Source organism: Eucalyptus grandis, chromosome 1 (assembly GCF_016545825.1).
Source record: "Eucalyptus grandis isolate ANBG69807.140 chromosome 1, ASM1654582v1, whole genome shotgun sequence".
In the NCBI taxonomy this organism is placed as follows: Eukaryota; Viridiplantae; Streptophyta; class Magnoliopsida; order Myrtales; family Myrtaceae; genus Eucalyptus; species Eucalyptus grandis.
The window spans coordinates 49,953,901-50,023,116 of NC_052612.1; the positions used below are offsets into that span (position 1 = coordinate 49,953,901).

Below are 69,216 nucleotides of genomic sequence, written 5' to 3' on the forward strand. Positions count from 1 at the left end.
TTCGAGAGGCCGTTGGCTTGTGGATTGATCAGTTGGAGGCTAGGTGGATAGGAGTACATGCTGCGGAATCCCCGGAGAAAATTGCAACTAGAAAACGGCGCGCAGCTGCTTGCGGATGTCAAGGCTCCGGAAAGAATGATGAAAAACTTTTTTGAACCTTTCCTGAACGAGAAAATATTGGTTATGACACGTGTCTAAAATGGGGCTTAAATGTCGGAAAAAAATTTCTCTCCCTTGCACACTCTCCCTCCCGACTCTCACTCTCTGTCTCTTTGCCGCCCCATCTCTCGTCCACCGAGCCCTCATCCAATCAACGAACCACTGCATTCAACCGACGAACTTCGTGATAGCGGAGGCAACCTTTCCAGGCAGAGGCGAAGGCTACGCAGTGGTTTTTCAAATAAGGACTCGGTCGTGACTCGAAGGAGGGAGAGAGGGCACAGTCGAGAGGGGGCAGCGATTTGGCAATGGCGAAGCCGAAGGGCTAGCACGGTGGCTCGTCAGGTGGACAAGGGCTCAGTGGTATTGGATATATTATTAATATAGTCCAAAATAATATGTTCACATACAAGTCCAGTAAGTAAAAACATGGTTATTTGGATCCATATGGGCCGGAGCCCAATAGCATGCATATAAAAACTCTAGGTTTCCCTACGCTTGAGGTAAAACTGTTGAGCGTTCCAAACTTGACATCTTTTGGTGTAATACTTCAAGTAACTATTTCTTCTCTTTCAAACCTTTTACCTCCAACAATCTTAAAGTATTAGGTTCATGTGTCGGATTTGAGCGAGTAAAGTGTCTTCTTGAAGATTTCATCAAGACGAACTCGCGGCTGTAATTTACTTTCAATTTCGACAGTGATATTGGTCAGGATCTGAGTTTGAAGATTCGGGTGACTGAAATCTTTGATTTAAAAACCCAAAAAATTATAGCCAATTTAAGAGGGCGAAACCACTTGGGCTTTGATCTACTCATCGATACGAACGTTTTGAGTGGTCACTTGCGTCAATCGGAGGTCGGACGGAGAAGTTACGGCACCCGGAAGTTTCCATTTGAATTTCTATCGAATTTCAAGGACGAAATTTCTAGCGAATTTCGAGGGAGAAATTTTTCAGCGAGTTTCAGCAACAAGCGCAGTCCATCTTAAGGTTTTTGGGCACTCCAGATCCGTTTTTGGGGTTTGTTTTGGCAAATCCATCTCTACAGAGCGGTTTGATCAAGGTTAGGGGAGTTATTCGACTTTGTTGCTTTGAGGACTTCAAGGTGCACTCTTTCTAACACTTCGCTTTGATTAAAATGGCAAAGCGTAGTTCCTATGATATTATAAAATTGCAATCTTTTGATGTTACTAAATTTCATGGCTAGAAATTACATGTTCAATTTGGCATGGAAAAACGTGACATATTATACACTGTATTGAGCGATTTTGCATCTACCACTGAAGATGTGAATGGATATCAATGGAACAAAGATGAGGATTTTTGTAGAGATTACTTGTTGAACTCTCTAAATCCTAATATGGCTATGACTTATAGTGAGTATAAGACGGCGAAAGAGATATGAGATTACTTGAACGCTCGGTTCCAAAAACAAGAGGGGCTATCTAAAACTCTCCTAGCGGAGAAATTCTTTGACTTTAAATTCACTATGAATTTAAGCATCACCTCTCAGTTAGTTGAATTTGAGAACATGAGGAACAAACTGAAAGATGATAATTCTGATATGTCCGATAATCTCTTTGTTGGTCTTGTGTTGAGCAAACTACCAACTGAATGGAGTTTTTTCAAGACTGAAATACACAGACTGAAGGTATAAATGGAACTGGATGAATTAAATAGGTATATTCACATTGAGGATCAAAATATCACTAGGAAGAGTTTGGAACAAGTGGCACAACAAAAGTCAATCGCCAACTTAGTTTTACACTCCAATAAACCTCAGAAAAAGTCTAAATCACCAAAAGGTGAATTCTCTTTACAGTTAGAGGCCAAAAAGACTATCTTCAAAAAGAAAAAGAAGGGCAAGTGCCATAGCTGTGGAAAGTGGCGTCACTGGGTAGTAGAGTGTAAGTTGCCAAGGAAGCCAAATAATAACACACCACATAATGAGGCCAATATGCTAATTAGAGGATCTGAGCCTCGAGCCTTCATTAGAATGATGAAGAATGGAAATGCAAGCATCTTTTCTAAGCGGTCGTTGGACAGTAGCGCTACTTGTCATGCTACAAATGACAAGAACTTACTCACTGAGGTCACAGAAGTGAAAGACACTGTGGAAAATTGCAATGGTGGTGAGGTAAAGGTGACTCAAGCTGGAATTGCAAATTTGGTGCTCTCTTCAGGTAAATTACTAACTCCGAAACATGTTAGAGTAGTACATTTACTTAAGAAGAATTTGATATCTATGAGTTTACTTGATAAAGCTGGTATGTCTTATTCAACTATGAATGGTAGAGTAACTTTATCTATTAACTCATACTATTTTAGTTATGCATTCATGGTTAATGGTATGTACAGGTTGAGTTTAAATGTTGATAACATAAACCATGTGAATTCTACTTTGATTGATCCAAAGTTGCTACATAATAGATTTGGACATGTGAATTACAGGAAAATGCAACATATAGGTAAAACTCACGACATTTCATTGGATACTTTTATTCGAACTGTTTCCATCAGATTTGGCAAGGAAAAGGAAGAAAGTCCTTCGATCTTCCAGACCCTCTTCATGATCGAACCATGTGTTCCTCAATCAATTTCCGAGCCAGATCCAAAAAAGCTTGTTCGACACTTTAACAATGATGGACATCCTGTCCATTACTACAAATACAACTATGGTCATTGTTTTTGGGATCTTTTTTGTCAATATTCCCATTGTACAAACTCCTGACGAGATAGATCCTTTTGCAAAACCTCCACCCTAAAGGAAAAGGCCAAAGGATAAGGTGTACCAAAAGTACTTAAACGAATATCCGTCCGTTGATACTCTTTGTGAGTGTGATAAATACCAGTTCATGGTCTCTTATGCACCACCTCCACCACCAAAGTATAGTACTACATCCCAAGTTTCATCAGATCCACCAAGATCACCCCCACCATCTCCTCCTCAGAAAAAACAAGCTCTCTCCCCGTTTTATAAGCCAATCTTAAGATGGGCAAAGAAGCATTCTTACCCACTCGAAGCCCCAGCAGAAACACCACCCACTTCTTCCATTGCTATGTTCCAAGATACTGACTTTTCCCCTATTGTCAGAGAAAGTTCTAAACTCTCGTTTCCCGCTTCAGAAGAATTCATTGATCAACAAGGCAGATATCGCCATGTTCCTAAGATAGCTGCCCCCACTGATGTGGATGAGCATGGAAGATAGAAAAGAACTCCTGCATTAAAACTGTTCTAAATTGGCAATCATAGACTCTGTTAGCACAAAACAATGCCTTCAAGTCAATTGATTCCAAGATTGGAAATGTGCAACAAGATCTTCGAAAGTATGATGAAACCACCAAGAAAATGATTTCTGAATTCCAGAAGAGGCTAAATGCCTTGGAATCAGGACACCATCTAGGGTATCATCATCTAGAGAGCCCAAAGCCAGAGATAGAAAAACTCAAGAGGCAAATTCAACTCCTTGAAGAAAGAAGGTTCAGACCTTTTGATCCTTTTGCAACTCCTGTCCCCAGACGTCCATCTTTGCTGCCATCCTAGAAGATTCTTTCATAAAAGAACCAAATATGGCAGAATTACGAAATCGTATCAAAAAGTTGCAGAAAAACAAAGGAAAAGAAAATATGCCTACAAAATCAAGTTCGATTGTTATAAGAGAAAAGCCAGATCATATGATGTTATTCAATCCATTAGAATCTTTTCTAAAGGACTTGGGTACTCAAGAACCCGACCTTGTTATCCAACATCCTGATCCCGCCATTCTAGAAAATCATATTATGTTCCTAGCTGAACAAACTTCTCCTAGCATCTTTAATACTGAATCAGAATCAGTATCCCTTTCGTCCTCTTCATCCTTCTCGATTACTACTATCGATTCCCTCCCTATTGAGCCAATCACTTCATCAATATTCATGGCTAATCCTCCAGATTATGAGATGGAATCAAACTATTATGAGCCAGAAAATGTTCAAACAAACAATCCTGGAAGACATGTGTCCATGGCATCAAAACAGTTTTTCACCATTGATAATATTCCTTATCACAAATGGCCAGAAAGACTTAAATAATTTCATACTTGGTTGAATACTCAGTCCATCACCAACCATGATATGAATGATGTCATTTACAAATTTGTTACGAGGTTCTCAGGAAGCCTCAAACTCTGGTGGAAATCAATTTCAGAACAAGATCAAATTCACAATCTGATGTCACCTAACTTCAGCCATGCCATCACCATCTTATATCATGTCTTTGTGGGAAAACCCACTAACCTCATGGAAATGAAAAGAAGATAATTTTTTGAAAGGAAATGTTGCTCCCTCTAGAAGAAATATCTTGATAAGCATTATCGAATAATGTTTCAGCTTTTCTATCAGATTGGAGCTGAACCAAATCTGAAACATGTTCTCCTTACTTCCATCCCTAAAGAATTATCCCAGATGGTCGAAAGATCTTTCTTTGGAAGACAAGGGAGAATACAAGATATTCCCTTGGGAGAAATACAACAAGAAATCCATCTATGCCTTGAAGAACTTTGCTTAAAGCGTCAGATGGTCCGTACCTACATCACAGATGACAGAAGTCTCGAGACAGCTTGCTCTCGCCAGAAGTTAAAAATCAAATGTTCAAAACAAGACTGTGATGGTACTTGCGGTAAGTTTTCTCGAAAGAAGAAACACTTCAAGAAGTTCTGGATGAAGAAGTCCAAACATGGCCCCAAGAACTTCTAGAAAAAAAAAAAAAGAAAAAAGAAATGGTGATACCTACGCAAAAGGAAGGATCGCACAAGCCATAAAAAATCAAACCGTTGCTTCATCTGCAATCAGAAAGGACATTTTGCCAAAAATTGTCCTCAAGCGAGAAAATGTCAGAATCGTCTAATTCATCACATTGAGAATGAAACAGGTATTTTTCTTGAAAATGATAATATTGAATCCTTATTCTCTGCTGATGAAGAGCCATCTGAACAAACTCTTTGTGTCATTTCCTCTTACCAAACTTCTAGCAAGACTAAGTCAAACTCAGAGTCTGAAGACAACTTTCACATATCCCCCACATCTCAAGAACCAAATCTTGACATATTTTCAAGTCAAACTCACTGTCCCCATTTCCCTGTAAAAATCCTCACTTCAAAGTTTGTCAAACCAATCATTGTTATTGCTCTCATTAATACCGGAGCAAGTTGTTCAATACTGAACACCAAAGTTCTTCCTGAAGAATATTGGACTCCTTATGTCCGATATTTCAATTCTGCTTCAGGGGACACTTTCTCCATAAATGTCAGGACCACTCCAGTAACTGTCCAGTTCTTTCCTCAGTGTTCCATAACCACAAAGATTTTTGGATCAAATTTCCCCAATAAAGACTTGATAATTGGGTGGGACATCATGACTCAAATTTCTCAGCTCCGTATCATTCATGGAAAAGGTTCTTAGGTATAAAGACCAATTCTCTGAGTTCGTCAATATTCAGAGACTCTTTTCTATTCAGATGAGTCTATTAGATCCAATCATGCAAAAGTTGCTAGAATCTTGTTCGAAATCCCATTCGAAATTTGCTCAGAAGTGTTCCCATCCTTTATGGAAAAATCCAGAGTTCTTTGTTCGCCTTCCTTTTAAGAAGAATGAAGATACAAATTCAACCAAGGCGAGTCACATGGAAATGAAACCAGAACATCTGGCTTTAGCTCAAAGGGAATGCTCATAATTATTGCAACAAGGTTTTATTGAAATCTCTGATTCTCAATGGGCCAGTGAAACCTTTTATGTCAATAAGCATGCTGAGCAAACCAGGGGAAAAATGAGATTGGTAATCAACTATCAACCTCTCAACCTTTTTCTCCAAGATGATAAATTCCCTTTACCATCCAGAGACTCTCTTTGCTGGTCTAACTAAGGCCCATATCTATTCCAAATTCAACCTTAAAGCCGGATTTTGGCAATTGGGCATCCATCTTGAAGACAGATCCAAAACAGGATTCTGTATCCCAAACTAACATTTCCGGTGGAAAGTTCTTCCTTTTGGTCTAAAGGTAGCACCATCCCTTTTCCAAAATGCCATGTGCCATATTTTCCAACCAATCTTGTCAAGTGCAGCCGTATACATTGACGACATTCTGCTCTACAGTCCCGACAAATAGTCACACTATCAACTCCTTGAGCAATTTGTAGAAATCGTGAAAAAGCATGGCATTATGCTTTCTCAAAAGAAAATGAATATTGCCCAAATAGAATTTCTTGGTATGCACCTCAACAAAGGTACGTACTACTCAGGGCCACATATTGCTCAAGAATTATTAAAGTTTCCTGAAGATAACTTCACTACAAAACAAGTTCAGCAATTTCTTGGGATAATCAATTATCTCAGGGATTTTGTCCCAAACATTACGAAGCTCCTAATTCCCTTACAATCCATGCTGAAGAATAATCCCCTATCTTAGGGAAAAACCCAGACCAAAGTAGTCGCTGAGCTTAAGGAGATTATGCAAAATCTCCCACCGTTAAAAATACCATCAATAGGAAAAAGAATTCTTCAAACTGACGCTAGTGATGAATACTGGGCAGCCATCCTGTTCGAAGAAATTGATGGTAAGAGACACATTTGTGCTCATAAAAGTGGAAAGTTTTCTCCAGCTGAAATGCATTACCATTCCACTTTCAAAGAAATCTTAGCAGTAAAAAATGGAATAAAAAAGTTTGAGTTTCATCTCATCGGCCATCACTTCCTGGTAGAATTAGACATGGCATCTTTTCCCCCAAATGACTAATTTTAAACAGAAACAAATTCCAAATTCCCAACTGCTTCGATGGACTGAATGGTTTTCAAAATACTCTTTTGAAACCAAACAAAATCTCCTGTAGAATTTGAAGCAGACCCTTTTGACACTAATTCCACACAGTTGGCTATTGAACCAATTCCAGTTAGAGTATTTACAAGAAAGAGAATTCCCAAAATTTTTGGTAAGGACTTTGTTGCTTACCATCTTAGAGATGATCCATTCTCCTATCAGGAAGTAATGAGATCTAGGGAATCTCTACTGTGGGCAGAAGCCATAGATGATGAAATGAGCTCTCTGCTACAAAATCACACTTGGCAGCTAGTAAATTTGCCAAAAGGGGCTAAAGTTATAGGTTGTAAATGGGTGTTGAAGAAGAAACTAAATAGTGATGGATCAATAGCCAGATACAAAGCACGTTTAATAGCTAAAGGCTATAAACAACAAAGTTGAATAGACTATTTTGATGTATATTCACCTATGTGTCATCTATCAACTATAAGAATTCTTCTTACTTTGGCATCTATTGAACACTTTGTAGTGCATCAAATGGATGTAAAAACAGTTTTCTTGAATGTGGATTTAAATGAGGAAATTTACATGGAACAACCGGAAGGATATGTTATGAAAGGTCTTGAAGACAAAGTTTGTAAATTGAATAAATCCATGTATGGTCTTAAATAAGCACCTAAGATGTGGCATCTTAAATTTGACAAAGTGGTAAAGAGTTATGGCTTTCAGTCTAGTTATTCAGATAAATGTCTTTACCACCATTCTATGTCAAATAAGATAGTCATCATTCGCTTGTATGTTGATGACATGTTAATTCTTGGTTCCGATCATTCTATAGTGAGTGACGTGAAAGCTACTTTAGCTAAAGAATTTGACATGAAAGATCTTTGTATTGCTAATATCATTTTTGGTATGAAAGTAAGCTTTAAATGGCAAGTCGTCTCCCTTAGCCAGACTCATTATATTGAGCAGCTACTTTCTACTTGGGGATACGATAAGTGTAAATCAAGTGAGACACCATGTGATTATAATAACAGACTGAGTCCTAATGAAGGGACCAGCGTGGATCAGTTAAAGTACTCGAAACTGATTGGTAGTTTCATGTATGCTATGAGTTGCACTAAACCTGACATAGCCTTTACAGTTGGCATGTTGAGTCGTTTTATTAGCAATCCTAGTAAAGAGTATTGGGATGCCCTTAATAGGCTAATGAGATACCTTAAAGGTACTAAAGATTATTCTCTCTATTATTCTGGTTATCCTCCAACTGTATATGGATATTCTAATGCCTCATGGTGCTCAGATATTGGAAATAGCAAGTCCACTAGTGGGTATGTATTCACTTTGGGTGGAGCTGCTATTACTTGGAAATCCAAATGACAGACTTGTATTGCATTGTCGTCTATGGAATCGGAACTTTTTGTTTTAGCCTTAGCCAGTGAAGAGGCGGAGTGAATAAAGAATCTGATTATGGATATTCCTTTGACTCGGCTAAAAATTAATTCTTTAAGCCTATTCTGTGATAATCGAGCAGCTGTCCAAGTTGTCAAGAATTCTCTCTTTAATTCAAAGAGAAGACATGTGAGACTGAGACATGCGTTATTGAATTATCTAAGAGAACAAGAGGTTATCACATTGATCAATGTGAGATCGAATGATAACATAGCCGATACTCTCACCAAAGGTATGCCTAAAGATCGATTATTCAAAATAGTGGGGGAACTAGGGTTAAAGACTATAGAGGCAAGTCTTAACTACCATTTACTTACCTTCTAATTGTGTGTTTTGAATTATCGAATTTTTCTTTATTGGCTACAATGATAAGCACAGTTTATATGTTTCATCGATGTTCACAGTTGCTGACTAATTTGAAAATGGTGAGTTATCTCATTCCAAACTTGATGAAGATGACTTTAACCTAATTCAAATGGTCTATCTGGGAAAATTGTGTCATTCCAAACTTGATGATACAATTCAACTAGATTGGACTATCCTTTTTTGTTAAATGATCTCATTCCAAACTTGATGCTAGATTATTTGACTTTAAGGAATCGGTAACTATGACATTCCAAATTGAAACATAGAAACAATTGTTTACATAAGAAGCCTGATGGTTTGGTTCTTAATTGAAACTTGATATTACATAACTAGGTTATTGTAGGTGACTTAACTATTGGTCATGTTCTTTGAAACTAGACAATAGTTATTCTCCTACAAATAAACTTAAGTCGATGTCTATTTGTAAATCACATTGTTTAGGTCTTGTACATAATTTATAAAACTGGCTTGATGCTTATGACATGATATTATGTTACTTTATGACATCAATATATGTTCTTCTCTACTTGATGGAATGGTGCTAAATTTTTATTCAAATGATTGAATCATGATAATATGAAATTCATATTTGACATTCTACAGGGGATGACAGAAATGAATGAGAGTTTAATGAGTGGGATCCTGACCAGAATGACCTAGCTTAATGAATGAATATATATCATTTAAAGCGTGTAGGGACTTGACAGTTTACTTGTTATTGCCTACTTTGATGAAGTCCATTTACTTGAGACTTATATTTTGCTATTTCTATTTTGTGGACATTATTATACTTGTTTCTTATATTTGTAAGGCATTGGACTATTTTGACTGGCCTACTTATACTTGATTAATATGCATATATTGGTTGTGAACTGAATCTGAAATTTATTTTGAGATTTAGATTTTGTTAATCTTAGAACAGATTCATGATAAGAATGATTAACTTATTTAGATTGCATATGATGATTTAGTTTAATACTTTACTGCTGGAATACTCTTTAACCGATCCGAGTTGATTGTCTTGGACTGAATGTAGATGATTCATGTGTGTCTGAACATTACACTGACCACCTTATTGGATTGTGCTATATGGTGAACATAGGAGGAGATTGTTGAATATATTATTAATATAGTCCAAAATTATATATTCGCATACAAGCCCAATAGGTAAAAGCATGATTATTTGGGTCCATATGGGCTGGAGCCCAATAATGTGCATATAAAAACTCTAGGGTTTCTCTACGCTGGAGGTAACACTGTTAAACGTTCCAAACTTGACGTCTGTTGGTGTAATACTTCAAGCAACTATTTCTTCTCTCTCAAACATTTTACCTCCAACAGTGGTTCATCGAGGGAGGAGGGGGCAGAGTCGAGAGAGAGAGAGAGAGAGTTTGAGGGGCGACATGGTGGTTCGTTGGTCGGACGAGGGCTCAATGGGAGAGAGAGGGCGTGGCAAAGAGAGAGAGAGAGTGGGGCAGGAGAGTGTGAGGGAGGGCGAGAGAGAGAGAGAGAGAGAGAGAGAGAGAGAGAGAGAGATGAGAGAGGACTCCCCACTTAATTCAAAAAAGTCTTATATTTGCCCCCATTTTAAACGGGTATCGTAATCTCAAGACCCTTCTTATTTGTTGTACCGACACTTTTTATATGGTCCATATTTTCTTTTTTGGGACACTCTTTATTTTCTCGCTATGGTGAAATTATGTGCCGTGTATTCAATATGTGTGGCTTCGTATTTTCAATTGGGAAGCCACATGATTCCTATTAGGCTCCAATCTATTGTTTTCCAAAATACCTAACTTCCAAATTATGATATTCAACTTAGGTAATTTTCTGATTATTTCCTCTAATTAAATATTCATAAAATAATATGAATAATTTTCCAAGTATTTTATTTAATAATTTGATAATCAATTATTCCAACTTTCTACGATGTAAATTTTGGCCACAAGGATATTTTATGGGTTTGGCCAAATTTACATGCTCAAATGGGCTTAGTCTAGTATATTAATTAAGTTTAAAACCTTCAATCTAAATCAATTCCCTACTAATCCAATGCAAATGCGACTACCAAATAAATGCTCACAAAATTATATGCATTTTAACTAATACATTTTCTATTGGTATTGGGGTGGACCCCAAATTTTCAATAAAATAAGCAATTAATTGGGCCGTCAAAATTCAGTTATCAACAATTGCCTATTTTCGAAGGTGAACTCGTAGAGATTGTATTTAAAAATAATATAATGCACAAATTTTGACTAAACATATGTAATGGATCATATTTTTGTTGGGACTACGAGTCCCATTTTTTTTTCTTTTTGTATGTAATGTGATGCTACTGTGAATGTATGACACGAAAGGACATGATTTTTCCACGAATGAAATGAGTCTAATCATTCGATTGCATCTCGCGGTGTCCAATATTCCGTGGGGGCAGGGTGTTTCCCAAACATCCGTCGAAGATATTTCGGGGGAGAACTAGTGGATTGCGCCAGCCCCAAAATCTTAGAATGGTGGGCCCTAATGTCCGACCTCTGACCCTTTGACCTCGACAGCTCCCCCTTCCTCCTCCCCACGTCCTTCCTTCTTTCCCTTCGCTCCCATAAAAATAGAAAGTCCCCCGCGCCTTCTTCACATCGTCAAAACCTAAAAAAAGGAATTTGCAGCCCCGCACCACGCTCCCGACCCCCACCCCAATTCCAATCCACTTGCCAAGTCACGGCCCCACCTGCACACGTGTCACACGGTGAATCGCTAGCCGCTTGGCCCGACCCTCACTCTCACTCGCTCCACAACTGGGTTCCCACTTCAAGTCCCTGTCACTCCTGAGTACGAGTCTGTTTCCTCCTCAATCCCGTGTCCCCGCTTCATATATATAACCCAACCCTCCATATCAGTAAACACTTACTTCCCCTCACCACACTCCTTATCTGCTTCATTCCAACTCAGCAGCTATCGCAGTATCCCTGTGCAGACGTACTCCCATGAACTCTTCCTCTTATATCTCCCATCCCAACTCCTTTAGCTTCGACTTCGCCAAGCCGCCTTTCTCGTTGCTGCTGTCCCACGACAGGAGGGCAGCGCCCGGGAACTTCTCTGGGGAGGAGGTGCGCCTCGCGTCCGACCACCCGAAGAAGCCCGCCGGCGGGAAGAAGTTCCGGGAGACACGCCACCCCGTGTACCGGGGGGTGCGGCTGCGCGACTCGGGAAAGTGGGTCTGCGAGGTCCGCGAGCCCAGAAAGAAGTCGAGGATCTGGCTCGGCACCTTCCCCACCGCAGACATGGCCGCAAGGGCGCACGATGTGGCGGCGCTCGCGCTGAGGGGCCGGTCCGCCTACCTCAACTTCGCGGACTCCGCATGGCGGCTGCCTGTGCCGGCGTCACCCAACACCAAGGACATACAGAGGGCAGCAGCCAAGGCCGCGGAGGCATTCCAGCTGGTGGAATCCGAGGATGTGATGTCGCGGAACGAGAAGAAGTTGCATTCGGAAGAGGAAGTGTTGTACGACGAGGAGGACATCTTCGGGATGCCGGGGTTGCTCGCCAATATGGCGGAGGGGATGCTCTTGTCTCCACCGGAATGCAGCGGAGATATATATGCCGGACTGGACGACGGGAACTTGGACGCGTACGCGTCATTATGGAGCTATTCCATGTGACCATTTCTCAATTTCACTTTAAGTGTTTTGTCATTAGGGACGACTTTGATGCCCCGCTTAGTAAGTGTTTTAATAGAGTGCGGATAAAAGTTGAAGCGTACGAACACAGATATTTTCGGAAGCCATTTTTGTGGAGTGCCATTAGATAACAAAGCTGTGTTCACCGCAACATCAGGCGTTTGCATATAGTTAATAAAGAAACTGCCCGAGTCAACATGAATTTGAGAGAAGTGGTTTTCAGACTTACCCAATTTATCTTCGAATGTATCATGTCTATGGCAAAGGTGCGCCAACGAAATTCGTAAGGGTTCTTTAAGTTCAAGCCCTTTTTGCTCGCGGCTAAATTCTAGAGGAGCCTAGCGAATGTGTCTGGGCCAATTAAGAAGGTTATCGAACGATCCGGTTCGGTCGATGCTTCGCAATAGCTCATGGATAAACGAAAGTCACAAAATGCATAGTTATAGACAAGATGCAGTCCCATATGAATGTATTAATCTGGAAGACACAATGATGATCCATATTGAAATTGGTTTTTTTTCATGCTCAAGAGAACTCATGTTGCCTTCGGCCGTTCCACGTTCTAAGGACTGCACCGAACAACTCCTTGGGTTTCCTTAGGCCCTTGAACTCTCTTCAAGTCACACTGGAATGATTAAAAGGTGGCAAGGCAAGCAACCATACAGACTAACGTGCAGGCATGAAGCGGGATTGGTAATGACAAGACACATGCCAAAAAAGATAACTAGCAATAATAGCAGTCAGGAGATACTCTCTTGGAAAGGCAGGGAGAAGCATCATCAACAGAGAGGGGCATCGGTTTGGCTCTTTGGGCAGGAAAGGAAATGTATAAACCAAAGTACACGAAATGATCAATACATCTCATTCTAAGTTCTCGATATGATCAGGCTTGCTCTCTAGTTTTGAATATATTTCAAACTTGATACACTCAGATTGTAAGTCATCCTAATCTCATCGGTGGTCGGGGCCAAAAATAGCCCACAACCCAAAGAGATGACTACTTTGATCACGCAAACCTTCAAAATGGTAGTTGCCGGCTTCTTCTTTTGGGAAGAGAGGCATCTTCCCCGCTCATGACTCTCTATCTATTAAATATACAAGGCAAAAGAAATAAAAAATACGATGGATGACTGTTATATGCTGGCAATGAGTTTTCTTGGGGTCACTGGTGTTCACCTAAAACAGCAACAATTATCACAATGAATAATAAGTCGAGGATCCAACAATTTAACACAAGCTGAGATCTGTAAATTCTGGAAATCCATCTGACAAGATTTTTAATGGGGAAAATGCTAAATCGTTCATCTAATACTCATTCACAACTCACCTGATATTTTTGCAACAAAAGCTGTCTCCAGTTGAACTTCCGATCGATCAGTTTCTTTACTTTCACATAACTTCAGTCTGAAAATACTCTTCACATGAAACTTTTCTGACCGATGTGACACTCAAGTCTTGACCAACTAAGAAGTTTTCTTAGCAAAAGTAATTATTACATAAGGATACTGCTGATCTTATAAGAATCGATCAAAGAGGGCAAAAAAGCACGGATGATCCCCCCGTGGAAAACAAGCATTCTACGTACAGCAAAGCATATATACCATCAGATAAGAGAGAAGTCCACCGAAATGATTGGATAGAGAAATTTACGTAACCGACATAATGTGCCATGAATAATTGGCAATAATACGTGTCAATATCACCAAATACGTTAAAAGGCTTGGACTTACGCTTTCTCTTGACAATCTTTCAAGGCAAAAGGTATCGAGTTTCTACGGTGCACTCCAAACAGATGGTATTAGAACCGATTAGTGAATATCTCAAGAAAGAAATCTTATGATTAACGATTAGTAGATATGCCAAGAAAGAAATCTCATGACCAATGCTTGTTTGATAAGAAAAGATCAAGAATAATTTGTGTTTTTAATTAGATATTGGTTCAACTGGATTTGTTAATATAAAAGCTCGGACTTGAGCTCTCTCCCTAAGCAAAACGTATTGGGTGGTTGCGTGCTCCCAATAAAATAAATCGTAAGTTTACTAAAAGGAAAAGAAAAAAGACCAAGAAAACCCGGGCAGTAATTCCAAAAGGAATTCGCGCACGAAAGGACATATGCTTTTTCAAAGACGAAACGAGTGGCAGAGGATGTTTCCAAAACAGGCATCGAAGATATTTCGGATGAAAACTAGTGAATCGCGCGAGCCGCAAAAACATGGGCCCCTCGACGGGGACCTTTGACCCTCTGACCTCCACGTCTCTTCCTTCTTTCCCATCGCTCCCATAAAAACAGAAAGTCCTCCGCGCCTTCTTTACTACGTCAAAACCCCCGAAAAGGAATTTGCAGCGCCACCACCCTCCCATCCCAACCACACAATCCACTTGCCACGTCACGTCCCCACCTGCACGCGTGTCGTACTCTGAATCGCACTCAACCTCTCCCCCTCGCTCGCTCGCTCGCTCCACGGCTGGGCTTCACGCTTCAAGTCACGGTCTCCCAGATTGGGCGTCTTCCCCGTAGGGAGAAACTCTTCCTGAGTACGAGTCCCGTTTCCTCTTTTGAATCCCGTGTCCCCGCTTCATATATTATGTATATATACCCAACACCCCTCACTCCCAATCCTACACGACACCCCATATCAGTAAACACTTCTCACTGCTAGGGGTGTGCATGGTCCGAGCGGGGCGGAACCGCCCGCTAAGGACCGGTTCCGAAAAATCGGAACCGGGATCCACCCGTTTATTGCATGGATCCATCCGGGAACCGGACCGCCGGTCCGGTTCGGTTCCCGGGTGGATCCATGGAACCGATTTTGATGCCAAAAATTCTGGTTTCGCGAGGAGAAACCCACCGAGAACCCAATTCAATTGTCGTGAGAGAAGAGAGACAAGGTGACGGGGATGGACAAAAGAAGGCAGCGAAGGCGAGCGGAGAACTGTTGGACCCTTGTACACAGTGATTACTAATGCACCAAGAATTGATGCAACGGTTCCCACAATGGAGCAAACAAACAAGTCAAGAATAGAGCAAACAAACAAGTCAAGAACTTAAAACCCTTCTCCCCCCCTTTCGCCTGCCATCAATGGAGCTAGCGAGTGACAGGCATGAGCAGAGCACGAACTTGCTAGAGATGATGAAGGGGCAAGGAAGGAGGACGAGAGAGGAGAGGGCATTACACTAGAAGGCGAAGGTGTACTTGTTGAGCCCGTCGGACATTGGCCATTTTCGCCACCACCATGCTGCTTGCTTGAACCAGAACCACCATTATCATCCCCACGAACGGCAGCGAACCCCCGGCCCTCCCCTCCATCTCCATCTCTCTCTCTAGCTCTCTAGCTCTCTTCTCAGTTCGTGGGTGAAATAATTGGAGGACCCCGAGAAGCTTTCCTCCGTTTTACGGGACCGCCATCGATTGGATGATTTTGTTTGACTTTCCGACAAAGATCTCTCCCTCCAACGGAAGACAGTGGCGGAGGAGGAGCAGCGGCGGCGTGGATACTCGGGGATGAATCGAAGACGAAGAGAAGAAACAGAGAGAATCGAAGGCTGAGGAAGAAACAAAGAGAGAAGAGACGCGAATTAGGGTTTCGCGAATTAGGGCTCCGCGAGTCGCGACTTTTGTTTTGTTTAGTATTTTTTTTTTTAATTATAAATAGGTACCGGTCCGGTCCGGGTGGGCGAGCGGGCGGATCCGCCCACGGAACCGGGAACACCGGTTCTCAACAATTGGACCCGGGAACCGGACTGGTTCCCTCAAGAACCACCGGTTCCGGGCGGTTCCGGTCCGGTTCCGAGCGGTCCGGGCGGTTCCCGGGTATTTTGCACACCCCTACTCACTGCTCCAGCCAGCTTCTGTCTCTTATAAACACTAGCCCCACCACATTCATCATCCACTTCACTCCCACCCAACAGCTATCGCACTATCCCACTGCAGACGTCCTCCCATGAACCCTTTCTCTTCTCATTCCCATCCCAACTCCTGCCGCTTCAACTTCGCCGAGCCGCCATCCGACAGCAGGAGCGCCACGGCACTTGGGAACTTCTCCCACAAGGAGGTACTCCTCGCTTCACACCACCCGAAGAAGCGCGCTGGAAGGAAGAAGTTCCGGGAGACCCGCCACCCTGTGTACCGGGGGGTGCGGCTGCGCGACTCCGGCAAGTGGGTCTGCGAGGTCCGCGAGCCCAGAAAGAAGTCGAGGATCTGGCTCGGTACCTTCCCTACTGTGGAGATGGCGGCGAGGGCGCACGACGTGGCGGCACTCGCTCTGAGGGGCCGGTCCGCCTGCCTCAACTTCGCAGACTCCGCATGGCGGCTGCCCGTGCCAGCGTCAGCGGACACCAAGGACATACAGAAGGCAGCGGCCAGGGCTGCGGAGGCATTCCAGCCGGTGGAATGCGAGGACGTGATGTCCGAGGACAAGAAGAAGTTGCGTTCGGAAGAGGTAGTGTTGTACGACGAGGAGGACATCTTCGGGATCCTGGGGTCGCTCGCCGATATGGCGGAGGGGATGCTCTTGTCTCCACCAAAATGCGGCGGAGATATATATGGTGGAGAGGACGACGGAAATTTGGATGCATACACGTCATTATGGAGCTATTCGATCTGATCATTTCTCAATTTCACTTGTAGTTTTTGTTGTTAGGGACGACTTTGACACCGTACTTAGAAGTTTCTTAATAGAGTGCAAATGAAAGGTAAGTGGTACGAAAACAGAAATGTGTTTTCATAAGCCATTTTTTTGGCGTGCCATTCAACAAAAAGCATATCAATGAAGCACAGCTCTTTTGATGTTGGGCCGCCGATAGAGCAGTCAGGAAAGTGAAACGAAGCACAAAAGTAGGCCGCGTTAATGGTAACATGGGCGTTTGCATATAGTCAATAAAGAAATCATGAATTTAAGAGAAATGGTTTTCAGACATGCCCAAGTGATCTTCGAATGTTTCATGTACATGACAAAAGTGTGCCAATGAAATTCGTACTGGTTCTTTAGGTTCAGGTCATTTTTACTCTCAGCTAAATTCTAGAAGAGGAGCCTAACAAATGTGTTCAAGCCCATTGAAAGGGTTAACAGAACGATCATGTTCCGTCGATACTTCGCGATGAGCTCATAGATAAAGAAAAGTGACAGAATCCATAGACATAGACAAGACGCAATCCCAAATTTATGTGTCAACAATTACCCATCTTCGAAGATGAGCTCGTAAAAATTGCATTTAAAAATAAAATGATGCCTAAATTTTGACGAAGCGTATATAATGGATGATACTTTTGTTGAGATTATGAGTCCCTTTTTTTTTTCTTTATGTATGTAATGTGATGCTACTGCCAATGTATGACATGAAAGGACATGATATTTCGACGAATGAAATGAGTCTAATCATTCAATTGCATCTCGCGGTGTCCAATATTCCGTGGTGGCAGGGTGTTTCCCAAACAGGCGTCGAAGATACTTCGGGGGGAAACTAGTGGATCGCGCGAGCCCCAAAATCTTAGAATGATGGGCCCTTCAGTGGCCGACCTCTGACCCTTTGACCTCGACAGCTCCATTTGTAACTATTTTGACCCCCGCTTGACTCCTCGTGCGTGATGGATGATCTGAACATGTGGAGCATGCTGTGGGTTGGATTGGCACGGAATTTCACCGGTTTAGATCAACAGGAACAACACCGGACAACCTGCAACTCCGGGGCTGGATTGATCAGTTGGAGGCTCGGTAGATATGAGTACATGTTGCGGAATCCCTGGAGAAAATCGCACTTAGAAAACGACGAGCAGCTGCTTGTGGATGTCAAGGCTTCCGAAAGAATGATGAAAAACTTTTTTGAACCATTCCCGGACGAGAAAATATTGGCTATGGCACGTGTTCAAAATGGGGCTCCAACGGGGAAAAATTTTCTCTCCCTTGCACGCTCTCTCTCCCAACTCTCTTCGCCGCCCCCTCTCTCTTCCACCGAGCCCTCATCCAATCGACGAACTACCGCATTCGATCAACGAACTTCGTGACTATGGAGGCAACCTTTCGAGGCGGAGGCGGAGGTTGCGCAGTGATTCGTCGAACAAGGGCTCGGTCATGACTTAGAGGGAAGGGGAAGGGCACAGTTGGGAAGGGGTAGTGATTTGGCAATGGCGAAGCCGTGGTGGCTCGTCAGTTGGACAAGGGGTCATCAGGGGAAAGAGAAGGGGCAGAGTCCAGAGAGAGAAAGAGAGAGACAGCTAGAGTCAGAGGGGCGACATGATGGTTTGTTAGGGGTGAGCACGGTTCCAAGTAGAACCGGAAACTGGAGAACTAGTTCGGTTCGCGGTTCTAAAGAGGCCGGTTTCGGTTCCCAATTCCTTTTTTTGGGAACCGGAACCAGAACCGGTCAGAGTTTAAAAAAAATTACCTAGCGCACGTCACTTCCCCTTTCTGCCGATTCTTCCCCCTTCCCCTTTCTTTTTTTCTTTCTTTTCCCCATTTTTCCTCCTCACGTCACTTCCTGCCCCCTTGACTTTTTCTTTTCTTTTCTCTCTCTCCCTTCTCTTTCCCCCCTTGTCGGCCGAAACTCCCCCCTTCTTCTCTTCCCCTTCTTCTTCTTCTTTCCTCTTGCTGGTTGCTGCTTCACCCACCACCACCTCTTGGCCACCGAACCACCACCACCCAGCGCTTGTCCGACGAGTCATCTCGCTGTTGAGCCCTCGCTGTTGAGCTCGATGAGCTGTTGCGCCATCCATGCCGCCCCTCGCTGCCGTGAGCCACCACCGCCGTCCCCAAGCCATCGTCACCATCTCTTGCCACCGCCCGCTCAGCTGTCCGGGCCGTCGATGCTTCGAACTGCCACCACCTCCACTAGAATTAAGTTCTTCCCCCCTTGGCCGTGGGTTGAGCCGCGACTGCCGCCGTCTTCGCTGCGCCGTTTGTGCCACCGTTGGTGCCGTGAGACTCATGTCTTCGTCGCCGTCGCACCGCCGTCACCACGTGCTCGCCCTTGACTTATTAACTACTGATTTATTCTCTTATTTTTTTATACAGGAACTGTGGAAAACAAGTGTATTTAGTTTTTCCTGTTCGGGTTCCGATTCAGAGATAGTGGGGGAGGTGAAAAGGGAGAAGAAGGAATCGATTCAAATCCATCTCTCTTTGGCTCTTCCACGGAAGATTCTCGTTCCTCCCGAAACAACAACCACCCAATCGCGTCAAGAACGAGGCTAATCGTCTCCTTGCAGATCTGGGTTGATCTTCTCTTTCGTGCCCGAATCGTGTTCTGCAAGTGAGGAAGCACGTCTCTGAGCCATGGGGATGGGAAAGTTCAAGGGCAAGCCCACAAGTCGCTACCAGTTCTCGACTCCCAACGAGATGAGTAAGCCAAGAGCGCAAAGATTTGATTTTTCTTGCGAATTTCAACGACCCTCTTTCATTCAACATCGCTTGTGATTGTTGGGAATAGCCCATTCGTTGAGCGTCAGTTGGTTGTTTGTTTGGATGTGGTCGAGCTGAATTTGGGTGTGGTTCTGTTTTGCTGAATTTGTTTGGTTTTCTAGGATCGCCATGTACAAATATGCCAAGATGTCAAGTTGTACCAGAGAGATAAGTGATAAAATGATAACAAAAAACAATCGACAATTGATTTTGTGCATATGCGATAAAAAGACAAGAAAAAACAATTGACAATTAATTTTGTGCATATGCTATTCGTTGTTTTATGTGTTGCTTCATGAATGAAGCTTCAATTAATTCGTAACCTTGCAAGTATCAACCTAGAGTTTTCTGAACAGTGCTCAATGATGCATGTTGTCACGTTGTTCTAATCCAGTGAACCTAATTGTCAATTGTTTGAAAAGAGCTTTTCAAATAATTAAAAAAAAAGGACTTGTTGAAACCTGGAACCAACTTTTGGATTCTTGATTCTAACGGGTAAGTTTCGGGTTCCAAAAAATGAGGAACCTGTACCTGAGGGTAGATTCCAGGTTCTAAACGGAACTAAACCGAAACCGGGAATTGCTCACCCCTATAGTTCGATGGTCGGACAAGAGCTCGGTGGGAGAGAGAGGGGCAGTGAAGAGAGAGAGTCGGACAAGAGAGAGGGAGGGAGGGAGGGAGGGAGGGAGGGCAAGAGAAAGAGGGGAGAGATGGGAGAGAAGAGTGCCCGCTCAATTAAAAAAAGTCTGATATTTGGGCCCCATTTTAAACAAGTATCGTAATCTCAGGAATCTTCTTATTTGTTGCACCGCCACTTCTTGTATGACCCATATTTTCTCTTTCTAGACACTCTCTTCTTTTCTAGTGAACTGGCAAACGTGGGTTCACATAAATTATGTGTCGTGTATTCAATATGTGTGACCTTCATATTTTCAACTGAGAAGCCGGATGCTCCTTTTAGGCTTTACAAATTCTAATATTCAACTTAGGTAATTTTTTTTATTATTTCCTCTAATTAAATATTCATAACATAATATGAATAATTTTCCAAGTATTTTATTTAATAATTTGATAATTTATTATTCCAACTTACTACACGATGCAAATTTTGGCCAAATTTACATGCTCAAATGGGCGTAGTCCAATATATTAATTGAGCTTAAAACCTTCCATCTAAATCCATTCAATGCAAATGCAACTACCAAATAAATGCTCAGGGAATTATATGCATTTTAACTAGTATTTTTTGTCTAGGTACCGAGGTGGATCCCAAATTTTCAATAAAATAAACAATTAATTGAGTTGTCAAAATTTAGCTGTCAACAACCATCCATCTTCGAAAGTGAATTTGTAGAGATTGTATTAAAAGATAAAATAATATCTAAATTTTGACTATGCACATGCAATAACATGCAATAGATGATACTTTTTTTGGGATTAGGAGTCCCATTCTTTTTTTTTGTATGTAAGGTGATGCTAATGCCAATCTATGACACGAAAGGACAGAAGATTTTTTCGCGAATGAAATGAGTACTCATTTGGCCGCATGTCGCGGTGTCCAATGTTCCGTAGGGGCAGGGTGTTTCCCAAACAGGCGGCGAAGATATTTCGGGGGGGAAACTAGTGGATCGCGCGAGCCCCAAAATCTTAGAAGGGTGGGCCCTTCAATGTCCGACCTCTGACGCTTTGACCTCGACAGCTCCCCCTTCCTCCCTTCATTCCCTTACCCCCCATAAAAATAGAAAGTCCCCCGCGCCTTCTTCACACCGTCAAAACCTAAAAAAAGGAATTTGCGGCCCCGCACCACCCTCCCGACCCCCACCCCAATTCCTATCCACTTGCCCAGTCACGGCCCCATCTGCACACGTGTCGCACGGTGAATCGCGAGCCGCTTGGCACGACCCTCACTCGCTCCACAGCTGGGTTCCCACTTCAGGTCCCAATCACTCCCGAGTACGAGTCTGTTTCCTCCTCAATCCCGTGTCCCCGCTTCATATATATAACCCAACCCTCCATATCAGTAAACACTTACTTCCCCTCACCACACTCCTTATTTGCTTCATTCCAACTCATGAACTCTTCCTCTTATATCTCCCACCCCAACTCCTTTAGCTTCGACTTCGCTGAGCCGCCTCTCTCGTTGCTGCTGTCCCACGACCGGAGCGCAGCGCCCGGGAACTTCTCTGGGGAGGAGGTGCGCCTCGCGTCCGACCACCCGAAGAAGCCCGCCGGCAGGAAGAAGTTCCGGGAGACACGCCACCCCGTGTACCGGGGGGTGCGGCTGCGCGACTCGGGAAAGTGGGTCTGCGAGGTCCGCGAGCCCAGAAAGAAGTCAAGGATCTGGCTTGGCACCTTCCCCACCGCAGACATGGCGGCGAGGGCGCACGATGTGGCGGCGCTCGCACTAAGGGGCCAGTCCGCCTGCCTCAACTTCGCAGACTCCGCGTGGCGGCTGCCGGTGCCGGCGTCACCCAACACCAAGGACATACAGAAGGCAGCAGCCAAGGCCGCGGAGGCATTCCAGCTGGTGGAATCCGAGGATATGATGTCGGGGAACGAGAAGAAGTTGCATTCGGAAGAGGGAGTGTTGTACGACGAGGAGGACATCTTCGGGATGCCGGGGTTGCTCGCCAATATGGCGGAGGGGATGCTCTTGTCTCCACCGGAATGCAGCGGAGATATATATGCCGGACTGGACGACGGGAACTTGGACGCGTACGCGTCATTATGGAGCTATTCCATGTGACCATTTCTCAATTTCACTTTAAGTGTTTTGTCATTAGGGACGACTTTGATGCCCCGCTTAGTAAGTGTTTTAATAGAGTGCGGATAAAAGTTGAAGCGTACGAACACAGATATTTTCGGAAGCCATTTTTGTGGAGTGCCATTAGATAACAAAACTGTGTTCACCGCAACGTCGGGCGTTTGCGTATAGTTAATAAAGAAACTGCCCGAGTCAACATGAATTTGAGAGAAAGTGGTTTTCAGACTTACCCAATTTATCTTCGAATGTATCATGTCTATGGCAAAGGTGCGCCAACGAAATTTGTATGGGTTCTTTAAGTTCAGGCCCTTTTTGCTCGCGGCTAAATTCTAGAGGTGCCTAGCAAATGTGTCTGGGCCAATTAAGAAGGTTACCGAACGATCCAGTTTGGTCGATGCTTCACAATAGCTCATGGATAAATGAAAGTCACAAAACGTATAGATATAGACAAGACACAATCCCATATGAATTTATTAATCTGGAAGACACGATAATGATCCATATTGAAATTTGTTTTTTTTTCATGCTCAAGAGAACTCACATTGCCTTCGGCCGTTCCATGTTATGAGGATTGCACCGAACAAGACCTTGGGTTTCCTTAGGCCCTCGAACTCTCTTCAAGCCACACTAGAATGATTAAAAGGTGGCAAGGCGAGCAACCATATAGACTAACGCGCAGGCATGAAGCGGGATTGGTAATGACAAGACACGTGCCAAAAAAGATAACTAGCAATAATAGCAGTCGGGAGAAACTCTCTTGAAAAGGCAGGGAGAAGCATCATAAACAGAGAGGGGCATCGGTTTGGCTCTTTGGGTAGGAAAGGAAACGTATAAACCAAAGTACACTGTCGCGACTTGATCTCACCACCCTCAAATCAAAAGGGGGAAATGTCGGGCTTAGAGGTACTTAATCACGAGAGCTCCCTCACAAGATCACGAGCTCTCCCAAGCTCGTACCCCGCGCGACGAGTTTATTTATGCGATCTAGTTGTTTATGACAATCTAAAAATAGACAAGAGTCGCCACTAGCCTTATTTTGGGGGTCGGCTAGAAAACCCAATCGAGGGTCGGGAGTGTTTCCTCAATTCTTACGTAACCAAATATCTAGGTTTGGGGACTTTGATTACGCTAATATTGCTATTAACGCATTTTCGGTACCTAGACAATATGTTGTGTTTTCCTTAACATGTCCATACGTTTCTTTTTACATTTTTGGAATAATTAATCCTAAACTAGGCGATCATGCATGGTTGGTCATTTTCATTATATTCTATTTCTAGAAAAACAAGAAAGGAAAACAATCAAAGAAATTGAAATTGCAAGACAGCAAGTAAACAATCAAGAAAAGCAGTAAATCTATCATACAATCCTAAAAATATAAAAAAAGAGAACACGATAAAAAAGAAAAGAAAAAGAGAAGACCCACAACTCGTTGGGTTTTATACAACAAATGGAACCCGAGACATATGTCGGGAAAATGAATATTATACAATAATGGTCGGAATGGACATCGACCTCCACCGTCTTCACGCTTTTTTCATCTTCGGGGTTCTAATATAATCTTAACCTAAGAAACTTATAACTATGTGCATACAATGGAAAGAAATAAGCATACACATCAAGACAAGTAATCTCAATTCAGCATGGAAGATATTCTAAAAGAAATCCAAGAATGAAATCATAACAAAGAATCACAACAGAAATCATCAAACATCACATATAAAATCAAAGCAATTGGGGTAGAGCCCATGAATAATCGGCACTAAAAAAAGCACGCAACATCAAGCACACTATGAGGAACAACTTTCATGAATGAAGTTTCCTAAGATGGGTTACACATGAATTTATAAAATTCAAGAACACATAACAACACATTAGAAACATAACAGGACAGCAAGACATCATGGCAAATCAACAACAATTTGTCCTAGTAAATAATGTCTAAAATTCTAAAAAAAAAGTCTGAAATTTTACCACAATATAGACATGAAAAAGATGAACAAACTTCATTGAGGATCCGACCTTAGAATCTTTATCGAAAAATTCATACAAAAGTAACAAAAGGTTGACTCAACAAAAGCATTCCGAATTTTACTCATAGCAGATTTCCATGCCAACTTTGCAAAAAATGGAAAATGGGACAAATGGCATGCAAATAATGCAAAATCAGTGTCATTAGAAAGATTAAGACGTGCCCTAAGACTTTTTAAGAAATGTTGGGTTCAAGTAAGGTCAAATTCATGGCCGAAAATCAACAATCTCTAAAGCATGCAAATCAATCATGAGCAAATCAGAAAATGATGCATGGTAACTATCTTGTTAAGCCGCCTAATCAATGCATGAAAATTATGAAATTTGAATATGACATAGGGCTAAATGTGAAGAACAAAATTGATTCAGACATATAACCTTAAATCCATGTGCAAAAGATCACACAAATTCATTAACATTGATATGTGACTTGTCATTAAGAGCAAAATGCATGACAATTTCAGTTGCGACATATCAACTTGATGCATGGTTTTTACATAGTAAATGATCCTCAAATGAGGCATGCCATACATCATCGCGAAGCTTATGATGTTCTCTAAGTATGTCTAGAACACATATTCTACAAATTGGTTCATTAATAAGCTCAATCGAAGACATTCCTCTTAGAAGTCAAATCAGTAATAGAAACAACAGTACAGACCAGAATCAATTGTGATTAATCCTATCTATATGATATGAGAAAATTCTAAAAAAAATTGTGCAACTACGTCTGGGGTGAAATCTCATGAAGATACCCTAGTCCAATTCAATCAATAAAATTGCACACAAAATTGTCAAACATATCAGGTTGTCCAATTACATCAATATCATAGAACATAGTAGAACTTCAGACATGAAATTTATAGGAAAAATGGATGCGAATCGGTGCAAAATTTATATTATTGAAAAGCCCATGAAGTATACTACGACTTTCATGAGGACTTCAAACACAGAAAATTACATTTACAAGCTGATATCAAGTCATTTGCACAGAAGGTCATCCGAAATAGAGAGCAAGTCAGAAAACAACAATTTTCCAGAAACTGGTGCTAAATGCCGAGCTATTTTCAGGTAGTAAACGACATCAGATCGGAATGCTCTATGGGTCGTTGGAAAGGTCTTCGAGTCGTCTTCAACTCTTGTGAAGACATCGAACACAAAAAACAATAGTAATGAGTTTATAGCACAGCATTTCTCAGATCTGTCACATAGACATGATTTTTGCAGAACAAGCATATTCAAACAATCAAGCATGCTTAAGCCAATCAAGCTCATCATAAGCTATCCTAAGGCCATTATAACATCTTAAACATGTTGAAATTGCAAAACTAGAACCCTAGGGTGAGCTCTAGCCCCGGTTGTCTAGAACAACCTCGCTTCATTGAGCTCGAGAAGAGATATTTACCTTTTGCGCAATCCGATCGATTTAGGCTTAATCGATCAACAATCAAGCTCAACAACTCTTCACAAACGTTGAGGATTATCATATCTGTAAAAGTTAAGCTCCAGCGACACGGATCTGCCGACGACAACTTCTTCGTCTATTGGAGTGGAGTAACGGAGGAGGAGCCGCCGCTGTTCGGGAACGATAACACGTCGAGCGCGAAGAGGATCAACACGACGAGGTCGAACATCAGGATCGCGGCAAGGAGCAGCTGCTGCGAGGATGGCAACCTCCGCTGCAGGAAGCGTGGCTGACTCAGTTTCACCGTTTGCTAATGATTGTTGTGAGGGGAAAGGGGCGTGGTCAGGGGATCAGAGAAACGCCGGAGGCGAGAGCGAGATCGAGAGGGGAGCTCTATCCGACGAAGGGTAGTTGTTGCTTGCTTCTCTCGGTTGCGACGGGAGAATTAGTAAGGGAGAGAGAGAGAGAGAAGCCATTCGACCGTTTTGCCGAGAAAGAGAGCGAAAGAGAGAGAGAAATGGTTGTCTAAGAGAGAAAGTGGTTTGGAAAATGACCCCCCAATTTTGGAGGAAAATTTGTTGTATAATCTAAAGCAAGATCAAATCTTAGTCTTTGGAGCGAAAGTGGTTGGATCTTAAAGTTATTAAGAGCACCTCTAATTGAGCACATGCCCATGATGCATTTTTTATAAATGGCGATGATCAATTGCAAACTAATTGGGGTCTTCTCTTTATTATTATTATTATTATTATTATTATTATTATTATTATTATTAACATGTGGCGTCAATTTACGAATTTCATAAAATCCTTAACAAAATTGGAATTTCGAAAATTAAAGGGTGTGGATGCGTTGGCCATGAAGTGAGCTAGCTGATGGTGATTTTCGGCCAAAAGATGGCCGGAAAAATTCACCGGTCAACGCCGGTCAATGTCAGATTGACCGGGTTGACTTTTTGTTCGAATTTTGTTTTATTTTTTCTGGTTTTGCCCGATTTAAAGGAAATCAAATACTTTTATATGAATGGGTCAAATGAGACGCAACTGAACTATCTCAAGTCGAAAATTGTGCACAAAATTTTCAATCCATTGAATTCTTATTGAAGAGAGGCCACAGGCTAGTCTCATATCTTCAACTGAATCTCAACCGACTAAATTGACGCTTAATTTCTTCAATTGTACTCTAGTCTAAAATGACCCAAATCGAATCACGTAGATTGAACCACCTTAGCTGGGCTTTCTAATCTTTGAACATGCCAAATCGACCAAATTAGAAAGCATCTGAGTACATCTTTCAAAATTGACCTCGAATTTGGACTCATCTCTTTTAATAATGTATCGACTAAAAACAGGTGTCAACATACACGAAATGATCAATACATCTCATTCTGAGTTCTTGATATGATCTGGCTTGCTCTCTAGTTTTGAATATATTTCAAACTTGATTCACTCGGATTGTGAGTCATCCTAATCTCATCGGCCATTAGGGCCAAAAATAGCCCACAACCCAAAGAGATGACTGCTTTGATCACGCAAACCTTAAAAATGGTAGTTGCCGGCTTCTTCTTTTGGGAAGAGGGCCATCTTCCCCGCTCATGAGACTCTATCTATTAAACATACGAGGCAAAAGAAACAAAAAATACGATGACTGACTATTATATGCTGGAAATGAGTCTTCTTGGGGTCACTAGTGTTCACCTAAAGCAGCAACAGTTATCGTAATGAATAATAAGTCAAGGATCCAACAATTTAACACAAGCCGGATCTATAAATTCTGGAAATCCACCTAACAAGATTTTTAATGGGGAAAATGCTAAATCATTCATCTGATACTCATCCACAACTCACCTGATATTTCTGCAACAAAGGCTGTCTCCAGCTGAACTTCCGGGAGATCAGTTTCTTTACTTTCACATAACTTCAGTCTGAAAATACTCTTCACATGAAACTTTTCTGACTGATGTGACACTCAAGTCTTGACCAACTAAGAAGTTTTCTTAGCAAAAGTAATGATTACATAAGGATACTGCTGATCTTATAAGAATCGATCAAAGAGGGAAAAAAAGCGCGGATGATCCCCCCGTGGAAAACAAGCATTCTACGTACAGCAAAGCATATATACCATCAGATAAGAGAGAAGTCCACCGAAATGATTGGATAGAGAAATTTACGTAATCGACATAATGTGCCATGAATAATTGGCAATAATATGTGTCAATATCACCAGATATGTTAAAAGGCTTGGACTTACGCTTTCTCTTGACAATCTTTCAAGGCAAAAGGTATCGAGTTTCTACGGTGCACTCCAAACAGATGGTATTAGAACCGATTAGTGAATATCTCAAGAAAGAAATCTTATAATTAACGATTAGTAGATATGCCAAGAAAGAAATCTCATGACCGATGCTTGTTTGATGAGAAAAGATCAAGAATAATTTGTGTTTTTAATTAGATATTGGTTCAACTGGATTTGTTAATATAAAAGCTCGGACTTGAGCTCTCTCCCTAAGCAAAACGTATTGGGTGGTTGCGTGCTCCCAATAAAATAAATCGTAAGTTTACTAAAAGGAAAAGAAAAAGACCAAGAAAACCCGGGCAGTAATTCCAAAAGGAATTCGCGCACGAAAGGACATATGCTTTTTCAAAGACGAAACGAGTGGCAGAGGATGTTTCCAAAACAGGCATCGAAGATATTTCGGATGAAAACTAGTGAATCGCGCGAGCCGCAAAAACATGGGCCCCTCGACGGGGACCTTTGACCCTCTGACCTCCACGTCTCTTCCTTCTTTCCCATCGCTCCCATAAAGAGTGATGAAAAACTTTTTTGAACCATTCCCAGACGATAAAATATTGGCTATGACACGTGTTCAAAATGGGGCTCAAATGTCGGGGAAAAAATTTCTCTCCCTTGCACACTCTCTCTCCCAACTGTCTCTTTGCCGCCCCTCTCTCTAGGGGTGTGCAACGGAAACCGCTCGAACCGGGAACCGGCCGAACCGGACCGGACCGGTCAGTTTCGGGCGATTCTAGAAGGTCTCGGTCCGGTCTTAAGTTCCTATTTTTGGAACCGTTGACCGGTTGGTCCGATTCCCGGTTTGGAAGTTAAAAACCGGACCGATCGAACCGGACCGATATATATATATATATATGTAAATATATATTAATTTCTAAATTAATTTACAATACCCATTATCATATTTATTCTTCCTCAAAGGTAATCCCTTTTTTGCGTTTCTTTACACTCAACAATAAGAGTCACATCAGTTTTTCAATTTTACAATTCTTATCTTTCTTTTCCCTCTTGCAACCGAAACAGCTAAACCCTCTCTTTATTTTTTTTAGTTTCTACTCTCATATACAGTAACTATCACATCAACCTCCCTTTCCCCAAATTTTACAACCTAATTCACTTCAGCGGCAATTCTCACTGTCTATCTCGACTCTTTCCCTCTCAATCTCAAAACCGTAACCCTACCCCTTGCTCGCTCGACGCCTTGCCCGACGCCCCCAACACCTCACCTCACGCCCCACTCACACCAACGCTCGGCTCTCTTCCTCCGAGTGCCTTGGACGCTCAGCTCTCTTCCTCCTCGGAGTGCCTTGCCGCAACATCTCGCCTCACACCGTCCGATTCCAGCCGAAGGAGGAGAAAGGAGTCAATCAACTTCTAGAAGCTGTTGAAGGCCTCGACGTCGACCGGGACGCTGCCATTCTGGTACATGGCTATGAACCCGCTTGGGTCGACCCAGGCGTAGACCGCGCCGGTCCCATCGACCACCTGCACCTTCGCCTCCAGCACCTTGTGCTCCCAATACATTTGGTCCAAATCATCGTCGAACTTCGCATAGAGGGCGAAGAAGTCAGTCCCCATGTGCATCGAGTAGAGTTCGTTCGATGACGTCAGCGACATGGCGGCCGTGAAGTTCTGGTTCTCTATGAGGGTGTCCGCCGGAAAGTGGAAGCTCTACCACACAACAACAGGGGTCTCGCCGTCGCAAGGACATAGGGTATGATGCAGAATTTTAATTTTTGTTTCCACAAAGTGGACGTTTATAAGTTAATAAGGTGTCACTTTGTTGGTCACAAAGTGAATAAGAAAACTTGACCGGATCATAATCTCATGCATTACTTTACTAGTAATTACTATTTATTTTTTTGTTAAATGAAATGAAAACAAGTGATGGTTCATTAGAACCGGATCGGACCGGACCGGACCGGTTGGTTGGGTCCGGTTCTCGGTTCCAAGACAGCCGGTCCGGTCCACAGTCCAGAAAAGTGGGAACCGGTCCTCCCGGTCTGGTTCCCGGTTCTTGGGTGGAACCGGACCGGACCGGAAACCGATCACCCCTACCTCTCTCTTCCACCGAGCCCTCATCCAATCGACGAACTACCGCATTTGACCAACGAACTTCGTGACTATGGAAGCAACCTTTCGAGGCGGAGGCGGAGGCGGAGGTTGCGCACCTGATTCGTCGAACAAGGACTCGGTCGTGACTTAGAGGGAAGGAGAAGGGCACAATTGGGAGGGGTAGTGATTTGGCAATGGCAAAGCCGTGGTGGCTCGTCAGTTGGACAAGGGGTCAGTGGTTCATCGGAGGAAAAGAGAAGGGCAGAGTCGAGAGAGAGAGAGAGCCAGCTAGAGTCAGAGGGGCAACATGGTGGTTCGTTGGTCGGACAAGGGCTCGGTGGGAGAGAGAGGGGGCGGTGAAGAGAGAGAGCGAGTCGGACAAGAGAGAGGGAGGGAGGGAGGGTAAGAGAGAGGGGAGAGAAGAGTTCCTGGTCAATTCAAACAAGTTTGATATTTGGGCCCCATTTTAAATAAATATCGTAATCTCATGAATCTTCTTATTTGTTGCAACGACACTTCTTGTACGACCCATATTTTCTCTTCCTGGACACTCTCTTCTTTTTTAGTGAACTAGCAAACGTGGGTTCACATAAATTATGTGTCGTGTATTCAATATGTGCGGCTTTCGTATTTTCAACTGGGAAGTCACATGCTCCTTTTAGGCTTTACAAATTCTGACATTCAACTTGGGTAACTTTCCGATTATTTCCTCTAATTAAATATTCATAAAATAATATGAATAATTTTACAATAATTTGATAATCAATTATTCCAACTTACTACACGATGCAAATTTTGGCCAAATTTACATGCTCAAATGGGTGTAGTCCAATATATTAATTGAGTTTAAAACCTTCCATCTAAATCCATTTGCTGCAAATTCAATGCAGATGCAACTATCAAATAAATGCTCATAAAATTATATACATTTTAACTAGTATTTTTTATCTGGGTATCAGGGTGGATCCCAAATTTTTAATAAAATAAACGATTAATTAGGTCGCTATAGTTTAACTATCAACAATTGTCTCTCTTCAAAAGTGAACTTGTAGAGATTGCATTCAAAATAAAATGATATCTAAATTTTGACTATACACAAGATATTTTTGTTGGGATTAGGAGTCCCATTCTTTCTCTGTATATAATGTGATGCTAATGTCAATGTATGACACGAAAGGACCCAAGATTTTTTCACGAATGACTCATTTAGCCGCATGTCGCGGTGTCCAATATTCCGTAGGGGGAGGGTGTTTCCCAAACAGGCGTCGAAGATATTTCAGGGGGAAACTAGTGGATCGCGCGAGCCCCCAAAATCTTAGAATGGTGGGCCCTTTCAATGGCCGACCTCTGACGCTTTGACCTCGACAGCTCCCCCTTCCTCCTCCCCACCTTCCCTTCTTTCCCTTCGCTCCGATGAAAATAGAAAGTCCCCCGCGCCTTCATCACACCGTCGTCAAAACCTCAAAAAAGGAATTTGCGGCCCCGCACCACCCTCTCGACCCCCACCCCAATTCCAATTCCAATCCACTTGCCCAGTCACGGCCCCACCTGCACACGTGTCGCACGGTGAATCGCGAGCCGCTTGGCAGGGTTCCCACTTCCGGTCCCATTCACTCCCGAGTACGAGTCTGTTTCCTCCTCAATCCCGTGTCCCCGCTTCATATATATAACCCAACCCTCCATACCAGTAAACACTTGCTTCCCCTCACCACTCTCAGTATCTGCTTCATTCCAACTCAACAGCTATCGCAGTATCCCTGTGCAGACGTCCTCCCATGAACTCTTCCTCTTATATCTCCCATCCCAACTCCTTTAGCTTCGACTTCGCCGAGCCGCCTTTCTCGTTGCTGCTGTCCCACGACCGGAGCGCAGCGCCCGGGAACTTCTCTGGGGAGGAGGTGCGCCTCGCGTCCGACCACCCGAAGAAGCCCGCCGGCAGGAAGAAGTTCCGGGAGACACGCCACCCCGTGTACCGGGGGGTGCGGCTGCGCGACTCGGGAAAGTGGGTCTGCGAGGTCCGCGAGCCCAGGAAGAAGTCGAGGATCTGGCTCGGCACCTTCCCCACCGCAGACATGGCGGCGAGGGCGCACGACGTTGCGGCGCTCGCGCTGAGGGGCCAGTCCGCCTGCCTCAACTTCGCAGACTCCGCGTGGCGGCTGCCGGTGCCGGCGTCACCCAACACCAAGGACATACAGAAGGCAGCAGCCAAGGCCGCGGAGGCATTCCAGCTGGTGGAATCCGAGGATGTGATGTCGGGGAACGAGAAGAAGTTGCATTCGGAAGAGGGAGTGTTGTACGACGAGGAGGACATCTTCGGGATGCCGGGGTTGCTCGCCAATATGGCGGAGGGGATGCTCTTGTCTCCACCGGAATGCAGCGGAGATATATATGCCGGAGAGGACAACGGGAATTTGGACGCATACGCTTCATTATGGAGCTATTCCATGTGACCATTTCTCAATTTCACTTTAAGTGTTTTGTCGTTTGGGACGACTTTGATGCCTTACTTGATAAGTGTTTAAATAGAGTGCGGATAAAAGTTGAACGGACAAACGCAGATATTTTCGGAAGCCATTTTTGTGGTGTGCCATTAGATAAAAGGCTGCGTTCCCCGTGACATCAGGCATTTGTATATAGTTAATTTGTACATAGTTAATAAAGAAATTGCCCGAGTCATCATGAATTTGAGAGAAGTGGTTTTCTTCGAATGTATTATCTACGTGATGAAATTCGTATGAGTTCTTTTAAGTTCATGTCATTTTTGCTCTCTGTTAAATTCTAGATTAGGAGCCCAACAAATGCGTCCGCCCCATTAAGAAAGTCAACAAAATGATCCCATTCAATCGCTGCCTCACAATGAGATCATGCGTAAGGGAAATCGAGAGAACCCATGTCTTGCAAGGAGCTCATGGATAAAGGAAAGCGACAGAACCCATGGACATAGACAAAACGCAAGCCCAGAGTCCCATATGAATGCATTAATCTAGAAGACATGATGATGATCCATATGGAAATTCGTTTTAGTATTTGCAGGAGAGAACTCAGATTGTCTTTGGCCGTTCCTTGTTCTGAGGACTGCACCGAACAAGACCTCGTGTTTCCTTCAGCACATGAACTCTCTTCAAGTCACTCTAGAATGATTAAAGATGGCAAGGCAAGCAACCACGCAGACTAACGCACAGGCACACGCAGGATTGGTACTTACAAGATGCATACCAGAAAAGATAACTTGCAATAATAGCAGCCGGGAAATACTCTCTTGAAAAGGCAGGGAGAAGCATCATCAACAGAAAGGGACATCGGTTTGGCTCTTTGGGCAGGAAAGGAAATGTATATACCAGAGAGTTCTCAATATGATGAGGCTTGTACTTTAGTTTTGAATATATTTCAAAATTCGATTCACTCGGTTTGCAGGTCATCTAAAATCTCATCGGCTGTCAGGGCCAAAAATAGTCCACAGCCCAAAACGATAGCCGTTTTGATCGCGCAAGCCTTAAAAATGGTAGTTGCCATCTTCTTCCTCTGAGAAGACGGGCAACTTCCCTGCTCATGACTCTCTATCTATTAATCATATAATGCAAAAGAAACCAAAAAAAACCATGAGAAACTATTATAAGCTGGCAATAAGTCTTCTTGGGGGCCTTGGTGTTCACCTAAGGCAGCAACAGCTATCACAATGAACATCAACACAAGGATCCAACAGTTTAACATGAACTGAGATCTGTGCATTCTGGAAATCCACCCAACAAGATTTTTAATGGAGAACATGCTCAATGATTCATCCGATACTCATCCACAACTAACCTGATATTTCTGCAACAAAGGTTGTCTCCACAATATGCCTAAACTTCAGGGAAATCAGTTTCTTTACTTTCACATAACTTCAGAGTCTAAAAATACTCTGCATATGAAACTTTTCTGACCAATGTAACACTCAAGTCTTGACCAACTAAGAAGTTTTCTTAGCAAAAACCCGAGAAAACAATAAGTTATGATTACATAAGGATACTGCTGATCCTATAGGAATTGATTTAAAGAACAAAAGAAAAAAAAAAAAAAAACACAGATGACCCCCCTGTGGAAAACAAGCATTTCACATACAGCAAAGCATATACACCATCAGATAAGAGGGAAATCCAATGAAACAATTGGGTAGAGAAATCCACGTAACTGACACAATCTGCCTTCTGATTAGTGCATGCATCTTTCGACAAAGTCTACTTCACCTTCTTTAGGAGAGTTCTTGTCCTCAACTCAGCATCATCTCTGATGAAGCTCCACCAGAGGTAAGAAAAAGGGATAGCGGTGGTGTGCCATAAAGCATGCGCATCCACAAAACCCATATAGGGGGGAAAGTCATATATTTCCAATAGCATGGCCAAACCTCCACCCACCACTACTACCCACAACTTCCAACGTGAAGGATGGCGGGTAACACCTGCCCAAATTGCCCATATAAGAAGTTGAGCAATTCCCATGGCCACGCAGACCTTCATGTTCCAACCTGCAAAATCATCAATTAGATCACTGCCATTTCTCAGATTTCATACTCACTGTGCCCTGCATGATGGTACCAGATATCCTATTTCAAATGCTGCAGTGCATAAGATCATTGGTTATAATGTCCGGCCTGCCAGACTCAACCTACTGTAAAACTGACCATGAGACTATCTATGCAAGTGACCAACCTTGGCCCAGGCAAGAAATGTGGTTTATATAGTTTCCTGGGTCTAAGTTCAATACGAATTACAGCCTAGAACCCATGGCAGTGGCAGGCTTCACCAGTCTAATGAACAGGTGTGATTGAGAAAAATATGGTATTTCAGTAATCTGTAAGCCGGTTATCACATATGAATGTATTCATAATTCCAAACCTTCAATGTGATTAGTGACCAAGAGAGAAGAAGGAACTTATAGAGAAAGTTATTTACCATAATCGAATTGGTAAAAGTTCAGATACAGGATATGAGTAGTCACAAATGCAATAACTGGGGCAGAAAACATGACCCTGGAAGCCTCATCCCTTATGTTCAAAGCTCTTAGTAAAGCCACAATGAGGGAGAATCCAAGCAATGCCACGGCAGAGGAGTAGTCCAGCTTTTCAGTCAACTCCACATCTCTAGTCAAATGCACATGTTAGCTGAGCCAAATCACAGAAAACAATTACACCATACTTGCAATATGTCCTTGGAAGGGACATTGATTGGATAGGGATAGTCAAGTTATATGAGATGCATTATTGAGTTATACAAATGCATTATTAATATACTTTGTCCAACAAGAGGTCTCAATGTCAACAATTCATCAGAAAATGTCATATGCCGAGATATCATTTACAGCAGCTTGTTCTTCTTTTACATCTTGTGCCTCCCTCATATAAAGTAAGTGCCAGAGCATTAAATTGCAAGCAATTTTGGTCATGATAAGATGAAAAATAGCAGTAAAATTGGAAAGCTGGCATCTAGTATCTAGTACCAACACTAGTATCCATTAAAAAGAAAAGAAGAAATTATTCTAGTGACAGGCAAAAATATTCCAAAATTGTCTTAATTTTGACAAAATCAGAAGCCCATCCTATTTTCAGGGGAAGAGTGCCAGAGCTGTGGAAATGAGAAGCATTTTGGAGCCTGGAACCTCTACCAAGAGCCATCTTCTAGACAAATGAAGAGTAAAATGCAGACATAAATCTGCTGAAGGATACTAAATATTACCGACTGTGGAAGACAGCACTCCAAAACCAAGAGTTCATGGACAATATGCCGTAGATGTGCAACAAGCCAGTATATTCGTAGTAAGTTTTCTTGTCTGGCCTCAAAGGTAGCTTGTAGTACAGAAGGATGAAAAAGGATAGCCAGCCATGAAATTGCACGGACAGGTTAAGGGCAGAGAGTGCCACAGAAACAGGCTCCTAACAAAGACGAGAAAATTTGTCATAACAAGCTTGAATATGCTGGGATTAAGATCCATCTGCGTGTATAAAATGCTTAGAAGTATTGCTTCAAGGAATCAGCAGGGAAAACCTGGATGCCATAAACACGAAGAAAAGGCCACTTTCCGTGATATTTGACGGGCTTGCCACCAAGAGTTCTTCTTTCCTCCTCTCTTGCAAGCATGCAGTGGTAGCGGCAATCACTTCGGCAGTCCCATTGCTTCCACCGCAAATATAGCGGTTCTTGCATATACCATGGACCATCGACAGGTTTCCCATCGGACGAAAATTTACAATGTTGGAAGCATTGGTCCCCCACACATCCAGATTGCTCACACTTCTCCACACAAGACCTAACAACATTACAAGGTAATTCAGGTAAGACTCTCACTTTAATCATAATTATTTCATATCGACCAGAAAGGAAACTTTGTGTTGCTAAACCTAGCATAAAAAGAGGTGGGGGCAATGAAGTAGGTCGAGAACTTGCAGTTGTTTCGCAGAAGGTTCATCACAGGAAATGACAGGTAACAGATTTTGATGGAATACTTTCTGACCAATGCAAAATGCATGCTTACTTTCCCTTTTTCTAATCATTTTGCAATGTTTGGCACAACAAAAACTAGTCAATGGTAAATGTTTCCATGGTCAAAGACTAAAGGGAGACTTGAATAGATCACCCCGTAGAATGATTGACACCACACCGGTGAGATTAAGGATGTTTGTCAGCATAAATAATTAGCCACCAGTACCATCATCACCACCCTCACCAGCCATCAACCATCGCAGTCACCACAGCCACTGAATTACCACCACTGTTGCTAAAACTTATTTATAACGGTCATCATTCTATATAAAAAGACATTGATAAAGTTTAACCATTCGTATTCGATCACGATTAGACAACTTTTTATTTATATATTCAGCAGTTAAAGATAACCAGCACTAATTATTCAAGATCAATCCGCATCTCATCTCCAGTGACCACTACCAATCTCATTTCCTCATCAACTCCCACTGATCTGTCACGATCTTATGTCAACCAATCCCTATTCTCTAAATTCTTAAAGCGCAGATTCGTCCCCCAACAAACACCGTACAGTAATAGATATCTTCAGTTACCAGCCACCCATCCTCAAAATCAAAACACTGTATTCCTACTCCCCGTTGCTCAAGCAATGCAATAGAGACCTTCAAACACAACAGCAAAACGCTAAAACTCCCCCGAAACTCTCTGAAGCCCCTGAATAAAGATCGGACCACCCCCAAACATGGACAAAAAAATCTACTCTTGAAACAGATTCAACCGGACATCCTCGGGGTCAAAACGAGCAGATCGTCGCGGTCCCCAAGAGTTCCGACGGAACACCTCACATCCACCTCCGCCGCCGACGACGACAGAGCCAAGAGCCGAGCCAAAATCCACATCGCACGAAACGGAATTAGCGACTGTAAGCAGGGGAGGTCGCTTACTTGTAAACAGGATCGACATCGCCGGCGCTGGCGTCGAGGGAGCCGACGAGGCCGGCGAGCGCGAGGAGGAGCAGCACAATCCAGCGGCGCCGAGCCATCTCAGGCGGAGGAGGGGCCCACCGTCGATTCCGCAGGTCAAACCGGGGAGGGGGCGGGGCGAAAAGGCCGAAGAAGATTCGCGGTGGGGATTCCGGGCCGGGCCGCGCGGGGACGGGCTCTCAACGAATCAGCGGTCGGCGGCGGAGGCTACAGCGAGGCCGCGATTGGACGCGCGCCATCGAATCAGGAGAGGAGGAGGAGGGAGCTTTGGAAAAGCGATTTTAGAGAGAGAAAGCTCAGCTCCTCGCGTACGACTGACTGATCTGATCCGAAAGGCCTTCTTTTTTTTTTTTTTTAGAGAGAGAAAGGGGGAATCGTGGGAGCGAGTGATGATGGGGGAGAAGGGGGCGTGGTGGTGCGGTGGGGGCAGGGATCCCGTGAGGGAGCTGATCTGATCTCGGCAGCGACTCGCGGTCCGCCACGTGGACGCCCCAGCGATTCTTTCCACGTGGGTTGACCACCATCTCCCATCCCATCGGCATTGGCATTAACAGCAGCAACCAACTCAAGCCACGAGTCCGTCTTCCCTTCTCCTTTCCTTCACACGACTGCCGTTGACGTGGCGCCCCGCTACTGGGCCGTCCTCTTTGACTTCTTTCACTTGGGCTTTGGCATTAACGACAACGACAACCTCCGGTGCATCTTTGCTTTAATCGTTCGGGGAGTAACTCCTGTTACGCAACGCTAATCCTCAATGTTCTTTTCATTATTATTGTTATTATCATCATCATCTTGTGATCGACTCAACCGTCTGACACGGCAGCTTTCTCCATGGACGTCGAGTTTTGCGACTGTTAAGGATCATAAGCATAAAGAAACAGAGTTCGTGGAAACAGAGTTCGTAGAAGTGAATAAGGATGAGGAAACAAAGTCAAAAGATTGTGCTGCTGCTACAAGTGTGATGACAGCTACAACTACACGTGCATATGGAGCCATTGAGAAGAACAGAGTAAATGAACTAAGAAGCTCAACTCTGGCCTCCATCAGAAGCACAACTCAGAGCCCCACGTGTCCACGTGCTTTATTACTAAAAAATAGTTATTCGGTTTTAGAAGATTAACATAATCTGTTAATTCTATTTTCGTCATCTTATTCCTTTTACTTTTGGTGTGGTGTATAAATCAAGTGACGAAGGGAAAAACTAAGTAGAAGATGTGCTCTCAGATGAATGTATTACTCGACTGTTCATGAAATCAAGAATAGAACTCGATTCATCAATATTCTTCTTCTTCGCTTTCTGTTCAATCCACGTTTCTTCACATGGTATCAGAGCTATCCTAAGAGCTCAAGTCATCCTTGCTATACGACTCAAAGCAATACAGAGCTCACAAAATCCAAATGACGTCAAGGCAGTTCAAAGCAACTTATGAAGTTCTCTCTGATTGAATACAGGTGATCGTGAGTTATGAAGGATTAACAGGTGATCGTGATTGTGAAAGTACATCATCAAAGTTTCTAAGAATACAAAATGACAGCAAGAACATAGAAATATCATTTTCCAATTCATGTCAATATATCTAACTTTGTTATGATAAAGTTAGTTGAAGATAACTTTCTTTGGCAAGCGCAATTTCATAGATTCCTGCGAAGTCGAGATCTTTTTGGATTCATCAATGGTGAAACACCACTAGCAGCTCAGATGTTGCAGGTTGAGGTTGAAGGTCATGAATTTGAAATAGTGAATCATATAGATTGGGTAAAAACTGACCAACTAGTATCATCATGGATTAGTGGAGCAGTATCTGAGAATATTTTGAGCTTGATCATCGGGCTGGAAACTTCATATGAGGTATGGCAAACACTCCTTAATCGTTTTACGCAAAAATCAGTAGCTAAGGAGTTCGAGGTAAGAGGAAAGTTACAAGCTTACCAGAAAAGAGATCGAACATTGTCTGTTTATCTTAGGGAGTTTAAATCCATTTGTGATCAGCTTAATGCAATTGGGAAACCTATTGATGAGATAACCAAGATGTTTGGTGTTCTCAAAGGTTTAGGATCATAATATGAAAGCTTTAGAACTACTATGTACTATCTAAAACCTCAACTAGACTATGATGAGGTAATTTCTCAGCTTGAAAGATTCGAAACTAGGTTACAAACCTATTCTTCAAGTCAATATAATCATAATCTAGCTTACTATGGACAAAGAAAATTTGAAGTTCTGCGGAATTCTAGCTTCAGAAATCAAAGAGATAATAATCATGGGGGACATAGTTATGGCAGAGGACATGCAATAAACAACAGGAGTCATGGGTATGGTTATACTGGAACAAGAAGTCAAAATTACAGAACAAGTAATATGAACTTAAATCAAGAGGATCAGTATAACAAACAGTCAAACAATTGGTCTAACTATGGACAGGGCTTTCGACCATATGCAAATCCTCCTCAAAGGTATCAAGCTACCAAGTCATAGCCACCCCAAAATTTAGTATCTAACAAGTGTGTGCAGGATGAGAAAATATCAAATAACATTCCTTTGGAATGTCAAATCTGTAAAAGACCAGGACATACTGCTCTTCGATGTTGGTATCGCTTTGATAACTTATATCAAGCTGAAGAAATTCCAATTACCTTAGCAGCAATGCACATTGAAGATTCTCAGGGCACTGAATGGTATCCAGATACTAGTGCCACAGCTCATATTACTGCAAATCCCGGTATTCTTCATCACTATTCCTCATATAATGGAACTGATACTGTTATGATAGGAAATGGTTCATGCCTGTCAATTTCGTGTGTTGGAGATGCCTTATTACATATAGGAACTAGTTCTTTACCTCTAAATGATGTGTTGATAGTTCCTGAAATCAAGAAAAATCTACTCTTCATTTCAAAACTAACAGATGATTATCCATGTTCATTTGTTTTTGACAAATATGGGGTGTATATGAAGGACAACTGCACCAATACAACAGTGAGGCTAGGAAGGAAAGTCAAGAGACTTTATCGAGTTGATCCAAAAATAACAGAAGCCTTCTTCACCCAAATACAGAAAGCTGTAGGAGAAGACGTGTGGCATCAGCGGTTATCACACACCAATTTCAAAACACTGAAGTGTCTGCAGAATCAACATCTAATCCAATGTAATACAAGAACTCAAAATATATGTAGAAGTTGTCAGATTGCCAAGAGTTCTGCTTTACCTTTTCCTTTTTCAGACTATGCATCTACTGTTCCCTTAGAAAAGATACATTGTGATGTTTGGAGACCATCACCAGTTGATTCATTTCAGAAATTCAAATACTATGTCATATTTGTGGACAACTTCTCTCGGTATAGTTGGATGTATCCAATGAAACTAAAATCAGAATTTTATGACATCTTTGTCATGTTTCAAAAACAAGTAGAGAATCAGTTTGATCGTAAGATCAAAGTATTTCAATGTGATGGAGGAGGAGAATTTACTAGCAACAAGTTTCAGAATTATCTACAATAGCGTGGCATCAAACAAAGTGTCTCATGTCCCTATACACCAAAGCAGAATGGGATTTCTGAAAGGAAACATCGCCATGTGGTTGAGTTAGAACTAGCTATGCTTTATCATGCTAAAGTTCCATTAAAGTACTGGGTGGATGCTTTCATGACAGCCACCTACATTGTCAATCTACTTCCTACCCCAAAGTTACATATGCTTTCACCCTACAGTAAACTTTATCAATAGAAGCCAAGCTATGCACATTTGAGAATCTTTGGATGTGCTTGCTATCCTTACCTCAGACCATATGCAAAACATAAATTTGATCAACAATCTCTTACATGTATATTTTTGGGATACAGTTAAAGACACAAAGGATACCGTTGCCTCTTGCCTACTAATTGGCATATCTATGTTAGTTTTGATGAAACAGTCTTTCCTTTCAACAATCGACTAATAACTTAGTACAATCAGAGTACTGATATGTACAAACAATGGATCGGTGAAGTTACTTTTCTAGACTCCCCTACTACAGAACAAGTCAAGTCTCACACAAATGAATATATAGGACATCTGCAGGATAGTGGAATATTGCAGAGAACCCACATTGATACATCAAATCCTACTGCAATGTCACCAAATTTATCTTTCTTACAGTCACAGTTGAATACAGTCTATGAGGAACAGGCATACCATATTCCAGCACTTGAACTACACACAAAAATCACTACATATCAAGTACAGGTCAATCCTTCATCCAATACACAAGGCACACTCTCTATTCATTCTATGCAAACAAGACTGAAGTCTAGGATTGTCAAACCAAATCCCAAATATGCATGTTTGGCTGAATATAAAGTTCCTATTGAACCAAAGTCAGTTAAGTCAGCATTGACAGATAAAGGCTGGTATCAAGCAATGCAGGATGAAATGGATGCTCTATATAAGAATCGAACTTGGGAATTAGTTCCTCGAACTGATCAAATGAATGTCATAGGGTGTAAATGGATGTTTAAAACTAAGCTTTCATCTTATGGAAGTCTTGACAGGCTCAAAGCTTGGTTAGTAGCTAAGGGTTTCATAAAAAAGAATGGGTTGACTTAACAGAAACATTCAGCCTTGTCATTAAACATGCTACCATTTGCATTGTTCTCTTTGTGGCAATGATAAAGCATTGGCCAATTCATCAGCTTGATGTTAAAAATGCTTGCCTACATGGAACATTAAATGAGACTGTGTATATGGAGCAACCACCAGGTTTCACACATCCTCAAAAGTCTTAACATGTGTGTCTTCTCAAGAATCCTTATATGGTCTTCGCCAAGCACCACGAGCATGGTTTGATAAATTTAGCAATTTCTACTTGACAATGGCTTCACTTGCAGCACCATTGATCACTCATTATTTGTGTTTCATCATGGATTAGAAACAACAATTTTACTGCTCTATGTAGATGATATTGTGCTTACTGGTAGCTCAGCTCAGTTACTTTCCAACCTGATCTAGTCCCTGAGTCTTCAATGTCACATGAAAGATCTTGGTTATCTTCATTACTTTCTAGGCATTGAAGTCAAACAGACATCCCAAGATTTGTTTCTTTCTCAAACAAAGTATACTCTTGATCTACTTACTCAAGCCAACATGAAAGACTGCAAACCAATTTCTACTCCTCTTTTTTTGAGATAAGCCATTATGACAACTGATGACATTCTCCTAACCAATCCACTTGAGTATTGCAATCTAGTTGGTGGACTTCAATACCTCACTATTACTCATCCGGATCTTGCTTATGCCACAAATCTCTTATGTCAGAAAATGCAGCAACCAACACTAGGAGATTTTCATAAGCTCAAGAGGGTTCTTCGATACGTTAAGGGAACTATTAACCTTGGCATTTTTATCCATTCTAACAGCTCCATGGACCTCTATGGTTTTTCTAATGCTGATTGGGTTGGATGTATTACTACAAGGCGATCAACTACTGGCTTCTGTACATTTCTTGGTTCAAATCTTATTTCCCGGTCAGCTAAGCGACAGTCTACAGTATCTTGTTCCTCAACAGAAGCTGAATATCGAGCTCTGGCTTCAGCTACTGCTGATCTTACATGGGTCAGTTTTGTTCTTCGTGACATTGGCATATGCTTGTCTGCACCAACAACTTTGTTTTGTGACAACAAGTCTGCTATTTCTCTTACTCTTAATCCTATACTCCATGCTCGCACCAAGCATATTGAAGTGGACTCTCATTTTGTTAGAGAAAATGTTTCGTCAGGATCTTTAGCCGTTCGCTATGTTCCCAGTACTGCTCAGCTTGCTGATATATTTACTAAATCCTTAACTCGTTTAGCACATTTTAATCTTCGCACCAAATTGGGTTTGGGTTCTCTACCCCTTCCCAATTTGCAGGGGATGTTAAGGATCAGAAGCATAAAGAAACAGAGTTCGTGGAAACAGAGTTCATAGAAGTGAATAAGGATGAGGAAACAAAGTCTAAAGATTATGCTGTTGCTACAAGTGTGATGACAGCTACAACTACACGTGCATATGGAGCCATTGAGAAGAACAAAGTAAATGAACTAAGAAGCTCGACTTTGGCCTCCATCAGAAGCACAACTCAGAGCCCCACGTGTCCACGTGCTTTATTACTGAAAAATAGTTATTCAGTTTTAGAAGATTAACAGAATCTATTAATTCTGTTTTCATCATCTTTTCCTTTTACTTTTGGTGTAGTGTACAAATCAAGTGACTAAGGGAAAAACTAAGTAGAAGATGTGCTCTCAGATGAATGTATTACTCGACTGTTCATGAAATCAAGAATAGAACTCGATTCATCAATATTATTCTTCTTCGCTTTCTGTTCAATCCATGTTTCTTCACGTACGGAGGGGCTATCCCCTCTATAAGATTTGGGACGGGGCCGGATGCTCGCGTGGAGGCCGAGCTTCCCAAGTAGAGCCTTAATTGGGAAGCTCGAAATAGAGTCAAGCTCCACCATCAGCAAAGAGCTCGCTGCCGGCGTCACGTTTTGGAGGGAGAAAATGGGGGGGGTTGATCAGCGACGGAGATTGAGGGGACGGTGGTCAAACGGTGGAGCTGGAAGACGATAAGGGTAGGGTAGGCCGTGGTGGTGCGGCGGCACGGAGCCTGAATTGGAATGAAAGAATCAAGAGCATGAAAAGGGGTAGAGATAGAGAAGAGAAAGAAGGGGAAAAGGTTTGTAATGGTTGATGGAGCGAGTTTTTTTGTGCTCACTGCATACATACACTTGTCGTCATCGCTTACTTGGACGCAACAGACGCATCTAACTTTGGAAGATCAGCTTATCCCCAACCGTCTGTTCTCATTTTTCACAAACATATGTGAATTACGAAAATCATTCAAAAGCCAAGGAGTACCCGCCTCCATCATAAACTTCATTGGTACTCCTCTAACACGGCCCTTCTCTACTCTCGGTTCGTCTTCCTTGTTGTCAGTTCGATTCTTCTTCGACCATGCCCCACACGTACCCTAGTCGCATGCATTGTGACGCCAGCCCTAGCTATCATGTCACCTTAAAGGGAAGAATTCATCATTGGCCAACCAATTCGGGATTTCACCATTGCCATCGAAATGACGTAGCACAAGTTGCAGCAAGTTCCGCCGCCGGACCTTTAGTCCTTGGCCAGCCCTCAAAAATGAAAAGATGTCGACGTTGCTTATGTCAACACTGGTGCGAAACACCAGACCGCACAGCTCAATACCGCTCAACGAGTAGTTGAGCAAGCTGTTCAGCTAAGGCACGGACTGATCTGAACCAACACAGAGCTTGACAGATTCGTCAGCTTCTCTTTTTGGGAGATTGATTTGATGTTTCCGAGGTTTTTTCTTTTTATGTCTTTCAAGAGCGATCACCTGCGCATGATCCTTTACCATTTTTGCGAATATCCATGAGTTTCCTTCCTGTATAGTTTACTCGAAGTTTCTACCGGATTCTTTACGTGGAAATTCATGTGCTATCTTATAAGTTAAAACAGTGCATGGGTCAAGCATACGTCAACACTTAACGGATATTCGCAAACTTACATGTCATTCTTGGGCTTAATGCATGCATCTACACTGCCATCGAGTGGGAAAAGATGGCAATGTGTTGGGCAAGAAAGCAATGAAACCATCTAGAATTCCAGCCAAATCCTGTAAAAAGATCCCCTAAAACAACACGGGTCGAGTCCTAGATTTAAAGTGGAATCAGTCTAGGATCAGGATCAACAATATTAGTTCTCTATTCCATGATCGGTTTGCTATAGTTCCCGATTTCACGAATCGGGAATCGATCCCAACTTGATAGATTCTAGGATCTAGAATATGAACTAATCATTCATATCGTGCATCTCACGGGCTAATCAACTTATGAAAACTAAATTGACTCTACAAGATCTATTTAAGCCCTCTTTTTAAGAATAGCAAGTCGGATTGGGTTGTTAAAGCCCAACTTCGCTGGGCTCTCCCTCCAAATTGGGTTTCAGGCCTCCCCCAACAATTTTTGTTCTTAAAGCCCACCTGAGTTATTCTACTACTTTATCTACTTGTTGTGATGAAATGAGTTTTTTCCCAACGAAAGTAAAACAAAAGGGAATCGCGAGCCAAGTTGAGTGAGGATCCAGTCGCGCTAAAAAGTGAGATTTTCTTTCCTTAAAGAGGAAAGAAAGAAAAAGGAAAGTGCAATATTCCCCCTCTCTCACAGCCGGCGCGAGCGCTTTCGTCGCACGACACGAGCCTATCCCAACAACTTCGGACAGCTTCCCCCCATTTCTCTCTCCCTCTCCGCCGTTCTTCTTCGTAACGGATTATCAATGGCTTCCGCAGCTCTTCCTCCTCTTCTCCAGCCTCCCCTCACTCGCCCCCGCACGTGCAGACTCCACGCGCCCAGAGCCGGGCTCAAACCCGACCCGGCCCGCCGCCTCGCGTTCTTCCGATCGAACGCTTCCCCTCCGATGCCGTTCGCTCTCCCTGCGAATGGAGGAGGAGGGAGGGGAAGGACGAGCGGGAGCAGCTCAATCGCGCGAGCCTACGTCACGGGGCCCCCCTCGGACCCGATCGAGGCCGACCCGAAGTACGACGGCGACGGCGAGGACGAGCCGCCTCGGCCGAGGGCCGTGATTACTTGGGGGCTGCTGTGGAGTTTGCTGGCGGAGCACAAGCTCAGGCTGTGCGTCTCGGCGGCCGCTCTCGTCGGCTGCACCACCTGCACTCTCTCCTCGCCCATCTTTTCAGGTATTTCCCTCCCTACGCAGTTGTGGAGTTCGATAGCTTATGGTACGATGAAGCCTTTTTGGAGTAGAGAGCTTTTTTCGTGTTAGACTGATGCTTCGAGGTGCTGCTTTGGTTTCGATTGATGACGTTTGGATGGACTGATTGCGGTGGTAGGGAGGTTTTTCGAACTGCTGATCGGCGCGAGACCGGGGCCGTTGTGGAAGCTCCTTACCATGGTTGGGGTCGTGTATATGTTGGAACCGGTGTTTACAGTTTTGTTCGTTGTGAACATGAACACTGTGTGGGAGAAGGTCATGTCGACTCTGAGAGCTCAGATATTCAGAAGAGTGTTGATCCAGAAGGTAAATGCAGCCATTGCCTTCTCGATTGAGATGCCGAATATCACATATGTGATTGCAGTATCGATTTCTTCTTCCTTTCGCTATAATGCATTACTGTCTAATAATAAAATGGACACGTTATCGTTTTAGGTACTTTGTTTTTAACTAAGTTTAAATCAATGTGATGGAAAACATTCAAAAAAAAAAAAATACAAGAAAAAATCCTCCGCCTTAAGATCCTTCTCTTTTATTCTCAAACCCAGAAATCTTGCTTCAGGAAACTTTTGTGTGGCACATTTTGTTTCTTCAACGAAGCCAAAAAAGTTGTGACTAGGAGAGTATCAGTCAATGAAAGCAATAAGAGGGAAGCATCCGGTTAGATGAAGGGGAGAACTTTTAGGGCAATCCAAATTAGTGTTTTTTTCTGTATCTCTGTTTTACATCACTGGTTAACTTTCTGAGACTGTGCCATCACCATAGACTCTTGACATGTTACTGTTGCTTCTCTGCAGGTGGAATTCTTTGATCGCTACAAGGTGTGCTAACTAATTCCTTTTCAGTTACGCCCAAGAAAATACTATTTCGACAATGGAAAGACAGCTGTATGTTTTTGTATTTTATAAAGTCAAGGTGCTATTCGTTCTAGTGAGACATGAGACAGATCAGACGCCAAAACCGATTAGATTTATCATTGTCTCTGCCCTTTGCTTCTTTTATCTTGGTAATCAAGTAGACATATCAAAGATACTTGAATTATATCCGCAGACCTAAGCTCTTTTGGCGATAATATCGCCATTTGAATAACAACGTGGTCATCTGCAGGTTGGTGAACTTACTGGGTTATTGACTTCTGATTTGGGTTCCCTGAAAAATGCTGTGAGCGAAAACATCTCAAGGGATCGTGGATTCAGGGCGCTTTCTGAGGCAAGCTACTCTACATTAAGGAAAATGTGAGCTTAAGTTGCTTAACCGTGAGCATGTGCAATAATTATCTCTCACTGTGATGATATTTGCTTGTCTTCTCATACTGTACAACAGAACTGGCCCAACTCTTTGACTGGTAGAATAGAACTATTATCGCATGTGCTCAGAAGCATGCTCTCTGACATCCTAGTCTGAGCTTGTTATATATTTGAGTTCTCCGAAATAACTATATTTTTTAGTAACATATCCTTATATTTCTTGTAGGTTGTCGGAACAATTTGCATTCTCTTTATTCTTTCCCCCCAACTTGCACCAGTTCTGGGCGTGTTAATGCTGACCGTATCAGTCTTTGTTGGTAATCTTTCTTTGAGACTGAAACAAGCTGGCATAACTTCATGTGATTCTCTTTTGTACTCATTATTCCTCATTGTTTTTTAGGATGAAAGATGGTTCAAATCGAAATTGGTTGTTTTCGAATAAAAAGTGTATGTGATAGAGACAAGACAAGGGGTCATATAGGTAATTTCAAATTTTCAACCACAAATTTTTTAATCAAAAGAGTGCGAGGATAATATGAGAAGTCGTATAAGTAATTTCAGCCATTAAATACTTAAGAATTGGCCTATGAACATTTGATGGTGAACTTTATAGTGTGGACTAAAGGAACAGAAATTTTTATCAACCAACATTTTTCAACTCTATTTTCAGTCATGATTATTCACTCTGATGTTTGTTTTACCCACTGTACCTCTCTCTCTCTCTCTTTCTCTTTTTAATATTGAGTGTTCCTCAATTTTTTTAGGTGTATACAAGAGATCAACTGTACCTGTTTTTAAAGCTTATGGTTTGGCCCAAGCATCCATAGCAGATTGTGTCACAGAAACGTTGTCTGCAATTCGCACAGTAAGTGGAGATATCTAAGTGATGTATGATTGCATATGTTATTGGTATAAGTGTTCATTGGCAATTAGCAAGGAGTAGCAGCTCGTCAGTGTTCTTATTTGGGATTTAGTTATGCAGATAGGGATTTCTAATTTATTTGCTAAATATTCTAACAGGTTAGATCGTTTGGCGGTGAGAAGCGGCAAATGATGATATTTGGTAGTCAGGTTTGGCGTAGACCCTTAAGCTTTTGTTTCAATGATGCAGGAATCTCTTCGATGTTCTAAGCAGACGTCATATTTTCTTTGCAGGTTCTGGCGTATCAGAACAGTGGCATAAAGATTGGCACTTTTAAATCTGTCAATGAATCTCTGACTAGAGTTGCTGTTTATGTTTCTTTATTGGCCTTGTACTGTCTTGGAGGAAGTAAAGTGAAAGCGGTGAGCATACTGCAGACATAAATCGACTTATTGTCCTAATCTAATCTTCACATTTTAACAAAACCTAAATCTCCGCATCTTTGTTGTTGCGTATGCTGGCTAATTTGTATATTTATCTGCCTTGAAGGTGGGATTTTAGCTTTTTTAAGTCTACAAATTGTATCTCTGCATCACTCAGATGTTTTCTCTTGGAAGTTAATACTGGGAAAAGAAACTTGCATGCATCTTGTGCAAAAGAGACACTCTGTTTCCTCTGATCACAAGAAAGAACATTTGGGTTCTTCATTCAAGAAGACAGTCTCTTTGCAATTACTTGCCGCCACAAGGGCTTTTTCTTCTCTCACCTGTTATTGTCATCAAGGGAGCAAATAAATAGGCACAGTATTATCTTATAGGCCCAGACTATGACGTTGGCTTGTCCTCATCCGACTTCTCGTTATGTCATCAATCAAGATAATTGCTTAGCTTGTTTACAACCTAAAAGCTTCATATGGCCTCTAGTAGGGTTTGGAATTTTATTGTACCGTAAAATTTACCATTAAAGTACCTTAAAAGTTATCATAAAACTACGGATTCAACCTATTCTCAAAGTGGATATGCTCTACTTGTTAGCTCTCAATTTAGAGATGGGCCCGAGGTTGCTGAATACTGGTTATAAACTACCTTCATAGATATGCATGTCTTTTTACTGAAGCTTGAATTGATTTCAAGCTTCCATGTTGTTTGTAGGGTGCTCTATCAGTGGGAACTATGGCATCCTTTATTGGTTATACCTTCACATTAACATTTGCTGTAAGCTCTTCCTTCCTTTAGCATTCTTAAGCATTGTCTTTTTCCTTTTCTGCCCTCTCTTTATTGATTGATGGATGATCATCTTCAGGTTCAAGGACTTGTCAACACTTTTGGTGATCTTCGTGGAACTCTTGCTGCTGTTGATAGGATTAATACTGTTTTATCAAGTGTAGAAATTGATAAAGCCCTTGCTCATGGCTTAGAAAGAGAAATGCATGAAAAAGAGTTACATGATGAAAATCACAAACTATTCCTTGTCAATGGGTTTGATGAGAAAGTTCAGTCACCTAGCATCCTTTACATGTCAGCCTTGAAATCAGCCAGCAGTGTTTGCAGTTTAGCATGGTCAGGCGACGTGACTCTTGAAGGTATCTTATACATTTGTGCATTCTCTTTAGCTTCAATAAAGTTGTCCATTTTATGTTTCATGTATGTCTTCTATCTTCTCTCTTTGATATGTGCAAAAGCAATTCTGGATATGTCATCAATAACAAGAAACCAGTTGTATTGAGAGAATTTCAAAATGTGGGTCCTGGAGACAGTTTCTTAATTTCAGTGGTAGTATAAGATATTTTGTATTGTTTGCTCTCATGCTAAAAGATACTGCTATAACCCTGTCCAATTAGTTAAAATTTCAATTGCAGACTGTTGAAGTTTCACCATATTGCAGCATGATTAAATTCGAGTGAAGCGTCTTTTCTTTTTGAGTACTTGACGTTCTTTATAAGAGATCACTTCTTGTAACAACTTACCAAAATTTCTTCTGCAGATGTACACTTCTCGTATCCCTTAAGGCCTGATGTGGAAATTCTGAGTGGCTTAAATTTAACACTTAAATGGGGGACTGTGACTGCTCTGGTCGGACCAAGTGGTGCAGGAAAAAGCACAATTGTACAGCTACTGGCTCGCCTTTACGAGGTTTACTAATAAGTATTTAGCATTTTCGATCTCCTTGTTTAACACTAAATCCTCGTATCATCCTCAAAAAGTCTTTTACTTGATTTTAATTTATGCAGCCAACCAAAGGTCGCATAACTATTGCAGGAGAGGATGTACGAACCTTTGATAAACGTGAATGGGCCCAGGCTGTGTCCATCGTAAATCAAGTATTTTCTTGAATCTTTATTCTGAGAATTAGGATTTAAGCACCATATGAATCATTTGTGGGGAGTACTTGTTTACCATCTTCAATCTGTAGTCTCCGTTGTGATTGAGTTATCATCTGTAGCGACTATTTTCTGACATTAAAATCAGCAATAAGAAGTTAAGTTGGTGACAATTGACATCTAGAGGAGCATTTCTTCATCAGGTGCCCCTGGTGTTGTTCTACTTCAATGATACTGAATTATGTCTACTAGATCTTCTCAGGGTTCTGTAAATGTCGGTTCTGTCTTGCCATGATTACAAGTGACAAGTGAGAGACATTTCTCAGCATATACCATTTTCATGTTGGACCTGCTGTCTTTGTATGCTCTTGTTATATGTGAGTGGACTGGACAGGAGTGCATTAAAAGAATCAAAAGACCTAAAACACCTTAACTCTAGTAGGTACTTGAAATCTGGAACTTCTTGTAGGATAGAGATCAGTCTCTTCTTGGGATTGATGCTGTATTTTGTCTAGGTGGGTTGTTTCTTCTTGTATCGTGTGCTGTTCCGTTGATTTTTATAAAAAATAGCCATTTAATTTAACTTCTTCACACACTTTGCAGTACTTCATGCACTTGATTTAGATAAATACTTCTGATTTACTCCCAAACAATTAAAAAAAAGTACTTATATGGTGCAGGAACCTGTTCTTTTTTCCGTGTCTGTTGGAGAAAATATTGCTTATGGCCTTCCAGATGATAATGTTTCCAAGGATGATGTGATAAAGGCAGCCAAAGCGGCTAATGCTCATGAGTTCATAATCTCTCTTCCACAGGTCTTACTCTTTCAACTGCATCCTCATGTTTTAGTTTCCTAGTTGACCACTCCCATATATTGTCTGCTGATTGTTTTTCTTGTTGAAAGGGTTATGACACGTTAGTTGGTGAGAGAGGAGGCCTTCTAAGTGGAGGCCAGAGGCAGGTAAGAGAAAATTTGGTTGTAAATTCGTGTGAGAGAGAAAGAGTGACAGAGAGATTGACTCTTTTTTACCTGCAGAGAGTTGCTATTGCCAGAGCTCTACTAAAGAATGCTCCAATCCTAATACTCGACGAGGTAGGTCTCTTTTGCTTCATTTTGGTTCCATTACGATAGAAACCTCTGGGGGGGGTGGTTTCTTTCTCTTATAGAAGTAGTTGCTCGTTTGTTTAAAATGTCATTGATGTGCTTCGATGCAGGCAACCAGCGCCCTGGATGCAGTTAGTGAGCGCCTTGTCCAGGATGCTCTAAACCGTCTGATGAAGGGGCGAACGACATTGGTGATTGCTCATAGATTGAGTACAGTTCAGAATGCCCACCAAATTGCACTTTGTTCAGATGGGAGGATTGCAGAACTGGGGACTCACTTTGAGTTATTGGCTAAGAAGGGTCAATACGCTGGCTTAGTTGGCACACAGAGGCTGGCTTTTGAATGATCCCTAGAGTTCCTTGTAACGATCGATGTTTTACACATTGCTTGAAAGGTGTGCGAGTCGCAGGACAATACCTTTCTCGGCCATTTGGCAAACGTCCAGTGTAAATCCTGCATTCAGCCCCATTCATGCCCTTTCTGCTCTCCTGCAGACGAGAAAGCAAAGTCACGACAGTCTTCATATGAAGGAGAAATTGCACAAGAGGATCGGCCTTTCTCTTCTCTTCATCACATTCTGCAATAGGTGACCATGGACCGTTCTGGTGGCATCGTATAGCGTATACCTCACGGTACATATTCTTAATAATGTTTCTCCAAGTGAGCGAATATCTAAGTGGCCAGATTTGCCTCTTCACAATATCTCTATGTCTTGCACCATGCGGGAGCTGAATGCACAAACTTGTTCTCTGATCATCATCAGTGGTGTAAAGCGCAGCAAGGAAGATCTCATCCACTTCATTCTGCCTTCTGTGTTTCATACAGAGCGCTATGTTTGTGATTGTGAATCAGATTATGTTCTTTAAAATGGGTCAGCTATTCTCACAGTGCATTGCTCGATTGTATGTTTTTCATTATCATAACAAAAAGATGATGATAATAATATTGAGGGACTTGCACGGTTGTGAGCACAAATGAACAATCTATAATTTCAAAGACAATCCCAATTTTACTTTGTTCGTTTCTCATAAAATAATTTTCAGAAAAACGTTTTTTGGATTTTTGAATGTTTGTTTCACTGAAAATGAATTGGCTAGGGAAAACATTTTCCAATTAATGAAAAAAAAGTCATTTAAAATAGTGGAAAATGTTTTCATTTTTCAAGTAGGGGAAAACATTTTCCAAATCTTCTTTTGTATCACTTTCTTTCATCAAACTCATTTTTTCTTTTTCTTTTTTTAAAATAGAGTTTTTAATTATTTTTTACTTTTTCTTTTTATTTTCTTCTTCCTTGGCCTTGATTGAGCGCCAGCCATAGTGACTGCCAACTACTGGCCATAGGTGAGCTCTAAGTAGGCCGACAAGACTCAAGCTCGCCAAATTTTGATGAGGTTGAGCTTGGCCAACCTATGGTTGGTGAGCTCAAGCCCGATCAGCCTGTGGCTAAGCTTTGGCTTGCCTACTTCAGCAAATTGGGTGAGGCTCAAGCCCTGCTTGAGGTCATCGGAGCAGCGCCAACCTCTAGCAATCTTGGGTGAGGCTTGAGCTCCAACCAACTTATCAAATCTAGTGAGGCCCAAGCACACCGACTTTGGGCAAGCTTGGCCTCACTGGCCTGCAGTGAGACATGAGCTCACTTATGGCCAATTCTAGGTTATTGTTGTGGCTAAAGTGACAAGACCAAGGCCAAGAAAAAAAAATATATATATATATATATTAAAAAATAAAATAATAAAATTTAGTGAATGATGGAAAATGCTTTCTTTTTATTTCAATCAAACATAAATAAAAAAAAATGTAGTTATTTTCTTGGAAAATGACTTCCTATAGAATAATTTTAAGAATCACCACATTTTTCACGAAACGAATGAATTAATAGCAATGAATTCTTTGAAAACTCCACATAAAACTGTTAACATGAATAATGTGCTTATGATGCTAAATGAGGGACAAAATTGCAATTCAAAAGCTATTTACTTCAAACAAGACCGGTCGAGTTGGGTAAAAACTTGAAATCCACTTAATATAATTGTATTTGATTTTATCTACCTACTAAAATGTCATATCACGTTTGAATATGGGCTAGGATTTTTTTGGGGAGAGGGGAACGACATGGAACTGGCCCGACCCGACAGGAGTGGACTAGGCCCACGAACATCGACAGATTCTGAAGAAACTACCAATGGCAGGTCGTCTCCTTCGCTTGGCCTCGGATGGATGATGCGGATGAAACGATTCAGCCGCCTGCGACCGCCAGCACTGCTCAGCGAGCTGAGCATCACTTCTCCTCGCTGACGCTCGACCAAGGTGCCTCTCTCTCTCTCTCTCTCTCTCGCGTCGCCGAAACTTCTTCTCGAATGTGTGCTTTTCGATTAGCGATCTCATCGCCGAATCTCCATACCCTATTCTGGATTGCGAAAAGCTTGAGCACTAGCGAACATCTCGAACATTGCCGCCCAATTTGTCGGAGACTGGCCTATCCTACGAGAGCCTAGTTGCCCTTTCATTCCTCTTTGACAAGCTCCTTGAATTCCGGCCCTCGACCACCTCTCTAGTTCTCTTTTTCATTGAATTGATTTCTTTTCTCTCTTATAGGTGAACCCTTCCATCACCTGGAATGGCGTATTCGTTGAGCCTAACTACTCCAGGGGTCTTCAAGTGGGGCTCCAGTCCCTGTTCCCACACTCCGCCAGGAAAATTCGGAATGCGAGTTACCAGGCTCCCCTCTTCTTCCTTCAGAGTTCGAGCCGTCCAAGACGACGAAACGCCTCGCAGGCTAATCGACATCATTAGAATTGTCCCTGAGATCTCGAGGAATTACTTCCGCAGCCGCCCTCGGAGAGCGCTCTTTGGTGGGATCTCTCTTCTAGGGGGCTTTTACGTCGCGCAAACAATCTCCTTGTCGTTCGGAGCATTGGGGGTGAACGATGTCATTGCCGCCGTGCTTTGTGTTCTCTTGACGGAGTACGTCACCAGGTTTTACTACACCCGGCCGAAGGTTACTTTCCCCGTCGCTCTCCTCAATAATTTCAAGATGGGTTTCACCTACGGACTCTTCATTGATGCCTTCAAGCTCGCTAGTTAGCGCGACGAATTCAGAGGAAAGGTGTAGATGTCAGATGGCAGCATATTACCTATGTACATGTTACAGTGTATGAGAGTACAATCCTGGCTTGTATCCTATCTTGCTTCCTTTACTAGCCACATTAAAGCCTTGTTGATTTATACAATTTTGCTCTGCTTCTATTAGATTATCCTGACTGCTACTTGTTGATATGGACATGCAACTTGCATTGATCTGGTTTTAACTCAGTGCAATCTATTTCACAGATGAGGCTTTTTCCCCCATTGAATTTGGTCCCGAGTTACCTTTGGGGCCAGGCCATTAATTTGACATTTTCTCGGGTTGTCCATCTCTTCTATGTTCACCGAGGGCAACTTCTGTGCTCACTTAAAGTATTCTGAGTTTGCTTGGTAATGGTTGATCTTCAGATTTCTGGAGTTATGAGACTTGGGGAACGGCTTATTTATGAAAATCCCGATCTGTCTCAACTTGAGTGTGTTGGTTGGTGCTTAAGATTCCGGAAATACTTGTTTTTAGATGAGTGAATGAAGTGTTCTGTTATCACGGGTGAGCACTAGAATGTGTAGCCATTTCTTTCACTGAATAACTGATGTTCAAGGTTTCTTAATTTTTACTTTTGTCAGTCGTGGTTTACAAGACTTTCTCTGGCTAAACAGCATGCCTCGTGAAATTATATCCCTCTGATCGGAAGGCCCACGTGCCCATCCCCAGTGACAAAATCGTCTTATTAGGAGGTTTATGGATGACACTCCTGCTCTCATGAGTAGCTCTGCAGATCTGGTCGCAACTTCAGTCCTGATGTCAAAAGCATAAGAAACCCTTCTTTGCATTGTGTTGATTTGTTTGGAGCTCCCGTGGTTTTTTTTTTTCCTTTCTGTCATCGTTCCTTTGCTTGGCATGGCATGTTTCCTGGAACCGTAATTGAAAGCTTTGAGCTGCCATGAAGTAATAACAATATGCAGCTAACGGGATGTGCTCCATTATGGTTATTATGCTCCGTTCTTTGGTAAGCATAAGTTTGCAGACCAAATCATGCTGCAAAGTGCAAAGTAAGAAGTTCAGAGACCAAACAAGTACTGAAGTCGAATGATGAATCATTACCGGGAGAAGAAACGGTCGTATTGATGAAGAAATGGTTGTATTGATGTAAAAATGCTAATGCTTGATTTGGTCGGGAGATGAGACTGGGGGAACTTAAGGAAGCTAACGAAGCATTCTTTACATTACCATTTGATGGGAGATAACGAAGCTGGAGGCACTGAGCTTGATTGTTGAGTTTGCAACATCATCAAGCTCGATTCATTCGGTAATTCCTTGCTAATCACTATCATATTGCATTTTTGTAAACTTTCAATCACTTAGATCTAAGCCATAAAGAGCATAAGTAGTCTCAAACGTTAATATGAGCAACCTCCGTTAAATTGACGCTAATAAAACAAGAAAGATATTAAATAAATCGTAGCAAGCTAACTATTATTCGTAGTGATGGCTAGGGTTGAGTATGGGTCCGCCTATTTTGGACAGCTTTCACATGGCTTCCACCGTTTCCACAAACCAAATTGATATGCCTTGCTTTTCTTTCGTTTAATTTTGGGAAAAAACCACCAAAAACCCCAAACTTTACCTGGAATGATAGATTTACCCCAAACTTTTATTTATGATATAAAAAACCTTGAACTTTCATTTGTATGACACATTTATTCTAAATCATAGGAGTATTTTGGTCTTTTTACTTTTAATTTTTTTTTTCTTTTTTTTCTTCTTCTTCTTTCTTCTCTCTACTAGCCATGGCAGAGCTGGCAGAGGGAAGCCGGTGTTTGGCGAGGGCCGCCCTCACCTGTGCCGGGCGAAGGGTGCCCTCGCCACCTAGCCAGCGTCAGGCAAGGGCCGCCCTCGCCAAACGCCGGCTTCCCTTTGCCAGCTCGCCATGGCCGGTGGAGGGAAGAAAGAAGAAGAAGAAAAAAAAAATTAAGTAAAAAGACCAAAATACCCATATGATTTAGGGTAAATGTATCACACAAATGAAAGTTTAAGGTTTTTTGTATCATAAATAAAAGTTTCGGGTAAATGTGTCATAGTTAGCAAATTTTGAAATTTTTCACGTCACAAAGTTTGGGGTAAATTTGTCATTTTAGGTGAAGTTTGGGTTTTTTGTGGCTTTTTCCCTTTAATTTTTTTGGGAGCAGACACTGCACATCATGTCATTTAGTTGTTTTGAAGTGTGCTTTATAGGGAGGTTCATTCTTTTTACTTCTCCTCTAGTGCTTCGGAAGCCTTCGGAATATGAAATCGTACGAAAAGCCCAAAATTTCTCTTGCAGGAGTTCATTTTGACGTAATTTGCCATACTCAAAGCACCCGATCGCTTTGCATTTTCCTACTTTAAATTATTTTACATCCTATTGCTTAGTTCATAAGGTAAATGCACTGAGAATGTACCCGCTCCGTCGGGGGACCACTAGTTAATTGAATAAGGACATATTATAGGAATGAGCATGTCAGACTGCTCAAATTAAAAAATTACCACTGATCCGGTTTGGTCAAAAACCTGATTCCATAAAAATGAAACCGGTAATTTTCAGTCCGAATCCCGATTTCAGAAAGAACTGAACTGACGAATTGGATCGACTCTTTTTTTTTTAAAATTAAAAATAACAATAAATTCTTAGCTCTACTATCTTTTTTAAATTTTTTTTAATTTTTTTGCTAAGTGATTGGTTTTACGTGACTGGTCAGTCGAATCCAATTTATAAATTTAGAACGGTGTAGTTCGGTCCCTGGTCCAAAAAATTGGGAACTAATTCTCCCAATCCGGTTCTCTGTCCCAAAAATCGAGAATCGGTCCTCCCAACCTGGTTTTTGATTCTTAGATTGGATCGGATTGGATCGGGAATCGATTTCAGTTTCACAAACTAGGGATCGACCCGGTTTCATCCTCTGCCTAATACCGATCGCCCTTAGATTAGGCAAGTCACAATTCTACGTTAAGAGAAGCGGGCTTGGACCAGGCGCGATCAAACAGGAAGGTCCGGCCCGGATAGTCCCGTGACCCAATTTTGGCAAACGTACGCATCTCGTAAATCCGACGCGCCGATTTTCTTCCCCCGTAGGTTTCCTCCTACGATCCGAAATCTTTTTGAGCCCCTGAAAATATCCAAAAAATTAGGGTTTCTGATCGTTTCCTATTCTCGCCTTAATTCCTCGATTCTCCTCCCTTTTGCGACGTCTTCTGTTTACGTAAATTCAGATTTAAGTTAGAGCGGGGAAGAAAGTCGCGGACTTTGCCGAAATCCCCAAATTTTCACCCGGAGCAAGAACGATCGCCGTGCACATGTTCTTGTTCCCGATAGCGTCGCCGGGTCGGATCAAGATTTCCCGCAGCCGTGCAGCAGCTCGTTTCTTCGATCGGATTCGTTCCCGTCTCCTCCTCGCCTCGCGGCACCGCTTCGATTGATCGGCGCGATAGGGCGGCGGCGGCGGCGGCGGAGAGGCTTTCGTTGCTGGGGATATTCGATTCGTAGCTGAAGGTCGTTAGCTATGGATATGGAGGGGAATAAGCGCGTGTTCCAGCGGCTCAGCGGCGGGCCGTCGACGGCATCGGACTCCAGGCATCATCCGCAGCAGCAGCAGCAGCAGAAGGTGTGTTTCCATTGGAGAGCGGGCAAGTGCACCAGGCATCCGTGCCCCTTCCTACACAGGGAGTTACCCGCTCCGGCGCAGCCATTGAGCAACGGGGGTGCGCCGAAGCGGTTCGCGGAGGATTCAGGGTCTCAGTTTTTGCGGAGAGGGCCTAAGTTCACGGGCGGGTCCAATACGTGGGGCCGGGTTCACGGCGGCAATGCCGTGGCGAAGAAGACGGAGAAATTGTGTAATTATTGGGTGCAAGGGAATTGCACTTATGGGGATAAGTGTAGGTACTTGCATTCTTGGAGTTTGGGCGATTGTTTCGATATGTTGACCCAACTTGAAGGGCACCAGAAGGTGATTGATCTGATATGAATGCTCTTGTATTGTGTGATCTGCGATGTAATTTTAGCATTGCTTTGTCAGTGACGGTGGATTGATTGGTTTTTTTCGTTTAAAAATCTCATCTTTTTGAATGAACAGGTTGTGACTGGGATAGCTTTTCCATCCGGCTCTGGTAATCTTTACACTGGGAGCAAGGATGAGACGCTAAGAGTCTGGGATTGTCAGTCTGGCCAGGTTGCCTTTTTTTCTCTTTTCAATTTTTATTGCAAAAGTTATGCTTAGGTGTTTAACTTTGTGGACTGGGTTGTGTGCCCTTAACCGTTTGAATGCATAAATCGCTGCAATGAGGCTTTACATTCCAATAAATGTGTTAGGTATAATGGGACATTTCGCTGTAACTGTGATTTGCTGATAATTCACCTCTTTGGCAGACCATAACTGCATGGCATCTATAGCACGAGAGTTTATGGGAGATATCCAAGTTTTAATGCGATCCTCATATCTATAATGTTATCTTGGACCTTTTTGTTTTTTGAATAATAAATAAGATATTATTAAGACGATACCTAGGGGGTACTGCCCCTATACAAAACAGCTTCAGATAGAATGTTATCATGGCATTTTCAGTAATTAAAGAGAATTCTGCTGTTATTGAATTTTTAAGATGAAGATTCCAATGTTCTTGCATGTTATTGCTTCTTAGGCTATGAAGAAGGATACTGACAGTTCTTTGACCGTGCTGTCTTCTGTGACCCTTGGAGGACAGATGCGCTTAAAAGTGCTCCGAAGATGTTCTTACCTTGATTTTTTTTTTTTTTTTTTTTTTTAATGGGCTTGTGGGAGGAATTCACTTTTAGGATGCTCTGAAGGTCATTGCAAAATTGTCTGAAATGCTATGTTTGTCTTCAGTGTTGCTTATATTGGCGTTCCAACTAAGCACAGTTTTTGCTTGATCTGGAGCACTTGTCCCAGAAATTGGGTTTATGCTGAAGGCATGAAATTATGCCTGGAGTCTTGCCTTTGTTTATTTCGTCTGCCTAGTGGAGTTGACTGGACTAGTTCCATTCTTCTTGTCTGTCTTGCAGTGTGCAGGTGTGATCAATCTTGGTGGTGAAATTGGTTGTATGATAAGTGAAGGTCCATGGGTGTTTGTTGGTTTACCAAATCTCGTAAAGGTAAGGTGGGAAAGCACACTCCATTTTTTTCCCCATTTTGTGGTTTATAAGCCTCTCATATTTTTATTACATTTTTTTTTAAATGGTTGTTCTCCATAACTGTATTGGTATTCTGAAGTTTTTTGGCCAGTAATAAAGTAGTCATGATACTGTAGGCATACAACACACAAAGTAATGCAGACCTCAGTCTCAATGGTCCTGTCGGACAAGTTTATGCCATGGTTGTGGGTAATGGCCTGCTATTTGCTGGTATTCAGGTATATCCTTGTTTCTTTGTAGAAGTTAATTTGATCTCTAGTATATGTCTGTTTTTGCCTGAAGTCATTGATAGGAAAAAGTGTCTGTTTCTCTTTGCATGCCATTGTGTAGGGTGAACATAATTTTTGTCCATTTCCTTTAGTAAGCAGAATTTCCTCCTGATGCAGGATGGTTCCATACTTGCATGGAAGTTCAATGCAGCTACCAATGGCTTTGAACCAGCTGCATCACTTTCAGGCCATACCCTTGGAGTGGTTTCATTAGTGGTTGGAGCTAATAGGCTTTACTCTGGTTCCATGGACAATTCAATCAGGGTACATTTGCATCTCACGACAGCTTTTGGTTATCCAATTTCAGAGGAAGACGTGGATTGTGTTATATGCAGACAAAATGAGTTCTGGCTTTTTTGTGATCCTTTATCCTATGCTGTTTTATTTAGGTCTGGAATCTCGAAACTCTGCAATGCATGCAGATTTTGACAGATCATACCTCTGTTGTGATGTCTGTTCTTTGCTGGGATCAGTTTCTTTTATCATGCTCATTGGACAAAACAATAAAGGTGGGTCACGTCTTAGTCTCTCTTCAAGTTCTGATGGTGTCTGTACAATAATTTTGATTCAGTATATGCCTTTTTGTGCAGGTCTGGGTTGCCTCAGATAGTGGGAATTTGGAAGTGACGTACACGCACAATGAGGAACATGTATGTATTGGAAGTCCAATTAGCTAACTCATGTTGCCTTTGTTTTGGATTGATCACTAGGGGTAGAAACTTGATTGACCACTCAAAACTTAGTTAAGGATATGGGAGCAAATTTGCTTCAGGATCTGTGGCCCAGCTTTGACCACAATCTCCAACAAGTGCTGGGTATCTCTTAGCTCTGCATGTAGCTGCTTTCTAGGGTAATTGCATACCTTATATCATTAGTTTATTCTGGTTCATTTGGTGAGCATTTAATTTCAATGGTGTCGATGCTTTATTCACTGAGATTTTCACAGATTATTTTCATTGTTATAACTCATTGATTTTAATGAGGGTGGGGTTGTGATCTTTCTGACATGAGAGGTTTTATTCAGATATTGAACTGTAAAAAATCCAAGACTTTCTTTTCCATTCTTTGTGCTTGGCAATTGTGGTATTTTAGCAAATAGCCTCGTAAATCTGGCTCTTCTTGTCGTGTTATTGCACCTCATGTCCTAAACCACTTACAGAAGTTTAATGGTATTATATGCTGCAGGGTGTGCTTCATCTATGTGGAATGCATGATTCAGAAGTCAAGCCAGTCTTGATGTGCTCTTGCAATGATAATTGTGTCCGAGCATATGATCTTCCATCGTGAGTTTCCCATCTTTCATTTTCATCTAGTTTGACCATGGAGTTCATCTTAACAAAACATGAAGGAGATTTTGACTGATTCAATCTCTCGTTGACCTTAGATTTGCTGAGAGGGGCAAGATTTTTGCTAAAAATGAGATCCGAGCAATTGAAGTCGGTCCCGGGGGGCTGTTCTTCACTGGCGATGGAACTGGTCAAGTGAGAGTCTGGAAATGGAGGGACTCACCTTGACAGCATTAATTTGTTCTCATGACAATCTGTAATATTATTATTTTTGCTTTGTCCCGGCCTTTGGAATAATGTGTATGCCCGCAAAAGGAATTGGAAGATGAGAATGGTGGTTTTCTCTCTGTGATAGCTACAATCTCACTACTGTACTTGGCCAGATGTCTATCAGATTTATCAGGCTTCGTTTTTCTTTTGATGAACCTGAGAAGCTGAAGCACCTCCATCCGTGAATCTGAAAATTTTAACAGGGTTAAATTTTTCTGAGTCAACCTCCTCCATTCTTTTGTTAATTTTTTCCGAGTTACAAGATCATGCTTTTTTTTTTTTTTTCCTCAATCCCGTGACAAATTTGTGCGCGGGGGCTGCGGAGTTGCAGCAGCTGAACATTCATCTAAATATTTGAATTGCTGTGAAGGCTGCCTACTGATTTCTTAGCTAGCTTAAAATGCAAATACTGGCTACGAGTGAGCATCAATCTAGCATCAACTGGATTGGCTTAATCTTGCCGGTTCTAGTCTGGTTCCTAAAGGAATTGGGCAGTCCTTGATTTTGGGATTCTTAAATTAGCATTGTATGGGTTGGACTTCGTTCCAAGGAGTTTTGGGTTAGTTCAATCCAAATCAACTTACCTGTTTAAATTCAATATATTATTATATTTAATATATTATTTATAATTTTTTATGTAGAGAAAATTTTAAGTAAAATGGTGTCGATGGCATTAAATGGCTCTTTAGTTAGGAGTCTAAATAATTTTATATTATTTTTTAATAGTTTAGACTTTTAATGTCTTTTATTGCATTAGCAGTCATAATGTCTATGTGAGGAGTCCACATGACATCCAAAACGTAAATAAATATCCTTTTCCGTATTTGTTTTCTTATGTTTTCTTTGTCCTCTTAATCTTCTATTTGCTAAGATCAAAAGAAACAACTTTCCCGCTCATTGCTCGACACTTACCTTGCTTGCTTCTAGTCACAACTTTCCCGCTCATTGCTCGACACTTACCTTGCTTGCTTCTAGTCACTTGCGTCGCTTGACGCCTGACGCTTGCTCTACCCGTTGCCCATTGCTTGCCCTACTCAACACTCATGCTACTTGCCACTTAATGCTTGCCCCATTTGTCACTCGCTACTCGCCTCTCTTTGTTGACCTCACTAGTTGTTGAATCTATTGCGTCGGTTTGGTCCTCAATAGTCTTTTTAAGTACAAAAAAGGAAATAGCAAAATTATTGGTTGATCTCGAGTTGACGCTGGAATCAAACCGAACACATTGGATTGGTCCAATGCTTAGTCACCTTCTGAAGGATTACAAAAAATGAAACAAAAAAATTATTGATTGGCCTCTGGTTGACACTTGAATCGGACCGACCCTCAGACTTAGATTCAATATGGTCAGTTCTCGGCTCAAAAAATTGAGGACCAATACTGTGTGGGTTGGTCATGAGGTAAGGGGGTGGACCGGTCCAATCCGAATTATGCTTATCCCTAATATTAGCAACTGAAGTAAGGGCGGAGCCCTCCCTCAATGTAATGGTTTTTGGACACAATTTATTTCTGCTGGAGAAATAGAAAGCAGAACATCTTTGATTCCATGTTAAAAAATCCAACACGAAACGACCGACAAGTATGCGCCGCTGCGATGGACAGTGATTGCATTACAAAGTATGCATTTCATTCAAATACAAGTAACTTCTATCATATCAGGTTTTTGGTCCTATTTGCCAATCGCCGGTTGGCCTAACAGATATCAGCCATCATCTATCCGCCGATCAGAAAAACAAAATGCTTCCTCTGATCTACGTTTCAGGTAGTTTTGCAACTTCCATTAAAAGGAAAAGCACTCTTGAGAATTTTAAGCTGCTTCGAAGGTTATTATGAGCAGCTTCCACTTCAATTTTGCTGTGGCTGATTCAAACATAAAGCTAACGGGAACTTGGTTCTCTTAAAGCCTGAAATCAGATAGCTTATGACTAGCTGAACTCTTCATCAGCAGTGCGCAACTGTGCATTCTGAATCCAATGAATCTTGCACTGAGCTAGCAATTTTACTTTATCCAGAAGGGAGGTGTCCGCTTGCTTCGACTAAATGAGCTTCAGTCGCTAGTGACACTCACTGATCGCTCCAAGTAATTCCTGAGTGTAGACGACCATCTACAGTGCATAGCAGCTCAAAACGGCACTAGGAAGCATGAGTTCACTCCTGAGATATGTTGCCACCACAGAGAGTTCATCGATGTTGAGAACATCTGAATTTGAGCACATTTGAAATGGTGGCTGAGAAGTTGCTTGGGAGAAGGTAACTTCATGTGCATCCCACTACACAGACATTCAGCATGCCAGAGGCAGATAAAGTTTGTTGCGGTGCGAGTCTTACCCATAGATGTGAGTACTGAGTTAATTGAGTTCCTCTTGCAGTGCCTTGTGCCCCTTCAATTGTAAAATTCACTTCTCCTATGCAATGATGGATTAAGAAAGTCCTAATTCCTTCTTTGGATGCATGGTGTTGGTGGGATTAACAGGAATTTGATCCCAAGCGCTATGTGATGGTAATCCATTAGATCCGATTGTACTCCAACCAAATGGCTTCGGCACATCAGTCTCCTCCATCAGTTCTCTCACATTGGACGCATCATCCCATCTGTGGGAACTTGCGTAAGTACTTGACAGAAGAACATAATTTCCACTATTGCAAGGATCCAATTCAAGAAGCTTTTTTGTTGCAATTTCAGCCAATACCACATTGCCGTGAAGCTTACACGCACTCAATAATATCCTCCAAACTACAACATCCGGAGATATGGGCATTTTTGTTATAAACTCATATGCCCTATCCACATTGCCAGAGCGGCTCAAAAGATCCACAACACAACCGTAGTGTTTCATCTCTGGGGTGAGTCCATGAACATCTTCCATACTCTTAAAGAATGCTAGTCCATTCTCTACTAGTCCAGCATGAGCACACGCCAATAAAACCCCAACAAAGGTTCCATGAGTAGGCTTAATTCTTTCACTCAACATCCCTGAGAAAAGCTCCAGAGCAGAATTGGCAAAACCATTCACAGCAAGGCCCGAAATCACAGAAGTCCACGAGACCGCATCCTTCTCCTTCATTCGTTTAAACAACTCAAGCGCCTTTTGAACTGATCCACATTTGCAATACATATCAATGAGAGAGTTCCCTACATAAGTGTCTATCTTCACGCCATGCTCAATTATGTAGTTATGAACTGCCTTTCCAATGTCAAGCGAACCTAAATGGGCGCAAGCAGACAACACACTAGCTACTGTAACTTCATCTGGTTTCACATTAGCCACCATCATTTCTTGGAAAAGCTTCACCGCCATTGCAAAGTTGCTAGCTTGAGCATAGCCTGTGATCATAGAAGTCCACGAGATAACATCCCTCTTGGGCATTTCGTCAAAAAGCCTGTGGGCTCCAGTTAAGTCTCCCGCTTTTGCATATCCCCGGATCATTGCATTCCATGAAACCAAATTCCTTTCATGCATGCGATCAAATACTTGCCGTGCTAATTCCACCAAACCCCGCCGTCCATACATATCTATTAAAGTATTTCCCAAATAAACATCAATGACGACATGGTTTTCCTCAATATACTTCGCCGCACGATCTGCAAATTCTGACTCCCCTAAATAATTACAAGCCAAGACAACTTTCACCATTGTCACGGCATCCGCCATCACCTTAGCCACCTGCATTGCATCAAATAGTCTCAAAACCTCCCTAAATCCACCACACTGACTATAACCACAGATCAGGGAGTTCCAGGAAACCAAGTCTCTCTCCTCCATTTGATCAAACACCTTCCGCGCAGACACCATATCGCCGCAGCACGCGTACATGTGCAGCAGAGCATTCGAAACGAAAACGTGCGCACCGAACCCACATCTCAACGCATGGACATGAACCGCTCGACCGTGTCCAACGTCACAGACGCGAGCACAGGCCTTGGAAACGTATATGAAGGTCAAATGGTTCGCGCTCGCTCCCTGGAAATGCATTGCCCGATACAGTTCCAACGCTCCGACGGCACGGTCGCTCTGCGACAACCCACGAATCAGGAAATTGAAAACCGCGGTGGTGGGCCGTTCGACGGCGTCGAAAGCGGCGCGAGCTCTGCGCAGGTAGAGTGGAGACGACGCGTAGGACCGGATGACATCGGACACGGCGGAGGGGTCGGTGTGGCGTTGGGTTCTGATGAGGCGCGCGTGGAGCTCTTCGACGGGGCCGATGGGTGAAGAGGATTTTCCGGCAAATCGCGGCGGCGGTTGAGCGGCGGCGGCGGAGTTAGAGAAGAGGCGCGAAACGGGTCTTGCGAGATTCATTTCATGGCGGGGAAGCATCCTCTGCGATTGCGAATGCAAACGTTTGCTCCATTGGGTTAATATAAAAATAAAAACCAAATTGATATATTTATCATAAATTTACCTCAAATCTCTGATTTTTTTTACCACCAAAGTATAGGACCAACTGAGTAATTTTCCTTTAGATATACCAAGCAATTTTATAAAAAGTCGGATACATGTCCTCTTTAACGAAAGTGATTCTTTCATAATTTTTTTTTTTAAAATTTGCATAGTATTGACACTCAAATATGACTCAAGGTTTAATCAGAAGTGTTAGGATTGAGTTGTCGACGAGGAAGACAAGTAACGTAATTGCAAATTGATAGAGGTCATCTGATTTTTACGATGTCATTGATGAAAGGGAGACTAGAGCAGTTGTCGACATAGAAGAACAGGTGGTCAAAACATGTTCGATAAAAAGTCAAACTAGAGATTATAACTGCCGATGGTTAAAAGTATGCAAGTAAAGATCACGAGCGAGAAGACTTTAATCTTAGATAACGAGCGAGAAGACTTTAATCTTAGAAGCTGTTGAAGTTTTTGACTTAGGAAATAACCGCACATCGACAGTCATACTTTCTACAGGGCTTTAAAAAGGGTGAGTAAAATCACTTGTAAAAAACTCGCAATCAACAACACTAAACAAATTTTTGCAGTTCAGTTTATCAACTTATCATTCTTATTTGCAATTTTGTATTGTTTTGGTTCCATTAGTGTTAGTAATTTATTCAGTGCGCATCTTTTTCTATCAAAGTTACCACAAAACCCAATTTACTAGAAAAATAAAAAATCAAATTTTAACTGAAAGGTATTTCATTGACAATTATATTCGGCGAAACACATGGAGAAACTAATGACACTTTTTCTTTATCCTTAAGTGCAAAGAAGCCTTTCGAAGAGGAATGGGTATTGGGTATCGTTAGATAGGGAGGGGAGGGCCTTAGCATGATTGCCCTCGCAGCCTTATCACTTCCGAAATCATCATCAATATCGGATCCTCCTTTCCGTCAACAACAGAAAGGCCAGTTCGATGTGGAACGAGTCGTCCTCATCCAACTCGTGCCCACCCCCATTCTAAGCCATCCGATTTGCCTTCCCTATTGCTCGGATCGACATGAGCGAGTGGGACAAGACATGGAAGCGTTCTTGGCTTTGCGCCATCATCGTTCTTGTAACAAAATATCCATAGTTGATTGCTTAACAGGTGTCTAGAGAAACTCAATAATCGGAGCCTCACGACTGCAATAACTCAATCCGATTCATTGCTGCCACGAAACGTGGGAAGAGGGAGGTGGTGGTCTAGTGGTCCAAACACACATGAGAGGCAACTCGCGACTCAAGAGGCCAAAAGTCTTGAGAAAGAATATTCATTTTGGCCCTTATCAATGGGGTGTCAACAATAACCAACTAGAACATAAAAGTTCGGGTATTTTCAGTTCAGGTCGGTTTGGTACCTGAACGAAGCCAAAACCTGTTCTCATGTCTAGAGAATGTGAGGCACTCCAAGATTGTCTCCTTCTTTGGTGTCATATGTTGGAAAATTGAATTTATCGTATTGATATTAATTTAGTCCCAAATATTTCAATTAGATAAATTGAGTCATAAAAATTTTGTAGTCCATCCCGTTAATTTAGGATGAAAATTATTGATATGGATGCCAATTGTCCTATGTGATACGGTTAGGGCTAAGGATGACATATTTTTATATTATTTTTAAATATTTTTTAAAACTTTTTATTAATTTTCTTTTAATTTCTTTTTTTAATCTTTTCCTTCTTATTCTTTTTTTTTCCTCTCACTATGGCCGGCAAGCTTCACCAAAAGTTGACCACACGGGAAGGTGGCCATGGCCTCACCCACCAATGAGGAGGAGGAGGAGGAGAAAAGAAAAATAAAAAATATTTAAAAAATTATCAACTTTAGTGCTAGTTATACCACGTGAGCATGCGCCCTGATTTCACCTGGGTCCACTCCATGGGGATCCTCTTTCGCTTCCACCCTCAATTGGGACGCCGCCGTCGGCCGCCTCTCCCTCTACCTCGACGGTGCCCCCCCATCACCCTCCCTCAACGCTCCGAGACGACCCCACGCATCTCATTCACAAGGTGCCGCGACACAGACGCTTTCAAAATCGAAGTGCGGAGGAACTTCAAGATCAAGGCCATGGTCGTCCGATCACCCGGAAGGACTCACTCGTCCACGACTCTGGAAATCAACAGCAGAAGGAAAAGATTACCTTATAAGGTTCCGCAAAATCGGAGCCCTAAATTCCGTTGTACAAATAAATAAGGAACACGCCGATTTGAGTTTGAGATCTAAGACTCGACCTGGCCTTGAATGTTGTGATTGAATCGAAGCAAATCTTGGTTTAGTGTTCTCAATTCAGTCTTGATTTGTGTTCCCTGTGAATGAAAATTAGATATATCAAAATGGGTCATAAACTCATTTCTTAATTCATATATGATGGGTTGAGTTGCTATATGAATTAATTATATTCATTAAATGAGTTATAAATGAGTTTAAACATAAGTGTGAAATAAGTCATGGTTTTATGACTTATTTAAACCCAACCTACCTCTAGGACTTTCTCTCTATTTTCTTTTGCTTTTAGATCTCACCCTCTCACTTTGCCCTCCAAACTCGATTTGAGTATGAGTTTCTCTAAATTGAGTTAAATAC

At 42.1% G+C, this 69,216-nt stretch overlaps 9 protein-coding genes and 1 long non-coding RNA gene across 11 annotated transcripts; 7 read left to right on the plus strand and 3 right to left on the minus strand.

Annotated features, from left to right (window-relative positions):
• Positions 1-11,685: 11,685 nt before the first annotated feature.
• On the plus strand, positions 11,686-12,593 carry LOC104449175 (dehydration-responsive element-binding protein 1B). The gene has a single exon (XM_010063231.3). The coding sequence runs from the start codon at positions 11,752-11,754 to the stop codon at positions 12,424-12,426; it is 675 nt and encodes a 224-aa protein (XP_010061533.1). The 5' UTR covers positions 11,686-11,751; the 3' UTR covers positions 12,427-12,593.
• A 3,685-nt stretch (positions 12,594-16,278) lies between these two features.
• Positions 16,279-17,132, plus strand: LOC104449181 (dehydration-responsive element-binding protein 1B). The gene has a single exon (XM_010063244.3). The coding sequence runs from the start codon at positions 16,388-16,390 to the stop codon at positions 17,048-17,050; it is 663 nt and encodes a 220-aa protein (XP_010061546.1). The 5' UTR covers positions 16,279-16,387; the 3' UTR covers positions 17,051-17,132.
• A 4,102-nt stretch (positions 17,133-21,234) lies between these two features.
• On the plus strand, positions 21,235-22,833 carry LOC104449188 (dehydration-responsive element-binding protein 1B-like). Its single transcript, XM_010063256.3, has one exon. The coding sequence runs from the start codon at positions 21,912-21,914 to the stop codon at positions 22,584-22,586; it is 675 nt and encodes a 224-aa protein (XP_010061558.1). The 5' UTR covers positions 21,235-21,911; the 3' UTR covers positions 22,587-22,833.
• A 2,686-nt stretch (positions 22,834-25,519) lies between these two features.
• LOC120291258 lies at positions 25,520-26,581 on the minus strand. Its single transcript, XR_005549207.1, has 2 exons — positions 26,041-26,581; positions 25,520-25,773 (listed from the first exon to the last, which is right to left on the minus strand). It is a non-coding gene; the product is annotated as an uncharacterized LOC120291258 (long non-coding RNA).
• A 5,441-nt stretch (positions 26,582-32,022) lies between these two features.
• On the plus strand, positions 32,023-33,077 carry LOC104449198 (dehydration-responsive element-binding protein 1B). The gene has a single exon (XM_010063265.3). The coding sequence runs from the start codon at positions 32,163-32,165 to the stop codon at positions 32,835-32,837; it is 675 nt and encodes a 224-aa protein (XP_010061567.1). The 5' UTR covers positions 32,023-32,162; the 3' UTR covers positions 32,838-33,077.
• A 1,120-nt stretch (positions 33,078-34,197) lies between these two features.
• LOC104449208 (post-GPI attachment to proteins factor 3) lies at positions 34,198-38,196 on the minus strand. Its single transcript, XM_010063277.3, has 5 exons — positions 37,790-38,196; positions 36,408-36,669; positions 36,099-36,295; positions 35,319-35,506; positions 34,198-34,891 (listed from the first exon to the last, which is right to left on the minus strand). The coding sequence occupies exons 1-5, from the start codon at positions 37,885-37,887 to the stop codon at positions 34,605-34,607; spliced, it is 1,032 nt and encodes a 343-aa protein (XP_010061579.1). The 5' UTR covers positions 37,888-38,196; the 3' UTR covers positions 34,198-34,604.
• Positions 38,197-46,001: 7,805 nt separating this feature from the next.
• Positions 46,002-53,026, plus strand: LOC104449215 (ABC transporter B family member 28). Of its 2 annotated transcripts, XM_010063288.3 has the most exons (17): positions 46,002-46,556; positions 46,710-46,897; positions 47,389-47,412; positions 47,699-47,800; positions 48,065-48,155; positions 48,603-48,703; positions 48,859-48,909; positions 48,994-49,122; positions 49,852-49,914; positions 50,003-50,282; positions 50,684-50,832; positions 50,931-51,020; positions 51,701-51,835; positions 51,925-51,981; positions 52,057-52,113; positions 52,236-52,520; positions 52,621-53,026. In XM_010063288.3, exons 1-16 carry the CDS (start codon positions 46,136-46,138, stop codon positions 52,470-52,472), a joined length of 2,175 nt encoding a protein of 724 aa, XP_010061590.3. In that variant the 5' UTR covers positions 46,002-46,135; the 3' UTR covers positions 52,473-52,520; positions 52,621-53,026. The 2 variants fall into 2 exon arrangements, with proteins under 2 accessions (XP_010061590.3, XP_010061613.3); XM_010063311.3 differs by having other exon boundaries at positions 52,236-53,026.
• Positions 53,027-54,293: 1,267 nt separating this feature from the next.
• On the plus strand, positions 54,294-55,474 carry LOC104449237 (ycf20-like protein). Its single transcript, XM_018860614.2, has 2 exons — positions 54,294-54,433; positions 54,722-55,474. Exon 2 carries the CDS (start codon positions 54,744-54,746, stop codon positions 55,209-55,211), a length of 468 nt encoding a protein of 155 aa, XP_018716159.2. The 5' UTR covers positions 54,294-54,433; positions 54,722-54,743; the 3' UTR covers positions 55,212-55,474.
• Positions 55,475-58,293: 2,819 nt separating this feature from the next.
• Positions 58,294-62,442, plus strand: LOC104449244 (zinc finger CCCH domain-containing protein 48). Its single transcript, XM_010063337.3, has 9 exons — positions 58,294-59,191; positions 59,318-59,413; positions 60,265-60,354; positions 60,510-60,611; positions 60,780-60,926; positions 61,052-61,171; positions 61,253-61,312; positions 61,848-61,945; positions 62,047-62,442. The coding sequence occupies exons 1-9, from the start codon at positions 58,748-58,750 to the stop codon at positions 62,174-62,176; spliced, it is 1,287 nt and encodes a 428-aa protein (XP_010061639.2). The 5' UTR covers positions 58,294-58,747; the 3' UTR covers positions 62,177-62,442.
• A 1,381-nt stretch (positions 62,443-63,823) lies between these two features.
• Positions 63,824-66,535, minus strand: LOC104449251 (pentatricopeptide repeat-containing protein At2g29760, chloroplastic). Its single transcript, XM_010063349.2, has one exon. It carries the CDS (start codon positions 66,532-66,534, stop codon positions 64,639-64,641), a length of 1,896 nt encoding a protein of 631 aa, XP_010061651.2. The 5' UTR covers position 66,535; the 3' UTR covers positions 63,824-64,638.
• Between the last annotated feature and the right edge of the window lie 2,681 nt (positions 66,536-69,216).

What these genes read in the sequence shown, in the direction of transcription:
- LOC104449175 (XM_010063231.3), top strand. Translation starts at nt 11,752, where the DNA reads ATGAACTCTTCCTCTTATATCTCCCATCCCAACTCCTTTAGCTTCGAC.
- LOC104449181 (XM_010063244.3), top strand. Translation starts at nt 16,388, where the DNA reads ATGAACCCTTTCTCTTCTCATTCCCATCCCAACTCCTGCCGCTTCAAC.
- LOC104449188 (XM_010063256.3), top strand. Translation starts at nt 21,912, where the DNA reads ATGAACTCTTCCTCTTATATCTCCCACCCCAACTCCTTTAGCTTCGAC.
- LOC104449198 (XM_010063265.3), top strand. Translation starts at nt 32,163, where the DNA reads ATGAACTCTTCCTCTTATATCTCCCATCCCAACTCCTTTAGCTTCGAC.
- LOC104449208 (XM_010063277.3), bottom strand. Translation starts at nt 37,887, where the DNA reads ATGGCTCGGCGCCGCTGGATTGTGCTGCTCCTCCTCGCGCTCGCCGGC. An exon ending in AGTGCTGTCTTCCACAGTCG is followed by an intron (nt 35,507 to 36,098) that starts GTAATATTTAGT and finishes GCATTTGACTAG; the next exon opens with AGATGTGGAGTTGACTGAAA. An exon ending in CTTTTACCAATTCGATTATG is followed by an intron (nt 34,892 to 35,318) that starts GTAAATAACTTT and finishes ATGATTTTGCAG; the next exon opens with GTTGGAACATGAAGGTCTGC.
- LOC104449215 (XM_010063311.3), top strand. Translation starts at nt 46,136, where the DNA reads ATGGCTTCCGCAGCTCTTCCTCCTCTTCTCCAGCCTCCCCTCACTCGC. An exon ending in TCATAATCTCTCTTCCACAG is followed by an intron (nt 51,836 to 51,924) that starts GTCTTACTCTTT and finishes TCTTGTTGAAAG; the next exon opens with GGTTATGACACGTTAGTTGG. An exon ending in CAATCCTAATACTCGACGAG is followed by an intron (nt 52,114 to 52,235) that starts GTAGGTCTCTTT and finishes GCTTCGATGCAG; the next exon opens with GCAACCAGCGCCCTGGATGC.
- LOC104449237 (XM_018860614.2), top strand. Translation starts at nt 54,744, where the DNA reads ATGGCGTATTCGTTGAGCCTAACTACTCCAGGGGTCTTCAAGTGGGGC.
- LOC104449244 (XM_010063337.3), top strand. Translation starts at nt 58,748, where the DNA reads ATGGATATGGAGGGGAATAAGCGCGTGTTCCAGCGGCTCAGCGGCGGG. An exon ending in AACTTGAAGGGCACCAGAAG is followed by an intron (nt 59,192 to 59,317) that starts GTGATTGATCTG and finishes TTGAATGAACAG; the next exon opens with GTTGTGACTGGGATAGCTTT. An exon ending in GGGATTGTCAGTCTGGCCAG is followed by an intron (nt 59,414 to 60,264) that starts GTTGCCTTTTTT and finishes TCTGTCTTGCAG; the next exon opens with TGTGCAGGTGTGATCAATCT.
- LOC104449251 (XM_010063349.2), bottom strand. Translation starts at nt 66,534, where the DNA reads ATGCTTCCCCGCCATGAAATGAATCTCGCAAGACCCGTTTCGCGCCTC.